Genomic DNA, 72089 nt, shown 5'->3' with positions numbered 1-72089 from the left:
GATGAGAATATAATTTTTGTATATGGATTATAGTTTCCCCCTTGGGACAAGCCTATGTCATGCAGACCTATGCACAATTATCACAATTGGTGCATCAGGGCTATCTCTCACACATATACATGTCACACCTTCAATGGTATCTGCTTCCCAATACGGCTTTCATATATATATGTTGTGGGATGGTCATGATGAGGATTTGTACATGTCACACCTTGAAAAGCTCTTTTAGTTAAACGAATAGTGGTGTTTTATATAGAGCTCCCCATTTGAACATGGGTGGATGCTCAAAACCCAAGAGAATTGATTAAAAAAAATATAAAAAATTAAACAAAAATTCGTGTAAAGGAAAATTTGACCAAAAAGGTCATGCACAGAGTTCAAAATTGACAAATAGGTTTCTCAAGGTTCAGGGGTTATAATAAGTTTTGGAAAATTTTTACGTTGGCTGTCTACCTAACACAACCCAGCTCTTTTACCGGGGCATGAGACGGTCTAAGTGAAAGTTTAAGGTTTCTCAAGGAGGGCCTTTTCCCACGGACATAGCATGGGGCCTTAGTTTTGGCTTTTTTTGGAGCTAAAACAAACAATCTGTTACTGAAAAATGTAGATCATCTTGCCACGCTCATTTTGGCATATGATTTGCAAGAAACACTGAGTATTTGATGGAGTTCTTGTTGGTTTTGAGTATCATGGTTTCGATACAAATCTTTCTTGTGTTCTTCAATTGATTACTCCAAAAATACCAGGTTTATTGCTGATATTTTGTTGGTAAATCGAAGGAGAACCCAACACTATCATTTTGCATCAATAATCGTGCGAAGAGACCTCTAATCGACCAAGTTATGATTGCAGCAAGTCACTGGAAAACCAGTTTTTTGCTACATAAAAAATTGTGCCCATCTTTGAGCTATGGATGGTCATCGATCATGACCACAATCATGACTTTTCTCATGTTAAATCAAAGATAAAGAAATCACGATCGAAATGCATCAAGTTTGAGCTTGATTTGACAATCCAATGTTGAATTGGCATCGAAAGAAGATGAAGAGATCATGCAAACTGATTTTTGCATGAACTCCAAAACTTGTGGACTTCTCTCTAAGATCTCTTTCAATCTGGTCGACGATCATCTGTGGGCCCCATACCAAAAGATCGTGCTCGTCGAGGAGTACGACATATCCAAATTTCAGCTCGATCCGATTGCGAATTGAGAGATCTAAGGATGCAAAGTTTTCCAATTTTTAAGTACTACAAGATTTTACTATTTTTTTAAACTAGTTCAAGCTGTGAAATCCTGAATAATATATAAACAATCCATTTCTAAAAAGTAGGGCTAAAAAAGTCTGTTTCACTTGAAATTCGGGAGTTTAAGGGTTTTTTGGCCTTCAAAATTCATCTCCAACATCTTGGAGGCCATTTGGGGTTTTTCTATACACCTTTGGGGGATGGTACTTATTTACCTTACTTTCCAAACGTCCTGTCATTGCGACGCCCAGCTGAAATTTTGGGGATATCCTTCGGGTACTAATAAATCGCACCCTTGTGCTATTTTTATGGGCTGAGATGATGTCATACTGATATTTTTGAAATTTGAGCTTTATGCTTTGGTGGCCGTTCAGGCCTGCTTGATGTCTGAGAGTCACGGTTCCAACCGTCTCTTCTATTACCGGGTGCCTCAAGCGTACAAACAGTTAAGAGTAGCATTGATGGTGGCCTTGATTTTTGAGGGAATAGAAAAAGACTGGAGAAGGAGAGGAGCGGGTAAGGACCTTTAGGTTTTTCATATTTTCTCTTCGGACTCTTGTGCTCCCTTGATGGGGCGTCTTGTTCTCTCTTTTTTTTTTTTTTTTACCATCATTACCGGTGAACTCAATTGGCTGAAGAGGATTCAAGTTCTGGTGAAGTAGAGAAGCAGGAGGTTTTGGTTTGCATAAGGTTGGCAACGGGTCGGACCACGGTCAGGCCGTCGCTGGCCCTATTCCCTTGAAGCCCTTGGCTGGGTTGGACAGGGTGAAATCAGAAAAAAACAAGGGAAAATATATACATAAATAAGAACCAGGCCAGACCAAACGGGGTCGCGACTATCTTGGCTTGGCCCAAGCCCAGCCCAGCCCTTGAACCACATTTCGTAGCGAGGGCCCTAATGTTTTTGGGCCGGGTCAGGCTACCTGGCCAATTGCTGCCCAATTGAGAGAATTTTTTTTTTTCGTTCAAACGACAAATTACTATTAGAGTGAAAAAGGCTCTTTTAAACGGGGGAATTTATGTCATTTTCAAATATCTTGAGGGTGAATTGTAATTTTTTCAAAAAATAATGAAAAGTCATTCCATAAAATCAAAATGGCAAATAATCCTATATGATTCTCTCTCAACCGTATATATATAGAAATTCAAATGATCGCCTTTAAATTTGATAGAGATTTTTTTTAAAAATCAAATAACAAGCCCATGTGATGATTTATTTATAGATCCATGCCAACATGGAGGAAGCCCAAATCACTGATGCGTAATGTCCGCAAGTTTCCCGAAAAACCGTCCTCATAATCTGCCCCAAAATTAATTGAAAATTTCAAATTTCATGTGTGGAATGTGGCCGCAGCGAATGATAAAGGCGCCTTCACCGGCATTTACTACGTTCAATGTATGAAAGAGGCGTTAGCATATCAACAAAAACAAAGAATTCCAAATCCAGAGAAAAGGAAGAGTCATTTCAGCGAGTCGCGTCCAAAAGAGTGAAAGCCGCACATAAAAACAAAATTTTAAAACGTCCAGGCGGCCCATGCACGTGAAGAGAGAATCCTATGCGCCTCACTACACTAGAGAGGGGACGGGATATATTTGGAGAGAGAGAGAGGATTGATTTTTAATATTTGAGTAAATAAATAAATAAAATATAAAATGAGTGATAAAAAATTACGAGAAATGTCGTTTATTGTAGACTTTTAAATTTTTTTTATAATACCCCTAGGTCTGGGGATAGTATCCCCGGACCATTTCAAGACCGATTTTAAATATCTTTCTTTTAGTTTTTTTCAATTGTCTGAGTCGTGTCTTATGTTTTAAGACTATTGGCAACTAGTATGAGATCCATGCGGTGTTACACCCCATTATAGACGGTATGAGGCTGAAGATTTTGGACCGTTTCAATCCAGTTAGTGGTCCAAGGCCCCAATCCTTGGATTGGGTTTGACCACTTTATAGGCAATCGGAGGATGGAGATTTCGGATTACCTATAATGTGGTGTAACATGACAATGTGGGTAGTTTGAGGATAAGGACCTCGAGCTGCCTGTAATGTGCTCTAACACCATAATCTAGGTAGTCTAAGGATGGGAACCTCGGATTAGTCGCAACTATCCCAATACATAATACACAGCTCAGACAATCGAAAAAAAACTATATAAAAGAAAACAATTTAAAACTTAGTTTGGGATGCCATCCTCGGATTGAGGAGCAATATGGACAATTTAAAAACTCTATAGTGAACGACCTTTCTCATAATTTTTGGCAAAAATTGACAAATTTTGTATTTTATGTATGGGATAATCTACGGGGTAAGATTTCTATGCTTCTCCTACTGCATAAACGAATGGATAGTTGAGATAGCCCTAATCACAATGTCATGTCTCTATACTATTTTATTCATTTATTTTTTTTTACAAACTATTTTGACACCAAATTTTGGGTGTCTACTCCTCTCTTACAGTCACAACTGTATAAAATATAAAAAAATATTTTTAATAAAATAAAATAATCAAAATACCCCTAAAATGTTCAAATTTAGAAGGTATTAATTCAAATTTATCGTATCGGAATGCTAAATCACTTAACATTAACTAAAAAAAAATTAAGAGATTTATCCAAAAAAAAAATGTTTAGAGCACTTTATATACGGACACAAAAGGTTAATGTTAGAGTGAGTTGTGATGTGTGGATTTATTAAGTATGATGTGTCTTTTTTTCAAAAATTTACTTTTCATGATATCTTGTTCATCAAAAAAGGGTGTTTGTGTAAATATCATTAAAAACAATATGTGCTTTTCTCATTTTCATAATGGAGTAGAGTTGAAATTCTTATTAAAAGACAATGATTCTGGATGGAGCCCACATGGACTCGAATACAATTCGAACTGGAACCAATCCATTAGATCCATATCTTAGACCTATACCATGACCTAAGTCGAGTCTACCTGTCGGGTCTTGGGTCCATGGGTCCCAATTGCCACTTGGGGTCCCAAACTTTCAACTTCTATTTTAAAACCATTGGAGAGTGAGAAAAAGGATCTAAAGAGAATGTAGGATCGGAGAAAGAAAAGTACACGTTAAGGTAAAGTGAGTGGGCAGTCGATCGTCCAATCGACCCGGCCAACCCAAACTTGCCAAAGTATCTAGAGTTTGGTGCTCAAACTCGGATCTTAAAAAAGAATTAAAAAAATTATTTGTATGATATGTTTTTATTTTGGGTTTCGTTTATAGGGTTGTAACTTTAAACAATCCAATTAAAGAGCACCTCTAAATTTTATTATAAATATAATATTGATATAAATTTTTTTATAAATATAATATTGATATAAATTTTTTTATAATAGTTTGAGAATCTATTTTTATATCTAATTATATAATTTTAAATTTCAAAAATGGTTCAAATCAAGTATATATATATATATATATATATAAATCTTGAAAATGGACCGTTCAGATAGTGTGTTGCAAGATACATTATTTCTGGATTTGAAATCTTTTTTTTCTTTTTATATTCATATATCTCGATGTCGGGATGATCAATTAGAGGGTTTTTCAGCATCTAAACAACCTTTTATGATGGACTTTTGAGGCGTATCTTTAATTCTGCATTTTAAGGTTGTAACCTTATACACACTTTTTCGTTTTATTTATTTATTTATTTTAGCATAGATTGGAAAGTATTTTGTCAATAAAGTTTAACACTTTAAGGCATGTTTAAGATCTAAACCGAAAGGAAGCAAAATCTGGTTTTGTCGCTTCAGTTAGATTCAAACTGCTTTGGGCTACTTCGGTCAGATTCGAGTCAGCAGCGGGTTGATACAGCCGAAGCAAATAAATATCTATATAAAATTATTTTTTTATATTTTTGAATTTGTGAATTTATATATATATATATATATATTATTTATAAATATCTAATTTAGTTTATTAAAATTTTAAAAACAATCTGAAGTCTTTATTCGAATCGACAAAGCACAAGTTACTTCATGTTTCTCACTAAATCGAAAAAGACTTCGAAGCGAACTTGACAACATTGGCATGTGAAAGGCGGGTTCCAATGCAAGTTGTAGTTTCTTGCAAAGTGGAAAGTGGAAGGGAAGGAAAATTCTATTACGGACTAGCTTGCATTTCTACATATGTGGTCAATGATCTATCTAAAAATAATTGAAACCAACTGTCTAAATATGTTTTTAATAAAAATAATATTTTTATTTTAAAAAATTTATTTATTTTCATATTCATAATTTTCATGTTAAATATTATATGTCCTTGAAAATTAAATCCAAAAATCCACCTCAAAAAAGTTTTTTAAGAGGTGCCTCATTTTATTGAAAGAAATTGAGCAAGCTCTAAAGAGAGAAAGAGCGGGGAAGTAAGAGAGAGAGAGAGGGAGATGGGAAAAGTAGAAACAAAAGAAAAGCAATATGCATATCTACCGGGTTCCTACTTTCGCTAATTACGGGGTGGGTGGGGACTCGGAGTGCACCAACCCACGTGAACCCCCACCCCACCCTATTCTTTCCAAAAAGCAAGAATGCCCTCCCACCGACAACCAAAAGTGAACCGGACAAATTAAATTCATAAAAAATTGAAACGACATCTACAGCACTTACGAATCATTGCTTTAGCGGGAGCATACTGTACAAACGTAGACAATCCCATAATCCCATTGATCCCAAGTTTATCGAATATCAACTGTTTAGGGGTGCGAAAGTGAAACTCACCTATGTCAAGATTTTAATATTGAAAATATTTGGGATAGATCTTATAGGACCTTCCTCCATATGTGTAGAGGATTTTAAAAATTCATTAATTGGTAGACTGATCTCTAAAAAAGTTATCACATAAGGATGAAATTTGATTTTTTATAGATACGTATCAAATTTAATAAATTTAATTTAATAACGATTTTTTGAGATCTTACGCACATAAATCAACAAATTTAATGGTGATCCTTTGATGTACTACAGGTTGAAGAAGATCCTGTAGAATCATTTCTCTTATAAAAAACTTAATAAATATGGTAGATCGCTTGGGTACATCAAAACAAAAAACGGTAGATCGCTTGGGTACATGAAAACTAAAAAAATCTAAAATAGTACAAAAAAAAAAAAAAATTACTTGTTAGAAAATGCACTATTTCAAAAATTTTAAAATTTATTTTTTCACTCTTGTCTACACATCTTGATGTCGAGATAATTGAGGATATTTAGGCATCAAAACAAACAACCCCTTACAAAGAAATTTTTGAGGTAGGCTCTAAGTTGATGGTTCAGAGCCTCAGCTCTATACAAGCTTTGCTTTTTCCATTATGTAATAACCTCTAAAGGATAATGCAACAATATTTAGATAACAATTTCAAAACAGTATAATTCACTGCAATCTTACATCTTCAACGCAGTAATCTCCTGTTTTTACAGAGACATGGATAGGGAGAGAGTATGCGGTCTCCTCCAGTCCTTTAATGGAAGCACTGAGAGGGAGAGATAAAAGTTACAGGATCTTCCTCTCTTCTTTTACCTAAGCATTGTGATTACCAGATCTGCACAACCAGAAGACAGGACATACAGAGAGAGATAGATAGAGGAAGTTGAGGGCAAGTTTCTTTCCCTTCTTAATTTGTTGCAGTAACAGTAACAGTGGTAGTAACTAGCTATCCATGGACTGTAGAAGAAGAGATTGGGGATCAGCACTTGTTGGGAGTGAAGCTCACCACTGAGTTCGCGGTGTCAAAGGCGACCCGGGTTCCCTGCTGCTGTACATTGCCGATGATCGACAGCTGCGAGTTCGTGGGGGCGAATGCGAAACAGAAGGTTCCGGTGGAGTCGACCGGGACCAGGTAATTCTTGGCCGGCAGCACCAGCGCCTGCCCTTCTGGGAAATGCAGGGACACTGTCGGCACGTCGACGCTCGCCCTCCCGGAGAGATCGTAACATGTGTCGAACAGCGACACCCCGGACGTCCTGGGCAGCGCCTGTGCGCCCTTCACAAAAGCATCACGCAGGGTTGTGTAGGCTTGGGACTGGAGCCGCGTAATGGCTGTGCCGGAATCGACGATGGTTCCACCATCTCCACCCTCATCCATCTGGAACGAGGATGGTGGGATCGACAGCACCGATCCCCCAACCCCGATCCCCGACAACCCGATGTAGTAGAATGTGTTCATCCGGCGGTTGTGCATCAGAGGTGCCGTCACCGTGCCGGCTGGATCACCGCCGAACTGGAGGGTCGACGAGGAGGATGAGTCCCGGTCGACCAGGCAGTACGAGAAGGTATGAGATCCGAGTTGGGAGGGGAAAGAGAGGGCGCCCTGGCCCAGCCCCAAGAGTCCGGCAGCAGCAACGAAGAGGCCCTCATTGTCGTGGCCGCAGCCGAGGGCGATGTTCCGGACAGGCGCCGACTGTCCGAGGGTGAGGGTCTCGGTGGCGAAGTCACCAACAGTGTAGGAACCGTCGCCGTAGGAGACCTGGTACATGCATGTCGAGTTGTTCCGGCAGGCGGAGACGTCGAGCGATCTGCACACAGACGAGTCGCAGCCAACAGCTCTGTAAGACGATGAGGAGGTGGGGTTGAAGACAGGGTCGGCCTGGTCGTAGCAGTCGGAGCACGGCTCGCACTGCACCCACGAGACGTCGCTGCCGGTGTCGAGAACCATGTACTGCTCGTGCGCCGGCTGCCCGATGCCCACGCGCGAGAAGTACTCACCGCTCCCCTGCTGCATCCCAGAGACAACCGGGCCCTCAATGCCGGATGCCGCCTCCGACGCCTCCTCGTCTTCTTCAATCAGAGGCTCCATTTCAGAGTGTTTGACGCCTTTGGCAGCAAGGGCCACCCGCGCACTGATGCCGCGCACTCGAGCAGCATCCCGCCGGAGGCGAGCAGCCGTGAGGGCGGCGTAGTCCTCGTGGCCAGAGGGTTTGACGGCTTCTCGAGGGTGGAGGCGCACTGTCAACAAGGACTTAGATGATCCTTCTTCTTCGCCTGCCGATTCAAGCTCAGCCTGTTCCTGCTGCTCAGCTGTTGATGAGAGAGAGAAGACATGGCGTGTGGCTTGAAGGGAGGCCGCGACGTTGAGGGTAGTGGTGGGGGTTGGGTGGCTCTGCAACTCCCTCCCCATAGAGAAAACAAGCAGGTGGGTTAGAGAGAGAAAGAGGGTTAGAGACAACACTGAAGCCATTGCTACTCCAGAGATAAAGCTAGAGAGAAATAGATCGAGTCTTTAGAGAGAGAAAGAGTCTCTCTCTCTAATTAGCGTGGGTTACAGAGAGAGAGAGAGAGGGGAATATGTATGGGGGTTTGGAAGGAAGGTGGGTGGGTATTTAAGGGGAATTGTGGGGCCATGCATAAATGATCACGTCATTGGCATTGGTCGAATAGAAAGAAGGTGCAATTATGAAGAGACAATGCTCTCGACCTACTGTTACTTACTCCTGCCCTTTTCTTTATTCGGCGCTGGACGATAATACCCTCTATCAGAAGCGGCTCCTCCAAGGGTAAAACGGTAACTTTTCGACCCAACATAATTTTATACGATGTTAGGACTTGACCAACGTGCTTTATGATTTGGCAAAAGAGAGATTTTTATTGGCAAAAGTTTATACAAATTTTTTTTTTTTTTTTTTTTGTGTCTAAAACGGGAAAAAGTTTTTATGTGGTCGTGACATGTACAAGTACAAAGTAAGGTGCACCTCAAAAAAAACCATGTCGAAAAGATAAGATGTTTTTAAGTTGGAAAACCTTAAAATTAATCTTTTTGATCTTGGGACGTGTGAATATAGAGAAAATAAAATTTTGAGTCATAAAAATAATGTACTTTATAACGAGTTTTTTGGACTATTTATTTTTAAAATATTCAAGTGTTTGTAGATCTGCTCAATCTGTATTGTTTTTTGAAATTTTAAATTTTATAGATAAGGTTAAACATATATTTTTAATGCATTGTAAGATTTTCGACACTGGAACTGTATCTTCAAGTAAAATTCAACGGTGCACCTTAATTGTGTAGTAGTATAAGGTGGATAACTTATACAAACATCCATTTTTATGTGTCTCGTAATATTTTTAGCATTGGACATAGATATATTTACATCGGGATCGCTTTTTATGGAATTAAATTATTAAAACTAGGAAAAGATTTTGATAGGGTTGCAACTTTATGAAAATAAGTAAAGCAGAAAACCTTCAAATCGATCATCTAAGCCTTTAGCATTATAGTTATGAAAAAACTTAGAATTTCAAGCCGTAACAATAATGTACATTGTCAAAAATTATCTAAACCATCCATTTCACTCTAAAACTAAGTGTTCACAGATCTGCAAGATCTGTACCATTTTTTAAACCTCAAATTTTATAATCGGTATTGAAAATTGATTTTAGAGCTATCATGGAGATATTCAATGCCCAAAGTTCTTGTACTTTTAGTAACATACAAGACTAGATGCATTCTAACAAATGCTCGATAGAGATTAAGGTGTTTATAAGGTAGAGGTTCTAACACAGGCTTTAATGATGGATAAGCAGTCTTAACGAGCACTGGATAAAAATATGTGAGCTTGATAAGCTCAGCCTTTGAAGATATGCCGTGGTAATTGAATATGTTCTTAGTCACCATATGCAAGACTAAGAATGTTGTAACCGATACTTGATGAAGATAATATGATAAAGCGGTCTGTAATGCATGCTAGATAACTGTCTTAACAAATGGTTGATAAGAAACGAGAATGGTTCTTGATAACACCTGCTCTGATATGCCCCATGATATGAAAATATGAAAGATATGATAATGCCCAAGATTCATTATACGAAGACCACAATGTCTTTAGAGTCTTGACTCATTAGTCTGCCTTTATATGTCTTGATTTACAATCGATAAAAGATATGATACTAATTGCTTGTCAATTATGCATGTTCAAGTCTAACTTACAGTTGATGATAGAAGATATGAAAGTTGTCTCATTGTGAGACAGATTCTAGGATACATATATTTCTAAGGCCCCGATATGCCTATCCATGTGATATGTGGAGGAACCTTATGCGGTTTGATATACATAATGTCCTAAATCCATCGTTAGTTACACATGTGCATCGTAACTTACAATCTATGATAAGAGACTATGAAAACGTTTCAATTTGAGATGGAACTATGAGATACATGTACTCCCATGGCACATGGATGCCTCTCCACTGGATATTGGAGGAGTTTTGAGTGAGAAGTAATATGATTCTATTAACCCATTAGTTAAGAAAATGTGGGGCTTAACAGACAGGGGATAAGGACACCTCACCATATGATGATATATTGAGGTAAATCCTTGAAAATATATCTTTTGGGGCCTTATATGCCAAAGTCCGATAATGATATAACCTGGGCAATATCCAAATTTGGCTTAATCTCAGTTCATATCCATCGTTAGTTAATAAATGGCTTGACTAATCATCCAAAACTTGTTATTTTTTGGAGCTGAGACTCACATAGAATCATATTTAAGGCATTATAATCATCACCCTGAAGTTTCATATCATCCGAAGGTGAATTAACTCGTCATCCATATACCCCGGTGGTTAGAGCCTTAAAAGCTTTATACTCTGTATGTTACAGTCAGGTTGACACCCGGTCACCAAAATTAGGAATTTTTTTATCGATATGAGGAATGTTTTCATGGGACTAGACCATTAGATGAGTGATTCAATGCTCTATCACTCTAAAAAGGTGCAACATTGACTGAATTGACATTAAGAAGTGGTTGCATTTGCAATCCACTGGTTGTGCAATGCAGTTTTCAACAGAAATATAATAAATTGGCCGGATCATATCTTTATCATCTGAGGTCCATTTAAGGCAAGACTTGGACATTGTGTTCGTCTTCGAGTCCTCTTTCATCTCTCCAAATTTTATGTTCAAACGATTTGTCATTAAGAAGTTGTTGCATTCTCAATCTACTGGTAATATACCAGTTTTGCTGATGCAATTTTCAGCAGAAATATAGTAATTTTAATGGACGAGATTTCTCTTATACATGATCCATTTTAAGTGAGACTTGGGTTGTTGGTTCGTCTCTAAGTCTTCTTTTATCCCTCCAAAATTTCATAATGAATGGATCTACCATCTGAAAGTGGTTGAAGAAATACAAAGACGTGTCGAGACAATGCTGCAGAAGCTTAACTGACACTCGATAAAGAATAATAGAATCCCTTATTTTTCTCACATGGTGTCCTTGCTGGATCTGGGATCTGTGAATTCGAAATTGAATATTATGAAGATAAGCATTGACTAATATTTGTTATTATCATCAGAAGATACATGTGTGTGCATTCAAACTCATTCAAATTACATGATTATCATCTTGAAGATTAGAACGTGAAGATAAGGATACAGATCAGCGAGTGGATGAAGACTGAAGATTTTGTGATTATCAATTGATGTTGATCGTTATTCCTTGACATCATTCCTTGATGCAAAGAGGTATTTGATTATTTTGGAGTAAGAGGATCGAATCAACACGAGTGTGTTAGAGAGAAAGAGATAGAGAGTGACTGAATTTACAATACGTTTAGAGGCAGTCCCACATATGACTATTTTTTGATTCACATATGAGATAGAGAGATATATTATAGTCTTACAAACCTACTTGAAGCCCGATCTCGAAGAAGAATAGGTCATACAACAGTACCCCGTCGTTTAATCTCAGGTATATGGGCCCATATGCTCATGATATTGTTTCTATTTATGTATAACTGCATATTTTCTTTTCTAGAATCGAATTTATAGGTTTCAAGGCCTGAATCAAGGGTATTCAGCTTATTTTCCTTTTCTTTAGATGTTATAAATTGTAACAGAGAATTAAATCTCTAGAACTTGTCCGTTGCCAGTATATGCTATAAAAAAAACCTGTGTTTCTATGATATAGAATGCATAAGCGAATTTGTCCCCGAGTGTGATGTCCTCTGCTCTTTGTTTAGAGTCTAATGTTTGTTTAAAATTTTTAATCAATATAAGCATCACATTTTCGGAGTGTCCATAGCCTAACGGATGGAAAAGGCCCAACGAGAAAGTGTCGACGCCATCGGCAATGGCGACACTTTCTGACAAGTTACACGATGAGACAATATGGATGTACGGAAAGGTGTCGTGTGTTAGTACGAATGAACACGTTAGGTGTCAGTACGGGATGGCTCTAACAACCTCATCAGTTGCGCCATCTTCATATTAGTCGAATGAAATGTCACATTAGTTGACATCTGTACGGAGACGCCTAATGGTAAACTGCCAACGACGTCATTGGAAATGGTGCCAATGACACTCCAAAAGGCGATGGAACCTGATTGGTCAGTTTAATGTACGGAATAATATTACGAGATAGACACATGGCAGCTTTTGTCAAGGAGAAGTTTCGAATGGCACTAACAACATTGCCGTTATCGTCGGGCCACAAAAGCGTACCCAGTCCAAGATCACATGATCCTGATCATTAAATGACGTTGATGGCAATTAATGTTAATACATCACCATTGGTGATGCAAGTGCGATGCCACATGAAGGGACCAGATTTCATCCAAAAACTATCAATAGTGAGTATGAGATAGTTCTATCTATAAATAAGGAGCTTCCCCCTCAAGCAAAAGGTCAAAAAACTTTTCACTAAGTGCTAGTAAGCTCTACTAGGCCTAATCCGAAACCTATCCAACCCCAAAACTGGATCAGAATCCCAAGTCTTGCACCTTAGGAACTCTATCCAATTCATTCCAAGCCGAAGGTGGTCTGGATAATTTGACTTACCCAATGTTCGCAAAATCGAACTGAAATGGTTAACCGGACTTAGGCCCGAAAGTGATTTAACTGGTCTAATCGGTAAGCCGGCCGATTCAGCCGCTCTAACCAGGCAAGTACCAAGCAATCAAAAAAAATGTTGAAAATAATAAAAAAGATACAAAAAAAATCTTCTAAAATATAAAAAACATATAAAGAATGTGATTAAAACAAAACACACTTAAATGAAGTCGAAAAATAATGAAAAAAATGGATTTTAACGAATCGATTTGTGCCTAGGGATATTTTTATATTTTTTTGAAAAATATGAGAAAATATAAAAGTGAGTACCAATAACCAATTTGTTTTTTAATCTGTACCATAATGTAAAGAATATTAAAATAGTATTAAAAAATCGACATGACAATCTCTTTTTTTAAAAAAAATGAAGAAAAACTTAACTTATATACAATATAGGCCATTTCTTTTTGTAAGTACATAGTAAATGGTTATTGATTAGTGAGTCTAATAGGCAACTAAATGGTAAATGGTGTAATGGTTAGTGGGTTTAATAACAATGATTTCTTTACGAGAACTTTCAAATTGTGGGCAAGTAATTTTTTTGAACCAATGTAATGAATTCCTGGGGGTAAGTAATTTTTTGATTCGAACCATCATCCTTATAAACTTTAACCATCCACACTAACCAACACATCAATCTAAAGTATTTGACAGGAATGTGACGTATTAGTTATTTAAACTTAAAAAAACTGGTTGATCACCAAAACTGCCCAAAACCAAAAAACCAGACGGTTAGCGGTTAGATCAGCCGGTTTTGCAAAAACTGGACGTACCAGACCCTCTTCCACCTACACTCATTTGTCCAATGAAACCTGAAGGACCGGGAAGAGCTGTGTGACTACTGTCTCTAAACCGGCACCGACTTCGAGCGCATGGCCTAGGGGCCTAGCTTAAGGTATCATTTTTTTTCTTTTTCTTTTGCTTCATTAATGGCCTTTATTAGGTTTCCTATTTTTCAAAAATCTTCATAAAACCCTATTATTTTCATTAAATACTGCGAAACTTCTTTCGAACTCCAAGGCTAAGGTGTGTGGGAAACTGGCTCTACCGACAGTTTGAGTGAGAAAATATATGTTGCTATACTCTCGTCTAGAACGTAATTTGATGGGAACCTTTCTATATCAACTCCTTTTCATGAGTTTACACCTTAAACCAAGGTGAGGATCACGTTCATTGCTCGTATTTTTTAATATAAACAACATGACGCCCACAATGGGGCCCATCAAGCTTCCAATACACCTTAGTCGTTGAAGTGACCAATGGGCCACCATCAACTCGGAGTTCGTCTTGGCTCGCTCCAAGCCTCTTTTCACTGCTTTTGGGGTTTAATACGAGCAAACACCACATGGAAAGGTGTTGATGCCATTTTCAGTCACGCCTGGCTACTTCAACCCCTGCTCCTGGGTTCTCTGGAAACCAAGGTCAGGACGCCATTGATAGTTGCAGTACTGCAACCAGCAATAGTGCCATTCTCCTGAGCCCCCAAAAAACCATCGTTGCCTCCCGGGGCTCCTCTCTTCCTTTTGTTTGGAGTTTGGGAGATTTTGAGACAATGGAACTGCAACACTCATTGGTGCCATTGACACTATCGCTGGTCTTTCTCTGCCCTGCTCCATTTCTTCCAGTACGTTCGAAGTGGTGGGTGTCTTGACGCCCTTCTCACTGCCACCGACGAGCTCCGCATCCACGTCAGAGTTGGGATTGTCTGTTGGGTTTCTAGTGGTCTTGATCTTGATGTCATTGCTACTTTTGTTGGCGCCATTGCCATATTCGTCAGCCTTCAGTCGTCTCGGACTACTCTATTTTTGCATCGTAGCATAGCTTTACTACTTTCCTGCATCTTCCTCTGCCCCCTTGGTTGACCTAGAACAAAGGGCTTATACCCCCCACTTTGAATTGTGCTTTGAGAAGAGCCACACTTGACTCCAGGTGCGCCCAGCCCTGCATAAGGTGTGCCTTTCACTTGAACCGAACCTTTAGTTGGTTTCTAACCAAGGATGCACCTCACTAGGCACCAACATGCATAGTATTCACTAATTGTTAGGGTTGCTCGGTACGAATAGTACCCCACATTCATTTACTTGATTTACGCACTCTTGCTTAGCTATCACACTTTCACATGTACAGTTGTGCTATCATTTTCAGAAAACATGTATCCATCCTTGAGGTTTCCGGAGCGGGCACCTAGTTCCTAAAGAAAAGACAATTGGGATTGTGGACCCTCAATGAGAGTGCACCCTTTGTGTATACGCAGCCTTTAAGAACAGCCCACACTATATTATTTCAAGCCTTAAAAAACATGAACATTGTAACAGATTATCTGGACTGTCCATTTCATTCTAAAAACAAGTATTCACAGATTTGCAAGTTCTATGCCATTTTTTGAACCTCAAATTTCATAATCGGTGTTGAAAATTGATTTTAGAGCCATAATGGAGATGTTCAATGCCCAAAGTGCTTTTCAGATGTGGATTCTAATTGACTATTTATTTTGTTTTCATGGAGTCTAAGCTTTATGGAAATTGCATCCTTAAGAAAAATAAAAGAAATTTTTTATAAGGTGCCAGCCTTAGACTAATAAATTAGGCGCATCTGAAAAATTCACTAAAAAAAGTTCTTTTGACACTGAAAACCTTCCAATAAATTATCTAAACCTTGGGATGTATGGATGTTTTTCAAATATTAGAAACAATACATTTTGTAATGTATTGTCTAGACTGTCAATTTTTTAGATTTTCAAGTGCTCCTAAATCTCTTAGTCTATACTATTTTTTAACCTTTAGATTTCATAATTAGATATGCAAATAGATTTGTAGATCGTCATAGAGATTTCTAGCACTTAAACTGCATCTTTCGGCATCATTTGGGGTACACCTTGCTATTGTTATTTAAGACACCAACCATATATAAACCTCAACTATTTAAAAATGGATTATGTTATGGTAGACATACATGTGAGCCTTTACTAAATATACTCAACATTTTTTGAAACTTAATGCACTTAACCTATAATGTAGTAACCTCTTATCTATGGGTATTTTAGATAATTATTCAATGGAAAAATAGAAATTCATGATAAAAAGAAGAGCATTTATTAATTATAGTGGAAAATTACATCATCCACATGAGTGTGACGTGGAGCATTAAATACTACTAACTTATCATAGAAATATCTATCCTACCCTCCTAATGACGAAAAATATTATTGCTCAAAAAAAATTGTACTACGAAATAAGGGTAATTAGTGTCGAAAAATGTTGATACATTTAGTAAATGGTCACATGTGTATGTACCGTAACATAACCTTTTTAAAAGTATCCAAAAACTTTAGAAATTTATGTTAATGGCCTACCGTTGAGAAAAAACAGCCTTCCCCTACCTAAGTTTGCATTTGAACAATGGCATGTAAAAGGTATTTTCCTCACAGACACACTGGCTGCGTCTGGCTAATGAGTCACAAAAATCTGAAAAGAGAAATTTGGAAAAGTTGGAAAACATGCAAAATGGTTTTTTAAAGCTTAGTAGAAGAGAAAACTATTCTAATTAACAAATGAAATGAAATAAGAGTGAAAGGATAGAAATGGGGCTACTTGGTATACCCGAAGTGGGGGCTTGGTGTTTCTCCAAAATGTGTATTACAAATTTTGTTATTACAACTACAGATAAAGGAAGATAACTAGAGAACCACACATCTGGGGAACAAAGTTATCTCTACTTCTGTATGCTAGAAAAAAAATAAATTACAATGAATTGGGTTTGTGTTGAGTAGTTTACTCCTAACCTCTATACAACTCAAACACCTTTGAACATCTATAGAGTCGAAAAAATAATAATAATAAATAAAAATAAATAAATAAATAAATAAATATATATATATATATATGGAAAAAGCTTAAGAATGCCGGTTCGCGTATGCTTTTTGTGGTGCGCCCAACGGCAGAGATAACACATTTCACATTTCGTTTTGAATGGCGATGCGTTAAAAGCCTTGCTGAAAGCCCTTTATCGCTTAAACTCTCTCCCCATTCTCGTTGAAACTCTCTTCCATACAGCCCAACTAAGCACCCATCTGAACCAGTTAATCAATTCACATAGGAGAAAGTACAGATTTCTTACAATACCTTATCGTATTACCATAAATAAACAACGAGTAAATTCAATTGATTTTTCATGAAGATGTTAAATGACAATTCAATCGATTCTTGGATTCAAGATTTAAAAATTTAACCTGCATCAGCACCATTTCTGTGGTTTATAATATTTAACCACGCTGATTAAATGGGCTAAATCAGTGTGATACCAAAATTAACAAATTTACATTCAAACGAAAAAAATACCTCTTACTAAAACATTAAAAAGCAAAAAAAGAAAAGAAAACAAAATCTCACAACCATTTCATAACAGTATGAAGCCCATTATGGCAGACACGGAGAACTACTCATAGACATAAAGTAAAGCAATAAAAATAAACAAAGAAAATTACAATTTGTTTCAATTTGTTTTCCAACTATGAGGGGAATCGTCATATCCATATAGAAAATAGAATTTCATCTAATTGAAGAGAAATTAGAATAAACTGGCTTGAGTCATCACAGAGAAGAGTTGAAAGTAAAGGGGGATTAAGAGAGAGAAGAAAGAAATTACCTTTCAGTGTCAGCTTTCAGCGAGAGTTGGCTTCCTTTTACTAACGAGAGTCGGCTTTTTTTTGTTAGAGAGGCTTTCGCCAAAATATTGCTAGAGAAAGAGAGTTCTAGCGAGAAAGCCCTTTCAGTGAGAGAGAGAGTTTCAGCGAGCTAGAGAGAGAGAGAGTTTCAACGAGGGTTTCAATTTAGGCTAGAGAGGGAGAGAGTTTCAGCAAGGGTTTTAATTTCGATTAGAGAGAGAGAGTTTCAGTGAGGTTTCAGCGAGGGTTTTAACGCATCGCCGTTCAAGGGCGCACCGCTAAGGCATACGCGTACCAGCGTTCCTAAGCTTTTTCATATATATATATATATATATATATATATATATATATAAAAGTCTTCCTAACACCTATAGGCGATAGGGGACAGTGATTTCTTCCCTCCTCTATCCACTGTTCGTCTGTTTATTTAAATGGGACGAAACGAGAGGCTGAGATTTAATAAAAAACAACTTGCGCACGAAACAAAAGATTCGAAGCCATTGAAATTTCAACCTACCCCTCTCTTCCCGCTTCCCATGGACTGTGAGCTTCCCTCTCTTTCGCTCGCCCTTCCTCTGCCCTGCGAAGCCTCTTGTCCTTTCTCTACCAAGCCCTCTATCCCCTGCGTTGCGAGCTTCCATCTCTCTCGCTCGCCGTCCGTATGCCCTACGATGCCTTTTGTCCTCTCTCTACGAAGTCCTCTATCTTGCTCGAGCTCTTGTCTCCATTGCCCTCTTCTCTCACTATGAAGCTTCTTGCTGGCAGACCCACACACGCAGTTTTTTAACAAACCAGGTGAGTTCTTCCTTGCCATCTCTCTCTCTATGCACCGTTCGTCTATTTGCTTAAATGAGATGAAACGAGAGGTTGAGATTTAATAAAAAAACAACTCGCGCGCAAAACAAAAACTTCGAAGCAACTGAAATTTCAACCTACCCCTATCTTCCTGCTTCCCCTGGACTGCAAACTTCCCTCTCTTTCGCTCGCACTCCCTCTGCCCTATGAAGCCTCTGTCCTCTCTCTACCAAGCCCTTTGTCCCCTGTACTGCGAGCTTCCATCTCTCTCGCTCGCCGTCCCTATGCCCTGCGAGACCTCTTGTCATCTCTCTACGAAGCCTTTTGTCTTGCTCGCGCTCCTGTCTCCATTGCCCTTTTCTCTCACTGTGAAGCTTTTTGTTGTCAGACCCACACACATAGTTCTTCTTTGTTGCCCAACCCACGATCTCTCAATAAACTCTAACCCCAAATCAATAATAAACTCATTTTTTCTCAAAACCAAACCAACATTTTTTATTCAAATCCCAAATCGAAATGTTCCAATAAAACCCTACTTTTTTCCTTAATAAAACACCAAAAACGGGAGAGGAAATCACAGACAGAGAAAATAGAAAAGAAAACTACATATGAGAAATGAAATTTTGGATTTGGTTTAAAAACATTAGGTGATTTCAATTTATCACAGTTTAAATCGAACCTTGAATCACGTGGAGTCCCTTGAATCAAGAAAATTCCCTTCATTTTCACCTATTCCCCTTATCTTTCCTATATCTAAATCTCATATCTTTCTCATATTTAAATCCTGCTTAAATCTCACACTAAATATAAGATAAGCTTTAAAAAAAACTAACTCACACTAAGATTTACCTTTCCTAAAAACTCACGCTACCCATTTATAAAATAATAAATTAAAAAAATAACAAAATTACAATTCTAATTTTTTTTCTAATTTTTATCTGCATCATTCTCCCCCGGTTGGGAGAAGCTCAATCTCGAGCTTGACTTAAAGTTGATCCCCTTCATCATTATGTAGGACAATCTCTTAAACTTGATCTTCTTCTGGAACTTTACCCACTTCCTTATCCAAGTTTACCTCCATCCTTTTTTTTGGAAATTCATAGACACGGTGCCCTAGCTTGTTGCATCAATAACACATGAACTTTGCTGTATCCCTTTTCTCTTCATTAAATATTGGTTGACGTGAAACTTCCTTTTGGGAGTAAAATCGCTTATCGCTGCTCCCTTAATATTTAGTTTCTACTTGTAAATCAACTTGAAAAGCTCCACTTAAAGTCCATGGTTGATGTAGAAAAACGTCATCCCTAATAGTTGGTTGAAGGTCATTTTACATATCGAACAACTTTTTGTCTTTTCAACTTTTGAAGGTTATTTCGAGCAACTAATCGATAAAACTCCCCTAGTATAATCTTCTATTTTCTTTTCTTATTTTGTCGAAGATTTTGGTGTTCTTGAAAGAAAATTTGTTCATGATCCACAAGAAAAAAAAAATTTAAATTTCTTTTTCATCTTTTTAACAATCAGTAGTTTTTCTTTTTCCACTGCAAATTCAAGATTGTTAAACTTGCTCTCACCAGGCTGCAGTATACTCGCGAAGCTTGGTAGCAACAAGTTTAACCTTACCATGAAATTCACTCCATTCAAAAAACTTCTCAACTGGACTTAACCAATCAATAAACGCTTCAATGTGGAGCTTACCATGAAATTTTAGGAGATCGATTTTGATACCGAAATCTCATGGTTACTCTATAGGATGCGAATCTTGTTTGAAATTTCTTCTTGACATTTTGGATCAGTAGCCGAGTCGGTCGAGAAGCTTGATTTGTCTCTACGGTGAGATTTGACGCCAAGTTGAGGTTGTGAGCGCCCTCTTCTTGATGAATGGTGTCCTCCAACTGTTGGAACTTCAGATCCAACCGTTGTATCCCATGATTGTTTTCACTTATTTTTTGTTAGATACCCTCCAACGTTGTATTTAAGCTCTCCTGAATTTGTTGACCCATATAATCCATGAGTTGCAATAATATATCCTCGAATGTAAGAGTAGGTTTTGATGACATCATAACTGTTGGATATCTAGATCTTACTTGCTCTGATACCAACTGATGTTGAGAGAAATAATAAACCAAAAAAATATAAATATAAAATAAAAATATTTGAGAGAATATATCATCTCTCAAGGTCTACAAGAGAATCCACCCCAAAAACAATCTTTTCACAAGATTAATTTTACTCAATTCAAATATTTTCACAATATCAACTTTACTCAATTCAGATCTTTTCATAATATCAACTTTTATCAGTTCTCATTATTTGATCTTTCACAATGAAGGGATATCTCCCTTTAAATAGACTAAAAAAAGATAAACAATAATTAAAAAAAGATATCTCTCTCTAACATGCACATTTTCCCCCACGCTCTCTATGTTTGCTCTCTTCATCTCCCTATTGTCTCTCTTCTTCTTCTTCTTTTTTTTTAGTTCATTTAAACTCTCTCTACACATCATGTGAGCTCCTTTGAATCAAGGAAATTCCCTCCATCTTTACGTACTCCCCTTATCGTTCTCATATCTTTCTCATATTTAAATCCCATTAAATCTCTCACTAAATCTAAGATGAGCTTAAAAAAACTAACTCACGCCAAGATTTACCTTTCTTACCCATTTTTAAAATGATAAATTTAAAAAAAAAAACGAAATTACAATTATGAATTTTTCCTAATTTTTATCTACATTAGAGAGAGTGGGAGGAATACAGAGAGAGAGAGAGAGAGAGCGAGAAGCGGTTTGGGGAGAGTCATGAGGGAGAGAGAGAAAAATTTGAAGTGAGCATCACGTGAGAAAGAAATGATGAGGTTTAGAAAAGGCATGTCTTTCTCAGATTTTTCTAGGCTAAAATAATAGATTTAAAGTGGGTAAAGTTGGTATAGCGGTTTAAAAGATAAAAACCTAGAATTTCTATGCCCCAAAATATATTTTGAAACCTTAAGTTTATTGAGATATGAAACTTAAACATAGGGGGTATGAAGATATTTTCTCTATATTTATTTGTTAGTCCATTAGCTGATGGAATAGTATAAGCCCAATGGTCCATATTGAATCTGGACCAATCTGATGGTTCCAAGTGTATTTTGTATTTAAATTTAAATTTTTTTTTCTAGATCCAATTATTTGAAATTTAGAGTTAACTCTTCACATCAAGATTAACTTAATAAAATTGTTAAAAAAACTTATTCGTAAAAACTAAATTGATCAAAATTCCCTTATAATTTTCAGGGGTATTTGGGTTAATTTATTTTTTGTAATATTTTTTAATGTTTTTATTAGGTTTACCTATTTTTAAGAGTAGGCGCTCAAATTTTTAAATGAATTGGATTTGTAAAAATAATAAATAATAAATAATCAAATTCAAATACGAAATGCAGTCATAAATCTAAGTCATTAGGCGTTGACTATAGCTGTCAACTAGCAAGTTGACCTCGTACTCTGCTATATATATATATATATATATATATATATATATATATATATATATATATATATATATATATATATATATATATATATATATATATATCTTGGAAAACATTTACAAATACTCACGAGCAAATTTCTAACAATGTTTTGCTCATGGCTCATCACTATCTAAAATCCATCATACAGTCATAATTATCTAAGGGGATTTAAATTTTAATAGTTTTTCTACAAATTAAATTGATATGAAATTTAGAGCATATGTACATTCTAAATTGCACTTAAATAAAATATTGAAAAACTGATTCTCAAAAAAAATAAAATGATGAAAATACCCCTGAAGTATTTATAGGGTAATTTGATCACTTTAATTTGGATTATCTTTTATATGGGAGTGTATACAATGAGACCATTTACTTTTAAAATATGGAGGTCACAATTACTTACAACCATTCGATGTGAAATCTGATAGCATGTGTGTGTCACCAAGTTTGAGGAAAAATCTTTTGAACTTTGAACTTGGTCAATAAAATAAATGTAGCCACACAATTTCACATCCAATGGTCAAGATTTATTGTGACCACTTTGTAGCAAAGGTAAATGGTTTCATTATATACTTTCTCTTTTTATATTTTATTTAGGTGCGCCTCACTAAGGCGCATATATCCACAAACTTTTAGGTCAATCTGATTTATAGTAAAAATCTTCAAATTCAAACATTATCAAACAATCGTGACTGTTTAATGGACTTTAGATGGAGGTGAACCATGAGTGAAATACTGTAAAAATTCGCTCATAATTAGATCTAGGCCATCAAGAGCAGCTTGTGCACCAAAGTTGAATATCACTATTGTAAGTCATGTGAATTAAAATGAAAGTGTAAAAAGTACATGTGAACTCATATTTATGTGCAATCAAGCAATAATGTAATTACTTTTTTATAATAATATAAAGGTGCAGTTTGTATAGAGTCGAGGCTCTAAACAATCAAATTAGAACCTACCTTCAAATAGTATCGAGAAATATGGTTTTGATACTAAAAAAAATCTTTGTGATATCCTTAAAATATATTTTTCTCTTTAATTATAAAATTTAAAGCTTAAAAAATAGTGTAGATCGAGCAAATCTATGAAAACTTGAAAATATTGAAAATTGATGGTCTAAAAATATGTTAGAAAATGCAGTATTTCCAAAACTTGAAATCCACTGTTTTCTCATGTCCATGCATCTTGATATCGAGATAATCAATTTTAGGATATTTGAGCATCAAAACAACCTCTTCTAGTGAAATTTTTGAGGTGGGCTCTAATTTGATTGTTTAGAGCCTTAGCTCTATATAAACTTTTTACATAATTAATCCCCTCCATCTCTCGCTGTCATCCATGGGGTTTGGATTTTCATAAATTATTGACAGATTAGTTTTGATAATTGTTGGCCATCTTTAATGTTGAGCAAGAGTACAAACCAAATATAAATAAAATATGTGATATAAATAAAATATGTGCCTGGTAAGGAAGAAAAGACCAATAAATTCTAGTTTTGTCAATGAAAGAATCAAGGTTCAAATCTCTAAAATTTTTGAAATGCAAGAAGTGATTTCATTTCTATAGTTTTAACACCAATTTTGAAATACATATTCTTTTTATTATAACGAACAATCATAAATAAATAAATTAAAAAAAAAAAATTGAAAACACAACCTTTTAGATCCCTTTTCTCTTTATATACATATGGATAATTTGTAATCCACATATATAAAAAGCAAAAAATGCCTTTATTCGCATTTCCAAAAGTCTGAATATTCAAAATTCACTTTTGTCGTACAAAGTTTTCTAAGAGAAAGCTATCGTAGAGAATGCTTTCTTAGAGGGAGTCTCTCACATAAATCCAATTATCGTGAGTCAGGCCGACTCACCAAAATTTGTAAGTTACCTTACGCATCAATGTCCATCGCTAAGATGGATGTAGAAAAAGGTGTCTACACTAAAAGAAAAGAAAAAAGGGTGTGGTTTCTATAAGGTTGCAACCTCAAACAATCCAATTAAGGTGCACCTATAAATTTTATCATAACATGCAATTTTGATGCAAAAATTTCTTAAGATTATTTGAAAATCTATTTTCATATCTAAGTATAAAATTTTAAATTAAAAAAATAGTTAAAATCAAGTAGATCTATAAACATATGGAAATATTGAAAATTGACCGTCTAGATAATGTGTTGCAAGATACACTATTTCAAAGACTGATAATCTTTTTTTTTTTTTTTCATATTCATATATCTCAATGTCGAGATGATCTATTAGAGGATTTCTCAACATTAAAACAACATTTTTTAAGTGCATTTGTATTTCTACATTTTAAGATTGCAACTTTATATAAACTTTTTCCAACATTTCCTTTCTAGAAGTAATGGAAATTTTTGACTAGGAAACTTTTGTATTAAGATAAAAAGTAATGAATATTACACGCTGAAGATTTTGAGATCGGCAATTCATGTCCTCCCACGAGTATTTCGGGAGTACAATTGCTGATACCGCCTGCTTTGTAATGGGTGTGAATTTTGGTAATGTTAATTGAGCTTGGGCTAAAATGGGAGCGCATTTGATCCAAAGAGGACATCATTCAGTAGAACTAACTGTGGGGAATTTATTGGGTTATTTGTTCTTGAGTTGGTTGTTGTATTCCCCTTTTTTTTTATCGAGGAAAGTAGGACCCAAACCCCGACCCTAACCTGAAATCACCAGACCGAGATTCGAACCAAAAAATATAATGTGAGACCCGGATCTGGAACAAGACATAGACCCAAACCCGAATCCAAATAGTGTTCAGATCCAAGATTTTAATGCAGACTTGGACCAAGACCGGGGATCCGAATAGTGTTCGGATTCAAGTTTTAGACACGGACCTAACCCGTTGGGTTCAATTTTTGTACCCATTCAAGATTTAGACCTAGACCTAACCCGTTGGGTCCAATTTTTGTACCCATACCCGAACCCTGATCGGGTCTACTCCTCAGGTCCTGGGTCCATTGCCACCCCTATTGAAGAGTACATCTAGAACAATCCAGTTACCAATGATAGATCATCAAAATAAAGCTACTCACCAGGAGCTCTTCCTCATAGACACCCTCTTTAGCCAATTCATGTGCTTCCTTGTTAGCTTCTCCATAAACGTGTACAAATCGAGAGTGGTTCGTTGTTGATTTTAAACATCCTCTTGAGAGATTGAAAGGTGGGTATTTATCACCATAGATTTTAGGTACTAGTTGAGTTTGTTTTTGGTGGTTCTTTTGTTTTGGATTTTCATGTAGAGTGGTTTGTTGAGGCTGATGACGAACTAAGAAGAGTTTACACAGGTAGTTATGGGTAGAAGTTCATGGAGTTGGAGCTTGCCCAGGGCTAGCAGAGAGAGTGTGGGTTTCCCCATGAATGCTTAACTGACTACTTTCTTTCAGTCATCCAAGCTCACCATCCGGAGTCATCACATTGACAAGCTTAGATTGCATAAGAGTTATATACATGTTTAATTTAGAGATGAATCATAAGCAGATTGAAACATCAGTAGAGAAAATCCTCTATTATTCAGAAACATCACACACATGCATGTATGTACATGCACAAACAGCGAGAGAGAGAGAGAGAGAGAGAGAGAGAGTTAACATCCAATGACCATGACTTCTCAGCCTAACCATAAGTGTCGAATATCCTTCCACTCCCTTCTTTCCTTTCGCTCTTTAATTTGATGTATGTCTGAAATTAAGAAAGCTAAAGGAATAAGACTCAAGATAAAAAGTATGCTGCGAGTGAGAACCAGTTTTGACATCGATTGCCAGCAAATGCGTGATGACACCTGCAAACACGGGATGCATAACACATAAACACCAGTTTTATTACTCATCACAATTGGAGCAGAAAGCTTTTATCCACAGAATAGCACATCATATACCCATACGCAGGGTGAATGCACCATATGTGGGCACTTCTCTATTGACCTCCAAAGCTTGAATCTACTACATGTACATGGGAGAATAATTCAAAGACACTCGTGAGCGATAGTACTCGCTTGTAGCTTATTATTGTCAATAATTCATGGAATGGCCATGATTGTCTAGTAGTTTTTAAATTACAGTTTCATATTTTTTTTCACAAAATGGATACCCTCAAATTTGGAGGGAGTGTACGCCTAAGTGAGGCGCAAGTGAAAATAATAATAATAATAAATGAAGTCAATTTCGATAATAAAATGACCAAATACACCAAAAAATATTACAAGGATATTTTGGTTATTTTATTTTTTATAATTATTCTTTTGATATTTTATTTTGGTGTGTGATGGTTATGTACACACCCTAAATTTCTAGTAAATCTAATTTGTAGAAAACAAATACTTTCAAATGCTGACATAATCATCGGTTATTTGATGGAATTTAGACAATGATGAGCCATGAGTGAAATACAGTCAAAATTCACTCATGGACCTTTTTAAGTGTTTTCAACGCAAATATTTATTGATGATGTAAGGCCTGTAGTTTGCAAACTAATATGAGTAGCAAGGACAGTAAGTGGTTATAGCACTTGAAAATAAAACAAAACATATCACCAAAATATGTTGGTCAAGAAAGATGTACCCAAAACATGGGTCTCAGCCACAAAAATGAAATATCATCAGAACAAAAAATCTAAAATTCAAGAAAAGTCAGTCATAGATGATGCATTAGACATGGGGAAAACCATAGTCACCAAAATCACACAACCAAGGGGACGATTCCACTCCAAAACACCGCTCTGCTCAATGGAAGGCAATCTCACTACTACACTGTTTTTTTAGAGTGGTATCCCGATCCTTCCTATTAGGGATCGAGGTCCTAAATTATAGGGGATAAGGATTCCTTAACATTGTAGTACAGTACAGCAATAAACTATAAGATAGCAGTGTGGATCCTAGTGTAGTGCAGCAGTATAGCATAGTTTAGCAGTGTGGATCCTAGTGTAGTGCAGCAGTATAGCATAGTTTAGCAGTGTGGAATAGTAGAGTATAATACATACTATAATTTGTACTATAAAAGTTGTATAAAATAAATTTAAATACAGGAACATAAAGTATGGTATAGTAGAATATAATAAAAAGCACATTATTGGAGTACAATGAAGCAGTATATTACTGTGTAGCAGTGTGGAATAGTAGTGTGTACCATACTAATATACTAGTTAGTGCTCTCATTAGGCCCCGATTTCCATCCAGATGGAGCTTGCTCTTGTACAACTTATCAATCCTAACTAAACTTGGATCAAGCTCCCTCACATATTGGGGTTAAGATCCCTAGATTTCAGGGTATATAGACCGTGACCCCTACCATAATCCTGTCATAATCCTGCAGTCCGATCCCAATTCCAGACTATTGGCATTTGTCCCGAGTCCAAATTCGACTACATGTACTTCAATCCATCAAACATCTACGTGGCAAATAGAGCAGCAATAAGAAATCATAGGAGCGCACAAACCAGAAAATTCTTGTGATCCCAAAGCTTCTAGAGGGCAATGGAATGGTCAAAACAAACCAGGTCTACTATGGGTTTGACATGGTCGAGCTTAAGGCAAGAAACATTTTTCAAAAACCCTGAACAGGGCAAAACTTCATGTTTCATTGAAATACCAATTAGAATATTAGATACCAAACCCCTTTAATACATATGTTATTTCAAAAACAATTAAAAAAAAAAGGAGAGCAGTTGAAGGCTTGTGCCTAAGAAGTCAAGTTACTCCTTGTATGAATACCTAAAAAAGGGGTCTAAAAGGAGCTAGGACAAAAGGCTTTTTTTTTTTTTTTTTGCGCTTGAAGTAAAAAAAATCAGCAAAAGACATTCAAGATCTATAAATATTTGCCCAAAAATACGTCTAATAGCACAAAAATTGAGATTTCTTATACAAGAAACTTTAGTCATAGAGGCATAAGGCTTGAGAAAAATCATAGACATAAGGATCTTCCAACTGTGGAGTCAATTCCACACAAAAATTTCATTCCTGCATTCTTGGGATCGAGATTTAAAATTACAAGAGATCCATATTCCTTAGCATGGTAGAATAGCATGGAAGTATAGTATAATATAGCAGTGGGGTACAGTGTAGTAGTGTAGTATAGTCTAACATTGTGGTATCTATCTTATGGTAGTATATAGTATATTGTAGAATGCATATTTTACACGTAGTAAAGTTAAACACAATAGCATAACAGACAAGTGGCCCTTTCCAAAAACCCTAAAATAGTGAGAAAACTCTTGTTTCCTCCATAAAACTTTTGATTAGATAGCAAACCCCTCAACACATAAAAAAAACTCAGTTCAATGGGATACAAAAGGCTCAACAAATTAGGGTTAGAAGATGTTTGAGCAAGTGACATAACAGTAAGTAGTAAGGAAGTCAGCCCTGGATTTTGCAAACAATAACTTTAGATGGTGAAGGCTTGTGCATAAGAAGATGGAGAAAGATGCATATATAGGGTTTTGTTAGGGTACTCCTACACATGGATTATTTCCTTAATATACTCAACATTTTTCAAAACTTGATACCCTTACCCCACAATATAGTATATTCTTTGTCAATGGGTATTTTAAACCATTTATCAAGGGTAAAGAAGAAATTTTTGATACAAAGAAAAGTATTTATTAACTATAGTGCAGAAGAACAACATCCACATATTGTATGACATCACCCACATAAAGTATTAATTGCTTTTAAACTACTAATAAAATGGCACTAGTTTCTTACAAAACTATCTACTCTACCCCTCTTAATAACAAAAAATACACTTGCCTGAAAAATGTTGTATTACAAAGTAAGAGTAATGAGTTTTCAATAAATGTTGAGTACAATAAGGAAATACTCCATACGTAGGAGTAAAACCCTATCTCTCTCTCTCTCTCTCTCTCTCTCTATATCTCTCTCTATATATATATATATATATATATCAAGCCAGTCTCAAGCCCGGATAAAGAAGGGTTGTGTTAGGTAGGGCAGCCGGTATACTTTGCCAACTCTTTTTATGAATCCTGAACTTATATTATACCAATGGTACGACCCTTGATAGAGCAGAATAGCAGAACATGATTCCAGTAGCCGACCGCAAATAGTTGGGATAAGGCTCAAATGTATATATATATATATATATATATATATATATATATATATATATATATATATATATATATATATATGTATAGGAAAAGGATGAGATTAGCCCACTAGCTCATATGAACATATGAGCCCAACGGCCTAGATTGAATTTGGACCGATCTGACGATCACGGATGTTTGGTAGTGCTTGAATTTTATTTTATTTTCTACAGATCCAAATCACTTGAAATTGAGAAGATTCACCTATTTTTGATAAACACACGCTTAAAATTTCAAGTGATTTGGATTTGTAGAAAAAAATTAAAATTTAAACACTACTGGACACTCATGATCGTCAGATCGGCCCAGAGACGCTGGGCTCATATGTTCATATGAGCTAGTGGGCTAATCCCATCTATGGGTTAATCCCATCTTTTCCCTATATATATATATATATATATATATATATATAGATTGCGATCCTATTAGCCCTTTAGCTAATAGCTACAATGTAAGCCAAATGACCCTGAGTGAATCTGGGCTTGATCTAATAATCACAATTGCATTTTGTATTTTAATTTTAATTTTTTTTTACAAATTCAAATCACTTAAAATTTTGAGTATTCCAGGGGTATTTTAGTCAATTTATTTTTTATGAATTATATTTTAAATATTTTTATTAGGTGCACGTTGATGAGAAAAATGGGTGCCTAAAATTTCATGTGATTTGGATGGATAGAAAAAAATATTAAAATTATATTACAAAATGAGGTCATGACTGGCAAAATGGCCCAGATTCATATATATCACAAGAGCTGATGCAATAGTATACGCCCAATGGCCCAGATAGGATCTGGGTCAATCTGACGATTACAATTATATTTCGTATTTGAATTTTACTATTTTTCTACAAATCCAAGTTACTTTAAATTTTAAGCATACACTTTTCTCATTAAGGAGAACCTAATAAAGATATTACAAAAATAATTCACAAAAAATAAATTGATCAAGATACCCCTAAAAGAATAGATACTCCAAATTTCAAGTGATTTGGATATATCGAGAAAATTAAAATTCAAAGAGGAAACATGATTGTGGCGTCCTATATGCCCAGATTCAATTTAGGCCGTTGAGCTTATACTATTGCATTAGACCTTTGGCTGACACATTCTTTTATATATACATATATATGAGCAAGGCGAAGCTAAGCAATGTATGATCACTACTTTGGTACCATGTTATAATAGATTATCTTATGAGAAAGGGTGAAAGAACGTTGGCCTACACAATAACGTTCAAGGAGTGAAACAACACAATTACCTTTCCAGTACCGGTTCATATATTTTATATGTGTAGTACTAATAAAAACCTCCTTAGTACCTTTTATGTTGTGCACTTCAATCATATAACATAAACATAGTACAACGCCTACATAAAGGACAGATATGCCCTTGTGGACTACATCTGTCTATGTTGTAGCATGATCCTTGTTCCTAACAATTCTTAGAATCTTATATAGTTCTAAATCATAATAGCATTAATAAGGGGAAGTTAATCAGTCAAAAGATATTTTAATCACTTTGAGAAAAAATTGGTGTTATTTTTTTTCTTTTATTGGAAGTTCACAAATAGACCCAAAATGCAATTGGCCCTGACCTTTTTTTGTGGCTTTGATAGACAGCTCCGAACCATCTTTCGAGAAGGTAGATTCCTATCGGCATGCTCAAGAGAATACCGTAACATATCCAGTATCACCAATTGGGTTTCTTCATCACAATTATCTGCTACGAAGAATAAATAAAACATTAACAAAATCATCACCAGCATATTACTTCGAAAATATGTTGAGGGAGGAGTTTAAAATGTAGTACCAGGGATATCAAAAATTTGTTTATCTGGTGGAATGCCTAGCAACTCTCCTAGATACATGCAAACTCGAACACGGTCATGTAATTCAAGCTCATTACCATGAGTAACAACCAACACAGGTTTGTCATCTGTACATTCTCAAGGGGTTAGTGTGGGCACTTAACCCAAAAAAAAAGAAAGAGGGGTTAGTGTGGGCATCTCGAGCAAGAGCATGCGCTACAAAATCTTCTTTTGGATCAGAGTAAAATGTTACATGATATACATATGTATAAAACAAAAATACACATAAAATGGAATTCTCATGAAGTTCTTAATGCATGGCAGTGTAATTTAGCAAAATTTCAAACAATTCTCAAGTCATTGAAGAACTGAGAATGGTCGAGGGTGGACTCCATCATTATGCAATTTCATATCAACTTAGGCAATACAAGTGTCAAAAGTCACCTGCATATGTGATGGAGCACATAACCTACATTGTGAATAAAGGTCTCTGGTAGCATTGTTCACAGATTAATTAAGTTGGAATTATGACATAGTTTGAATTGACTGCACTGTGGAAATCACTTAAGTAGGTCAAGGTAGGGAAAATATTAGATGCATATCAGCATAGGTAATTTTTTGATATTTAAATTGTTCATTGTTACTCCAAAATAATTGTGATCATTTCAGGAACATCGCCAAGAAATTTCATTTGCTTTTTTCATTTGACGGAGGCATTCTAATAGCTGGAGATCAATTTTACAGACAAAAAGAGAAGTAAAGAAACTGCTGATATGTTAAGGGAGGAACTTTGTTTCTATGTTTACAGGCCCCCTTTCTTGACTCATACATGAGAAATTGCAATCGAACGACAAATAAAACCAAGCAACAGTCAAAAATCTCAAAACATGAAAGATATGGGTATCAAAAAGCACGCAACAAGGCACAATGAATGTGCAATATTGTGAATTCAGGATTAAGAACCTGAGGATCTTTAGCTTCGGTCAGAGGATCAATCTAACAGAAGCTACCAAAAGCTTTCATGCAGATTTGTTGCATGCAACTTTCCTTCCTCCAGCAGTCTTTCCAAGAACAAAGAACCGCTCAATCTCATATGCAGTTAGTGGGATCAGCACCAAATTAGCAATACAATAATTAATGTCAATTAGCTCCAGCAGAAAAGAAACCTTGTTGTTGTTATCAATTTAAGACCTTGCTGCCCCACCAACACTTCCCTTCATGCTGCATAGTGAGACCACTTGCTTAGGTAGCAGCCAATGATGGATTCACTTATATTGATAGTCAAGGTTAGTTAGCCAAGCAAATGATAGCCTTACAAAGAATTACCCGGAGACTAACTGAAAGAAAAGAATCAACAATGGAGATGGCCAGCTATAGATCACAAAGATCACAATGAACTCTAAGAGGCGGGCAATGAAGTGCTTGAGAAGTGAATAAAATCACCCACTAGGTGCTTGAAAAGTGAAGTAAACCACCCACCATTGTTTAACAACTCAACCTGGAATGAGTGGAAAAAATGGCTATGTAAAATTCAAGGGAGTAAAATAAAAAAAATTATCTTTTCTTTTATTAATGAATATGAATTCCACTTACAAGTGCCAAAATACATTCCAACAAAACCCTAAATATAACCTAAGATCTTTGTTTTTACTGCCAAATAGAATAGACACAATCCACGAATGGAAAACAAGCTTCCACTATCAAATTTAGTACAAATAATGTTCCTGAAAATTCAAATAAACAAAGCAAAGAAGACTGAAAAGTAAAAACAAGCAGCCGGGAAGACTTACTAGAATTTGCATAGGGTTGCCCCCTTAAGACTTAGTATAGCCCACACCTAATTTTTTGACTGATGGCACACTCTGATCCTATTGGCCTTGCTGAATTTTATAAGCTAAGAAGCTTCCTTAGATACCTCACAAACTAGGGTTTCTTGGACCCTTTTATGAACCTTTGGGAGCATGCCACTGCGTGGCACCTCCCCTTGACCTAATCCAGGGCAGCATGCCCCCTATTTCTCACTCTTATAGGGTGGGGTGTGCCACCCCTAGAACCTTATGGGGGATGGCATGCCACCTAGAGAGCGAAGGGAGAACAAGAGAGAGGAAAGAAATAGTTGGGTATGGAGGAGGGAGAAAAAGAAAAAAAGAGACTAGAAAATAATCTGTAGAGAATGAGGGGGTCCCCTGTTGGGTGTGTGTAGCCATTAAAGGCCTTACGACTGCTTGTACATGAACTTAGTGATATTATGTGTTTTTTAGAGTAAGATCTACCTGCAAAACTTCAATTGGAAATCTTAGGGGAATCGAAAGAGGGAGCACGCCCCATTTATGGTAGCCTTGATCTCTCTGCCATCTTGTTGTGATATGCTAAAGGATTTAGGGTGTAGAAAGCAGGTGCTACCTCTCTGAACTAGGTTATCTAAGGGGTTCTACCTAAGTTTGAAATTTGTGATTGAAAGGAGTTCTTGTTCCACTAGAGAGTTTAGCCTAAAACTTGTTTTCCCAAGATTGAGATTGAAGGTTGACCATTGATCCCACATCATCGGAAGGTGGTGACTAGGTGTGGGGTATAAGAAACCTAGTTGAGGCAATCTCCGACACTTTCTTTTGTTTCTTGCATATGTACTTATTGTGTCTTTTATTATTCTCATGCATAGCTTGTGTCTTTCTTTTGGTTATTAAAAGAAAGGTTTTATGTGACATCAAGTTTTGAGATCCTAGATTTATTTCTTTTATTTTATTTGAAGTTGATTTTTTGTAAAAGGACTACTTGTGAGTGATCTAAGCCGTGAAGAAAAGAAAAAGAAGAAGAAAAAAAAATATATACTCCGGCTAGATAACACAAGTCCTTCTTTCATCGGTATCAGAGCAAGGTCAATTTGATGCCCTATTTCATTTAGTTTCACTATTTTGCTGAGTTGAAAATAAGATACAAGAAAGCCAATGACCTTTGTGGTCAAGTGATACACTGCTGGAAGAATTATTGGAATATTAAAAATACCGAAAAGGCACTCTGCAGAATAGGTATTCTGTGCTATTTTGGAACAGTGATATGATGAAGATAATGAGGTATTTTTCTACTGCATACTCCAAAGATATTATGTGTTTTAAGAGTAGGATCTATCTGCAAAATTTCAGCAGGAGATCCTAGGGGAATTGAGAGTTATGGACTCAACAATGAAGGGCGTCAGTTCTGACCCTGCAAAATCCAAGAACTGTCCACTGAGTTCCGTGAATTTTCCGCCAATCATTTGATTTTACTTTTAGCTGAAATTTAACTGTAACTCATCAAATTGAGTCTACTTTCAATAAAAAATAATTTCATGAAGAAAACCCTTGCGGTTTGAAAGATATTGTCATTTTATTGAAGCGTGCGCAAGTGTTGTTTTCTGCAACGAAAATTGTTTCAATGACTTAGAAGTCATGATTTTATTTCTCTTAACATAATGTTTTATACCGACACTTTGTTTTTAGACTACCATTCTAAATCTAGTTTCTAATAAATTTATTTGAGAGAAAGATATCCATGGGAAGTAAGGAATAAAAATTTTGTATTGAAGAGAGGTCATCCTGAAATTTCTACAGTTTGGTGTGTTTTCATTGAGATGTGAATAGCTATATCTATGAAGCCTACTTAACAGAGTGAGATGAGGCCTGTAGAAATATATTTGTTGCAATTTTGTGTCTACTTTCAAACAAAAAAGGTTTAAAAAGGAAAGTTTACTATATAGTGTTCATCCTGGAATTCTGCAGTATGATTTATTTTATGATGTGAATGTCACTTATTTATTTCTCTGAAGAAAAGTATTATTTGGGATTCACACCATGATTTTTTGCTTTGGTTTTGAGTCTAGTTTTCAGCAGAAAATATTTCAAGAAGAAATCCTTTGTGAATTGAAAGAAACAAATATTTTATTGAGAGGTGCGTAATCTGATTTTCTACTGAGAAAATTATATTGTAACATGAACGTCACTAAATCGCAGACCCACTGAATGGTGTGATTTAGGGATGGAATTGAGAACTATTTTATATTTTTGAGTCTATTTCAATACTCAAAAGGATTCAGAAAAGATGTGGCATGTTAAGGCACATCTTCGGATTCCTCATAATGGAGACATTTTCTCGTTTAAAAGTTTTATAGTGTGTAATGAGTATGATTTATAATAGTAAAACTTTAGAGAGAGGTAATACAAAGTTGGCGAGCTATGATTCTCTATGTGAAGAGTGTTCGATGTGGGAAGAGTAGAAAGAAGAAGAATCACAACACCTATAAAAGCATCTTGGTTTCTTTGAAATGAAAAAATATATAGAGAGACTTGGTGGCAGCATAGAAACTCTAAAGATCAGTGGGAGAATCGAATTTGTGATATTTGGACGGGATGAAGAAGAGCATTTCTTCACAGTGTGAGAAAGGAAGCGTTCAAGTACCGAAGAGATTGACACTTTGTGACATGTGAAACCAATGACCAATAAATTCTCCATCAGTTGCGTGCTCTTCCAAGATCACAAAAGCTTGTCAACACGTAAAAGCAAAGAATCAAGAAAGCCCGGGTACCACACTACATGGTTTTGAGGTATGAAATCTATCTCACATTACATGATAAGGTCATATAAGGAAAGAGGATTCAGTAACTTTTTATTTTATATTTCATATATTTCTCTAGTTTTATTTGGCTATCTGTTTTATGAATATGTATGGAGTGTATGGACATTAGGTGATAGGTGCTAACAAATTTGACAGAGCTAGTTTATGAATACTCTGTGTTTTTGTGCCTCATTGTGCTTGAGTATGAACTACTTAAGGCAGTGATACACATGGAGATGTGGTTTGATCAAGGACTATGATCTTAAATATGAAACACGAGAGATGGATTTGGTTCATTCAAATATGTAAGCATAAAGAGAGTGTTATGATGGAACTCGATCTTATTAACCATCCTCCCAATAATGTCCAGTAATATGATGTATAGTATGTGATGATGATCTCTTGATAAAGTCTCCACATTTGCCAAAACGATGTATTTTGTCAGATTTTGATAATCATTCTTTAGTCATGTTTTATTTTTGGATAAAATTTATAAAATGATCTTTATGATTTGTTTTTGTGGCCATGAACATGACTTGGTAGGTAATTAAAGGTGAATGCGGTAAAATGATTTATGAAGACTGAGCATGTATTAATTGGATCATTTGAGAAAAACCTAAGTCTATGAATATGACTTTGAGAAAACCCCATAGTCTTGCTTGGTCGACTAAGTCTTTATGAAAAATCATTCTAAATCGCCATACTATTATCTAACTATTGCTTGTGAATGTATATATACCAAGCCAATAGCTTTTTTATTAAAGAGAAAAACATTAAGTCTTGAAGGTATTTATAAACTTCAGAGGAAACTGTCATTTATTCATGCACTGGTTTTTAAATACCCATATGCCTTGACCCCTGTTTTTTAATTATTTAGAATCTTTGATTACCTAAGACCTTGAACCATAGAGAATGTTGTAAGAAGACCATCTTGCTAGGCTTCCTTGACACATGTTGTGTTGATTAGATAACTTGGTTTACATGGATTTACTACCAAGAAGACTAGTGTGGTTGAACCTTTGTGGTTCAAGAAGGTTTTACATATTGTGAAACCAACGGGTATTGAATTACTTATTGCAATAGACTTGCTATACTACCTCATGATATAGGCATAAGAATGCTGATAATATATATGTTATATGTGCAATAATTGAGTGGGAGCTGCTACAGTCCCACGATTCTTTTTTTAGCTGCTTGGATATTCAGATATATTGGTACTCTATCATGAAAGATCAAGACAAACTAAATATTCTAATAGGAGCACCTGCTAGTGTTTGACAGGCCAGCTGGAACATCATACTATAATGTTGTTTACCCATGGAACCCGGATGTGTGGTGCTGATTGTATAGCTACATAAAGGAACAACTTGATTGAAGAACTCCTTTGAGCTCATGAAGATACGACCCCATGTGATGAGGGTACGTGATGATCTTCCGCAACAACAGGACCATGATTCGCGATGCGATATGAAAGATGGACTATGACCACGTTCGAGATGAGATCCGAGCAGCAAAGAGAAAGAGGCGCTGCCTTCATGAATCCTTTTGTGAAAGGATTGATGACGAAAGCCATGATTAATGTATTGAGAGAGAATAAGTGAAAAATGCTTGAGAGAGATTGTAATTAAGAGAGATCAAGATTAGCTATATACCTACAGAGGTATTGATAGCGGACCGTTTTGCAAAGGGGGTTGCACCTAATGTTTTTGTGAAACATGGAGAGATGGGGATGAGAGAAAGTGAGGAAGGGAGAATGTAAGGCCCTCAAAGGCCGAGTGTGTGTGGCCATTAAAGGCCTTATGAGTGCTTGTACATAAACTTATTGATATAATGGAACATGAACTCAATGGGAGTGTGGTCATGTGTGGACCATACTAAGCAAATGATGTTTGCTGATACCGGACTGAGCTTTACAAGCTAGGCCAGTCTGGTTGGGATAAACCCATGTTACATGGGCATAGAGAATATAAACTGATAAGAGTTATAACAGGTCATCCTTTGATGAGGTCGGAGTATGCCCGCAAGAGTGAGCCGAGGGATTATGTGACCCTTATGTGTGATGGAGGCCTTTAGAGAATGGGTCAAAGCCTCATTTGCGTACCATCACACGGCATGCACAATGATAGCCGTTTTTGGAAAAGCGAACCACCTTTCAGGGTGAAGATTGTGCATGTGTGAGAGATAACCCCTATGCACCATAGATCAATAGATTGCATCAGGTCTAGGTGACCTTGGTTTCGTCTCTAGAGGAGAACTTGAAATATAGACTGAGACTACGACCCCATGCCCATTGGCTAGACTTTAGTGACCCACTAATGAGCTCCTATATTGACTATGGGTCATGGGCAACACTGAGTCGGTTGAGAAAACAAGTGTGGACCGTGATCCACAGTAGAAGGTAGAGTGTCCCCCGTGTATATTTAATTATTCTTAGACCATATGGATCATTTTCCCATCAAAGTATTTAATTATGATTGTTTGATGTAATATGATTTTTTAGAATTGTTATTTGAATTTTTCTAAATCTCTGGATATTTTATTTATCAAATTTGGATCTGTAAAAATAGAGATATTTATTTTACATTGATTTAATTATTCAAATATGATTTTATGCATTTCTTAAAATCATAATATTATTTTTAATATTTTTTATATTGCATGGGAGGCCCAATTATGTATATGGGCCAACCATGGCAATTTGGTGGGGCCCATGAAGTGCCACCTAGGGTGGCACGCCCCACCTTTCTGAAGGAAGGTTTGAAATTGAATAAGGAAAGTATGAGAAGGCTTGTGCATGAAAATAAGAAAGCACAATATTATTTTAGATATTTTCTTATTTAAATTAATTGATGGGAAAATGATTTAGGAAATGGGGGATAATGGATCTCGCACCTTCTATATGATCTTGATGGCCTATCTATGGAATGGAGGGCTCATATCTCTCACCCCACAAGTCACTCAAGATCAATGGTGCATATTCAATCTCACAAGAAGAGGCAACCCATGGAAAACCCTAAAACCCCTTAAAGCACTATAAAAAAGGGATGGACCGTACCCAATATCTTTTTTTGATAAAATGGACCCTACCCAATATTCTCTATATCATATCTTTTACACCTAAAATCTCCCTCTTCTCTCTCCCATATACAATAGAGGGGCATGTCCCCAGTAGAGGAATTCTCTCTTTCTTGTGCAAAAATAGCAGCACGCCCCACTTGGAAGAAATTCTTTCTCTCTCATAGAAACTCTCTCCCTCTCCTATGATAATAAAGGGGGCACGCCCCACTTATGGTAGCCGTGATCTCTCTCCCATCTTGTTATGATATAGCTAAAGGATTTAGCGTGTAGAACGAAGATGTTACCTCTCTCAACTAGGTTATCAAGGGGTTCAACCTAAGTTTGAGATTTGTGATTGAAAGGAGTTCTTGTTCTATTGGAGGGTTTGGCCTAAAACTTGTTTTCCCAAGATTGAGATTGAAGGTTAACAATTGATCCCACACCATCAAAAGGTGGTGACTCGGTGTGGGGTGTAAGAAGCCCGGTTGAGATAATCTCCGGCACTTTCTTTTGTTTCTTGCATATTTACTTCTTGTGTCTTTTCTTATTCCCAAACACGGTTTGTGTCTTTCTTTTGGTTATTGAAAGAAAGGTTTTACGTAGCATCAAGTTTTGAGATCCTAGATTTATATCTTTTATTTTATTTGAAGTTTATTTATTGTAAAAGGACTACTTACGTGTAATCTATGCCATGAAGAATAGAAAAAGAAGAAAAAAAAAGAATATATACTCCGGCTAGATCACACGTGTCCTTCTTTCATCCCCTCCTTTATTATAGGCCTTAAGGGCCCTAAGCATATCCAATAATGTTCATCATGATCAATAGGAACTTAGGAAATCTGTGAAGTGAGAGAGGATTAAATCTGATTCATCTATCCCAAGAATCAACCATTACAATTTAGGGAGGAATCTAGGAACCCTACCTCCTGAATCTTTAACCTATATCCATTTCTAGTCAAACTAGGATAAGATTAACATTAAAATAATCGTCTAGAACTTATTTTATCTCTAACAAAATTGTAGGAAATCAAAAATGAAAGATTTGGTTAAAGATACGAACAATATTTTCAAATAACCAACTCCCACAAAACAACGACACAATATCCTTGCAAAAGACTTTCTAACCAAAAATGTTTTCAAAATAAAATAAGAAACAAAAGAAGAGAAAAGGTAGGCATGCCACCTCACATGAGGTGAGGGCCCCACGGCCCACCCATGTGGGTGTTGGCACACGTGAAGGTTGGATCCATGGACCCCCCACATGTACCACTCCACCACCTCCACACTTCCATAATTTCACAAACACCCTTTCAAGGGTTTTTATTGCTGAATTTAGTTTTAAAAAAATCTGAAAATATATCTAAATTTCACGAAAATATTTACTACACAGAAAAAACAAATTATTTTGAAGTGGACTGGTGCCAAAAAATAAGATCTGTGACTATCAAGGCACTCCAACTGATGCAGTAACTGTGATCCTCAAGTATCTTCTCAAACGGGCCCAACAAGACCCATGACCCACAGTCTCATGCAGGAGCTCATAATTGGCTCATCAAAGCTAGCTAATAAATAGTGGAACTAAGGTTATGGAATGTGGATTACAGGTTCCCCCCCCTTAAGAACAAGTCACACTCATAAATCATTATAGTTCAAGGGGACTCTCACTATGAGCATGCACACGTATCGCTTTTAGGATTCCTCCCTGTTAATGCAGATGTCATGTGTATATGTCGTGCAGAAGTTTGTTGAGGATTTAGCCCTCTCACTCATAGGTCTATAACAAAACACAAGACATCACAAAATTCTCCTGGCCTACAAACCATCCCTAGGCAGCTCTCTGACCTGAACAATGACTGATCCTCTGAAAACCCTCTTTGGTAGTGTCATATGCTCAAGGATAAGGATTTTGGATATGACCTAGGCCAAAGAACACTTAACCCTAGGTCAGGCAACTAATGCACACACTTCCACTAAAGTATATAATCCACTATAATTTTTATTTACATGCTCTCACGACCTTTAAAGCCACAAATGCTCAACATCTCCCACTTGGACTTTAAAGGCCATACAATTACTTCCTCTCAGTCTCTCTCAAACCCATCCCATGTACATGCTTAGCAAATACAATTGGCACCAATCCTTTTGTCAAAAGATATGTTAACATAACCTCTGTTGGGAGTTATGCAACCTTGATCTCTCCTGCTCGGATCTTGATGCAAATGTGGTAATAGTCTGCCTTAATGTACCTTAATTTCTTGTGAAATCATGACTCTTTGACCACACAAATCACTGCCTAGTTGTCACAGAAGATTCTCACATCTGTACTTCATTGGATCAAATCTAGGTTGATTCAGGAACTTCAACCAGACTGCTTCTTTTGCTGCGAGACAACAAGCCACATACTCTGACTCCATAGTCAAGAGTGCAACGTCTTATTTCCTAGAGCATCAAGAAACAACTACACTAGAAAGTGTGAAGATATACCCTGATGTGGACATTTTCTCATATGGATCACCTGAATATCCCTGTATCTGTTGGTCCGAGCTTCCGCCATAAGTGAGCACGTGATTAACGGTTCCTTTTAAATATTGCAAAACACTTTTAATCGCCTTCTAATGCTCCATGTCCAGATTACTCAACCTGCTAATCATACTCATAGCGAATAGTCTGGTGTCGTCCCTAACATGGCATAAATCAATGACCCAACTATACTTCTGTATGGAATTCTTTTGCATGGCATCTTTTTCTTTTGTATTTGTGGGACACATTGCTAGGCTTAACTTCGTCTTCTTATCAAAGAGGGTTAGTATGGGCCAAAAATTTTCTATTTTGAATCTTTCCAGTGTTTTCTTGCAATATGTCTCGTGGGATAACAAGAGGATTTTCTCTCTTCTATTTCTGGTGATCTTAATACCTAAAACATATGAAGTCTCTCCAAGATCTTTTATGTCAAAGTGTTGCAAGAAGAAATATTTGGTTTATTACATACGAGTCATTAAACTACTGGCAATTAACATGCCATTCACTAAATCACTCCCATTGACCTTGACACAAATACAATATTCCTCTTGATTAGGCACAAAACCAGCTTTTGACAAGGTCTCTTAAAATTTAGGGAAAATTACAAAACCCCCCAAAGGAGACTTTCTAGACAACCTATCTCCAACCAATTTTTTTTAGAACTTTTACCCCAAATTGAACGTTCCTAGCAAATACCCCCCAAACCAAAAAAGTCATATTTTTTTGACAAAAATGCCCATAGTGCTAGACCGCTCCCATTTTGCGCCAACGGCAGGCCCAAAGTGCCAGACCGCCCCTATTTTGTGTTAGACTGCATGCTTTCTAAAAGCCCAAAGTGGCGAATTGCCCCCATTTTGTGTCGAACCGTATGCCCTATTTGAGTTCAATTTCTTCTTAAAGATCCACGTGTAGCCCATGGGTTTTTATCAGTAGGTGCATTCGCTAAATCCCAAACCCAGTTATGTTTGATAGAGTTAAGTTTATCAAGCATGGCTTCTTCCCATTATGCCTTTCTTTTTAGAAGGAACAAGGTTCATGTCAGGATTCTTCTTCAGGTCTCTCATAATATTCACCTAGGAAGGTGAAGAATTCAAGTCTTCTCATACTTCGGCTACTTCTCCTAGGACAAGGTGGTTCGAGATCCTAGGGCTAACTCGCGTCACTCACTATCTTATAAAAATCAGCTTGTTTATAAGTGGCATGTCCCTTAAGGAACTTGGTCTCAAGGAAATGGACGTCCCTACTTTCTAGGAAAGCCCCTGTGTCAGGGTTGTAAAACCGGTATCCGTTATCATGTGGTGGGTATCATATAAAGATGTAAACAATCTTGGAATCAAACAATCTTGGTGGGTATTCATCTTCTACCAAGTCGCGATTGTTTTTTCTTTACGAACCCGACTTGCAGTAACTGTGGCCACAAGATTAGCGCATGGCCCTTCAATTGAGTAGGCCACGAATTTGACAATCTTTTCTTCTAATAATTCTTTCCATCTAAAAGCATTTAAGAACTAGTGAGTCAATCCAAGAAATCAACATATTGCAATTTATCTAAAAAGTCAAGAACACCTGATCATTCAAGAGCTCGAACCAACCGAACTTCTAACAGACTTTTCTCTCCCCCAGTTATAGAACATGTTGAATTCCTCATCCTTAGATCAATCATTGCCATGAATGACGGAATTCCCTCATCCTGAATGGGCATGGTGCTCCACATATTGGGCCAATTTGTCCAATCTCCTCATCAAATTTTCATAATCTTTAGGCGTCGGTACATCTCCATCACATTGGGCACGATCACCACGTCTTCCTCTAACTTGGGCACAACTGTTGTGGATCCTCAAGAGCCTTAAGAGAGACCATAGTTACCGGGAGCTGGAGCGGGAACTGCTCCGGGGTCGGGAACGAAAGCATCGGATCGATGGCTGCCCAAAGCTCCGGCTCTTGGGGAGCGAGTTCCAATGACGGTAAAAACAACGGAACGAGATCCCATATGAAGGCAAAGCGTGTTCCCAATACAACGGGATCTAGATCCTTATTTAATGGGAACGCGGTCCATATACAATGGGATCGTGTTCCCATATGGAATAGGACTCCACTCCCATCCGGAATAGGAACGAGATCCCATTTGATGTTGGATCATGTTCCTATTTTGAAAGGATCGAAGTCCATTCAAGGACAGATCACGTTCCCTGCATGATTGGTCCACACTCCCATCACAGAACTCCACTTGTATCAAGAACCCAACCCCATTACACATGGATTTATGTTCCCACTAAGCACTGTAGTCCTTTCCCACATAAACGAGATCTCATTCTGGTTTATTCTAGAACCCATTGGTCACTGCTGGATAAGGATGGAGTTCAGTGTACACAAGGATCGTGCTCCCAAATTTCAAGGCTCGAGGACCTTATTTATTTGAGAACGGGATCTACAATCTTCAAGAACGTGCACCATGGCATGTGGGGGTCCGGATCCTTTCTTCTTCGGAGCGAGTACCCTCTAAAATGGGAGCAAGATCCCGAAATAAAAAAATCGTGTTTCGAGCGAGATCCCGGTTATGGAACGTCGGAGTTGGATTTCAGAGCCAAAGAACCACCCTGTCGGGACGCTCCCGGTAACTATGGGAGAGACTACCTACTCTAATACCAGATGATGCAAATTCATACCAAAACGAATTCAAGAAAATTACTTAAAAAAAGGACAAATTGATTAAAAATAGAAAAGAAGCTAACAATGCTAGCTTCAAAGGAACGATGTTTAAAAAATAAATAATAATTCAACTCTCAACCAAAACCCTAATTTTAAACCCTACTTATACATTTTATATGACCTTTAATCCAAGGAAAATTGTTTCATGCGAGCTGGACCGCATTACTACATATGCGGTCCAAAAATTGTACACCATCCATCTTAAAGGTGGATGCAAATAGGTCTTCCATCTAAAAACAACGGAAACTAATGGTCCAAATGTTTTCTTACCAAAACTATTATTTTTAGTTTTTAAAATGTACTTATTTTTTCATATTCATGATCTCTATGTTAAAGATTACATGTCCTTAAAACTAAATCCAAAAATTCCTCTCAAAAATAGATTTATTAAATAGGCCCGCATTTCTACATATGCGGGCTTGGCTGCATAGAAATTGGGTCCTTAATCCAAAGTCTAATGTAATTAGCACTCCTATAAATTAGATTCCAAATTGACACTTTTTCCTTGATGAAATAAATTATGACAAACTCACTCAAAAAATACCTCAACTTTACATAGGTATAATTATTCGCTGGATGTTGAAATCGCTATTACGAACCCATTTCAAAAACGACAGTGTAAGCTTTCTATGAGATGAAAACCCACTATGGCGATTTTATTGAAAATCGCACTAAAAAATGCTTCTAAAGTCATGGACATTGGACTTGAAATTTACTGTACAAACTCGGCCAGCATGACATACCAAGCAAGGGTTTACGCATTTTCTTAGCTAGATAAATTTATTCTTAACACCAATAACACATAATTAAATATCCCAAAACTCTTGTAATAGAGAAAAGGCTTTTCATCTGTAAACTAACCAGAAACCTAGAGATACAATTACATTTACAAGTAAATCTAAAAGAGACAATTTTTTAGGATTTTTCCATCCTTGACAGTCATGCTTATGACTTAATTACCTTACATTTCTTAGTGCATCCACAACCCAAGTTTTTCATTCCTGAATATATTTTTTTTTGAGAATAGGTTAACTTGTATTAATGGGGAAATCTTACAAGGTTATAATGAATCGAAGTCACCCACGCACGGGGACTCGGTCAAAAAAAATTTGTTTGTCGTGTACAAAAAAGGGCTTATAGATCGCCCTATGACATTGATTTACATTGAGCTTTCAAAAAAATACAACTGAAAAAAAGACTATGAACAAGAAGGTTTAAGATGTGTCACTGGTCTTGCGCAAAAAAGGAGGTGGATCCAGCTTGAATTTCTTAACTTTGACTTCTAGCTCCCTCTTTCGCCAAGCGATCTGCGAAGTAATTGGACATCCTCCAGATATGATTCCAGGAGACGGCCATAGCCCTGCAAGTTTGGTGAATTTCATCAAAAATTGGAGTTAGATGCCAAGGAGGAGAGCTTGTTCGACTTGCCCAGGAAATGACATTTTGTGAGTCACCTTCCACTATGAGGTGTGAGTCCCAGGATAGATTGTAGTTTTTCAAGGAAGATAAGAGGGCCACGGCTTCTGCTTGATGGGAGCCCTTAAGGCCAAGGTACTTTGAAAGCGTAAGGAGAATATTGCCTTCATGGTCTCGAAAGACCCCCCCCCCCCCCTACCCCAACTGGGCCCAGATTACCTAGGGAGCACCCATCAAAATTTAAGTTGATTATGCCCTCTGGCGGAGGTTGCCAGTTATTTGGCCTTGTGACCTTTTGCGTTTGATGGAGGAGGAGGTTGTGCCATTGGGTAAGGAAGAAACTCCCTGGAATACCCGAAAAGACCTTGTGATTAGAGGCCCAAAAGGTGACCAAAGACATTGCCTTCTGAAAGAGAGCTGGAGTTTGGAGTTTAGAGCCTAAAAAGATTCTAGAATTTCTTTCCAGTCAAACTGTCCAGATGGTTGCAGCTACAGTTGCCTTCCACAGGATTCTTCCGGCCTTAGGCCAGGCCAAGAATCAAGATCATAAGAAATCAAAGCCTTGACCGAAGGGGGAGTGACCCACTTAATGCCGAACAGTTGCAGTATTTGACCCCGGAGGTCGTAGGAGAAATCACAAACGATAAAAAGATGGAGATTTGATTCCTCCTCACATTCACAAATGGCATAGCTATTAGGGATGGGGATCCCTCTCTTCTGTAGGTGATCCACTGTGAGGGCTTTGTGGAAGAAGGCTGACCAATTAAAGGTCTGGACTTTAGGTGGAGCAATGGTGGCCCAGACTCTCGACTGTACCAAGTTATTAGATCCCGAGAGGGTTGGTGGCTGGGTTAAGCTTTTATAGAAAGAGGCAACCAAGAAGTTCCTTGATGAGGCTAGGGTCCAAACAATATCATCGTTTCCTTGAGGTAGGATAACGACAAGAGTGTAGCATTGATGAGAGAACCTGGATGTGGCTGGTTTCCTCTTTTGTTAGATTCCTTCAAATAGAGGGGATCCAAACTCTACGCCATCCATTCGACATCATCTCCTCGGCTATTGAAGATTCTTTGTTTCGTGCTAAAGAGTAGAGTGTAGGGAACTCCTCACGCAGGGGGGAAGGTCCTAACCACAAGTCTGACCAGAACTTTACTCTTATTCCCTCTCTTGGGTGGAATCTTACAAACCTTTTGAAAACAGTGAAGATTGTTGAGAAAGATTTCCAGGCTCATGAAGCGTTATGCCGCTGAATCCTCTCTAGCATCCACGCACCCTCAGGGATATGATATTTATGCCTAAGAACCCGTGCCCAAAGAGCATTTGGCTGAGTGGGAAGGTGCCACCACCATTTCCCGAGGAGAGCCAGGTTGTGTTTTCGAAGGACTCTGATACCTAGGCCACCTTGGTTCTTGGGTCGGCAAACTTTGTCCCAAGCTACTAAATGAAGCTTCTTTTCTGCCTGCCCCAACCATAAGAAGTTTCTCATGAGTTGGTTAAGGCGATTAGCCACCTGAGCAGGCATATGGAAGAGGGACATGAGGTAGATTGGGGAGTTAACTATAGTAGCTTTTATCATAGTCGTTCTACCTGCCATTGAAAGGAATCTGCCCTTCCATCCAGCCAGGTGCTTATCTATCTTGTCTAGGACATGGGACCATTGTCTCTTTTTTGGTTTCCCTAGTCTTAGAGGTAGACCAAGGTAGTTGATAGGGAGTTTGTCGACAGAACACCTCCAACTTGGCACAAGAGCTCCGACTTTTGCGGTTGTCATTGCCACACCCAGCATTTTGGATTTTTGCAAATTAACTTTGATGCACATTGCTGTCTGGAAACAGTTTGAGGGTACTGACTTCGCTAAGAGAGGCTTTCATAAACACCACGATGTCATCCGCGTATTGCAGATGAGACACTGTTGGGCCAAGTTTGTTGGTTTTGAAGCCAAAGAGGAGTCCAGCCTGGTAAATTCTGGAGATAGAGCGGCTGAAAACTTCTGCCGCAATTGCAAACAGGAAGGGGGAAAGTGGGTCTCCTTGACGGAGACCTCTCAAGGAGGGGAAAAATCCTTTTGGTGATCCATTGATGAGAATAGAGAAGTATGGATCGGACTAGCAACCTCTCATCCACATTCTCCATCTTTCCCCATTCTTGTCATGGACTCGTCCAGTATTGACCAGGCCACATGGTCATAAGCTTTTTCACAATCGATCTTGAAGATAAGGCCTGGTTGTCTAGACAGGTGTCTCGAGTGAATACAGTCGTGGGCTACTAGAGCCCCAACAAGGATCTGTCTACCTGTTATGAAAGCAGATTGAGAGGCTGATAGGGCGGAAATCTTTAATCTCCTCGGCTCCTTCTACTTTAGGAATCAGTGCTAAGACTGTGGCATTTAAGGCTTTGTGGAGGGTTCCCCTTTGAAAGAATTCCTCAAAGAAGGGGAGGACATCAGGACTGAAGGTTTCCCAGAAAGCCTTAAAAGGAGCAATCGGAAAACCGTCAGGTCCTGGGGCCTTGTCTTTGGCTAGAGCATTGATGGCTTGTAAGATTTCTTCCTCTGACCAAACAATTTGGTCTTCAGAGAGAGTTAAGAAGTTCAAGGAGGACATTCTCGGCCTTGGGCCTGAGGGAGCGGAGTAAAGAGTCTGAAAGAACTCTACGATAGCATGCTCCAAGTTGGGTAAGGTAGGTGTTGTTAACTTTGATCATCGAGATAGTATTGTCTCTTCTGCGACAATTAGCTATCCAATGAAAAAAGGTTGTGTTATGGTCCCCCGCTTTCAACCAGGAAACTCTTGATCTCTGGAACCAGTAATCTCTTCTTTCTTGAGAGTAGAAAGGTATTCCAATTTGGACTTGGATCTAAGTTCTTGCTCTGAAGCATCCAGAGATCTCGTTTCCTCGAGAATATCCAAATTCTTGATGGTTTCTAACAGTGAGGACTTGATAAGGGAGAAGTTTTCGGAGATGGAGCTTCTCCATGTTTTCAGGGCTGATTTTAGGAGTTGAAGTCTGGTCTGCATGATATATCCTGCTCTACCCTTGACCTGAGAAGCATAGGAACTCCACCAGGTTTGGACAAGAGTGTGAAGGGACTCTTCTTGAAGCCAATGAAGTTCAAATCTGAAAGGTCTGGGACCCTTAGAAATAGCATTTGTATCGAGCAGAATGGGACAGTGGTCTGACATAGGTTTGGGAAGAGCCAACTATAAGGATCTAGGAAATTTCTCCTCCCAACCTACGGAAATAAGGAATCTGTCTAATTTGGACATGGTGGGGGAATTGGAGTGGTTAGACCAGGTATACTGACAACCTTGAAGGGGAATATCTATCAATTCGTTACGGCTGATAAAATCAGAGACGTCCATCTCCTGAGTGATCGAAGTTGAGGAGTTCCTCTCATGGGACCATCAGACTACATTGAAGTCACCTCCCACACACCAAATGGGGTGTGGAAGCAGTGTTTTAAAATGCGGGATGCGGCCCTGATGCGGTGGGGGGCCGATGCGACGATGCGGCCCTGATGCGGTGGGGGGCCGATGCGACGATGAGGCCCGGATGCGGGTGCATCGCGATGGTGCGGTCAATAAATGTAAAAAAATTCTAAAAAATCTAAAAAAATAAGTTAATGCATAGAAAAAAATATGAAGGTGATATATGTGATAGTAGGTATTTTAGTTTAATGATTAACTTCAAAACTATTAGCTGTCGAAGATTCTGTATCCAGTTATCCACTATTCCCTGATAGAAACTAGAAGCTTGAAACCAGCTTCATAAAACATTCAACAATCAACAACCATCATCACAAATTTGCACCATAAGCACAAACATCAACAACCATTAGTACAACCATAAGCACAAAATAATGATATTACAAAATACAAATCAAAGGTCAAGCTCAAGAAGAGTTAATAGTTAATAAATAATAACTTAATACAATCATCCATTTTGAGAGTCAATTTTGAAATTTGAACGTCATTTTTTCAAATATCAATCAGACAAGTCATCTTGAAAGTCGTCATGCGCATCATCAATATCATCCTCGACGGCCTCCGTGTATTCTTCTTCATCAGTCTCCTCTGAGTCGGCTTCCTCCTCGACCTTTGAAGCTAATGTGCGAGTGCGACTAGACCCAGCAGCTCGTCTACTGCTTTGTGCTCTAGTGTTAGGTCGATATTCTTCATTAACCCCTGTTGCTAGCTCGACATCAAGCCATGTAAGATCCTCACCTTCAAACACACGCTCTTATCTTGGATCCACAGTCCACTCACTTATGGAATCACCATCAGCTTCATATAATTGAATAGGGTTGAGCTTCGTGCGATTTTCATACCTCTCCCTAGGCCGCTCGTTATACCGCAAATAAACCAAATCATTCAACTTTTTCTGCTCCAACCTATTTCTTTTTTTTGTATGGAGCTGTGGTAGAAATTTGAAATCAGATAAATTAGATTTTAGATTAGAAAATTGAAATTCAAGAAATAAGGAGTAAAAGACTTACATGCTCAAATGCACTCCAATTGCGCTCACAACCAGATGAGCTACATGTGAGATTCAACACTCGAATAGCGAGATGTTGTAGATTTAGTGTCTCGCTTCCATATAATGCCCCACCATGCAGCTGTATAATATTTTATAATTTAGAATATAGTTAAAAATTAAGGGTATAAAATAAACAATGGAACTATACATAAAGTAAGAGACAAGTACGATTATTTTTGGGCTTTTAGCCTTTACCTGGATTTGCAGTGTCCCTATTTCGAGTGGAAATATCTCTCTCAAAGTTTTCCAAGGCTAACTTGAACTTAATCAATTCATGGCTCTGGATCTCATCCTGGATATCTTTGTCTGGCACCAACCTCTCCAGCACATCTAAGAACCCACCATTTATTACACGATCTGACTCAATGGATGGGTGCTTGTAGTGAAGAGATGGGTTTAGAAAATAACCGTCTGAATGGAGGTCCCTATGAAGCTGGGTATCCCATCTCCTATCAATAATTTCAAGTATAGCCTTGCGCATATTTTCATCATCCTTTAAAACATCTTTTATTTCAATTCTTGCCCTAATCATTGCCTCATGTATGTAGCCCATGGCGGGCTTCGCATCACCATCAACTAGTCGAAGCACTCTCACTAAAGGGCGAGCCACCTCCAATGCAATGATTATTTGACTCCAAAAAGATGTATTTAGAATAATTTTTTCAGCCTTTCTCCCATCCTTATGCTTTGACCATTTGCTTTGACTCCATTGCTCTGAAGCAAACATGGTCCTCAAGGCACTTTTTTGCTTGGCTAGGCTTTGAAGAGTGAGAAATGACGTGGCAAATCTAGTGATACACAGTCTTACTAATTCTCTCTTCCTTGTAAAAGACCTCATCATGCTTAGGACTATGGTGTGATTGTAAATAAATCCAACAGCAAACATAGCTCTTGAAATCATCCCACTAAATAAAGATGTTGTACCCATTTCCTTGAGCATAAGATTAACACAGTGAGCTGCACAAGTTGTCCAAAACATATGCTTCCTTTTCAAAGTCCAGAAATGCCCAGCTGCAGCATAGTTGGCACCATTGTCAATGATAATTTGTACCACATTTTGCTCCCTAACAAAATCGACAATCTCATCCATCAAGCCGGATAAGTATATACCATCATGTGACTTTTCTGATGCATCAATAGACTTAACAAAAAAAGCACCTATTGGGCAGTTAACCAAAAAATTAATGAATGCCCTTGATTTCCCATCGGACCAACCATCACACATAACAGTGACCCCATATTTCTCCCACCCTTCTCTCTGAGAAATCAAAATTTTATTCACACCAAATACAACATCCTTCAACAAGGGCTCCCTAACCTCATGTAGTGAAGGAGGAATAAGTCCTGGGCCATATTGCCCAATTACCTGGACCATACATGCAAAACTATCCAGAGTTATAGTATTAAAAGGAATGCCGGCCATGTAAATCCACTTTGCAATCCACTTACATATCGACTTTCTTTGTTCTTTCTTATATTTATTGTCAATTGTGATTTGTTTTGTTTTTTTCTTTCTCTCCTGAACCCCAATTTCGGAGCTAGAGGTGAAAAAAGAATCCATTGGCCCCTTAGAGAGAGGTGTTCTTCTCTCAGCACTACCACCAATATTTATAACCCTCTCTCTTGAGGTTGGAGTATGAGTACCCCTTTGCCTCATAGCAACTTCAGACATATCATCATCATCATCACCATCATCAAATAATTGCATATCATCAAGTAATTCCTTTCTTTTTTTTTCTTTTTATCTCTTTATCTTTTTTCAATCTATTCAAATATTCTCTAATCTCCTTTTTTATATTATCTGTAGCTTGTGGGCATGCTCTTACATTCCAAGAAATTCCAACTAAATGCTCTTTTTGTCGAAAAATACCACCCATAGAAGTATTTCCACAGAGCAAGTATATCACACAATTTCTATCTTTCGGATTTTTTAGTTTAGCATATTTCCAAGCCGGATCGTTGTTACTAGAAGATTGGGAAGAAGACATTGCCCCAAAACTAAGTATAACAATATTATTGTACAAGAAGGAATAAAAACTTACCGACTCTGCAAAGTAGTGCTCGATTTCTTCACAGCCACTGAAATCCCCAATTTCTTAAATTCACCTTAACATCCCCAAATCAACAATCAAAGGCATCAAATGAACATCCAAGTATCAAACAACCACCAAATCAAAGATTGGATGAAAAAACAATTTTTGCCAAAAAAAATTTTCCTTCGATTTGATTTAAAAACAGCCACAAAAGTGGCTGGAAATCTTCGTTTAGGGGGTATAGTAACCCCCCAAACAGTTTCCCTAGACTTTGGAACTACAAAAAGACTATTTTGCCCTCCTCGAGGGGCAAAATGGAAATTTTTTTTCACGGAAACAGATGCGGCACGATGCGGTCTGATGCAGTGCGATGCGGGATGGGGCCACAAAGCGGCCGCATCTGTCAAAAGCGCATATGCGCCAGTACACGATGTGGATGCGAGCGCATCCCGCATGATGCGGCAGCATATGCGGCGATGCAGCCGCATTTTAAAACACTGTGTGGAAGGGATACTATTTGGTCAAGTTCTGCCCAAACCTGTTCCTGAGGGTATGTAAATTTGGCCCATATACAGCTGAGAACTTCCATGGGGTTCTGTCTAATATGTTAGAGAGGAGAAGGGTGACAAAAAACTCTCCCAAAAAGTGGGAGTTTAGAGTAAGATCAGAGGGGTCCCAGACCACCCAAATACCTCCTGAGGCCCCATTCGCTGGTAACGAGACCCACTGGCAAGGTCTTCTGCCCCATACCCGGCGGATGAGTTGGAGATTTGGGTCTGGTAACTTGGTTTCAAGAAAAGCAAGGATGGTGGGAGTAAGCTTGGAGGTGAAGGCTTTGACTGCGTCCTTCTTAGAGGTCAATCCTAACCCTCTCACATTCTAGATGAGTAATTTCATTTTTTAGAGACAGATAAGGAACAGGAGGCTAATCTGAGGGACCTCCTCAGGCGGTCAACAGTGGAAGAAGAGGGAGGGCAGTCTAAATGCTTTCCAGCAAAAGGTAAGGAGGAAAAAAGGTTACAAAGTTCTCTTTGACCTCTGAATCTCACCTGCATCCTGCTCTGAGCGTCTGCTGTGATGAATCTATGAGCAGGTCCTTCAGGCCCGTCGTATTCAAACCCCATGAGGTTGTACATCATTCTCATCCGTAGTTCTTCTCTATTCCTCCCGTTACTGTCTCCCTCAATGGCTTCACCAACGACCTGAGCACAGGAGACGGGAGCTGTCGAGTACACAGGAGGCTCAGTAGAAGTCTCGAGTGCTGCAGGAGAACCAGGTGCCAAAGTGTTCTTGAGAGCAGTAGGGTTTTCGGGGCGATCCAAGGGGGCCTTCGGGTGCCTCTGAGTTAGTAGCTGCCAAAGAGGAGACCAGTAGGGGTTATGGGGTGGTTTGTGAGGTGGTATCTGTGTCAGCCAAGGATAGAGAGAGGTTGAAGGGGTAAGGTCACGTGCTAGAGATGGGAGGGTTGAAGAAACATGGTCAACGGCCAAAGAAGACTGGAAGATAGGGTGAGAAGGAGGCAGGAAGGGAGAAGCAGGGGAAGGGGGGTAGGCTGAAGAGGGAAGCGGCTGAGTAGGTGAGAAGGTAGAGGGGTTTAAAGCAGAGGGAAGGAGGACCAGGGAGGGATCTGGGTAGTTGAGAAGAGGGACGTAAGCAAGGAAGAGGTGCGACTGAATTGATGAGTAGGTGGAGTATAGAAAGGGGGAGGAGGAGGGCCCGACCACTTGTAAGGTTTGAACTTGGCAGATATGTACAAGATGTGGAACAAAAGTGAGGTGGGGAGCCAGCAAGTCTGTGGATGAGGGGTCCGGGGGAGAGGGTCTAACGTATGGGCGGTGACAAAACCCAATGGAACCAAATCTCTGTTCATCTTCAGGTTTGGGCGGATCTTCAGGCGTGGGTAAAGCAAATCTTCAAGGTTGAGAGGGGCCAGTGAGGGAGAAACAGGGGAAGAGGAACAATGGCCTCAGAGGGGACGACAGGAAGGCTAGGGGGATGATCCGCCAGTGGCTTGAGGGTTGGTGTTGTCTGAACACCATGAGAAGGCCGATGGCGAGAGGGAGAAGAGGAAGGAGAAGGGGCAGGGAATCAGAGGGGATCTGAGATGGGGATGCGTCGTCAGAGACGATAGGTGGGGGAAGGTGGCTAGCTAGAGCCAACTTAGACGCGTGGCATTGAGGCTGCGACGGAGGCAACGGGGAGGGTGACGAGGGTGCCTCAAAAGGGGACAAGTGGACAGGGGAGGGCGGCTTTGGCAGAAGCTCAAAAGGTGAGGACTTTTCAGCCGCAGTCTGACACGGGTTAGGTGGTTGGAGAGTACGCATAGCAGAGGGAAATGATGGGTGATGGGTAGGGCAAGAGGTGGTGGGGGGTCGAGGGGAAGGTGAGGGGTGAAAGGAGGGCGGGTCGGGTTGAGGAACTGGGCCAAGCGAGAGATGAGACGGATTGCGTTGAGAAATTGGGCCAGAAGAAGTTGGGAAAGATGGGCCGGGTTGATCAACAAGGCCAGGAGTGAGAGGGGGGGGGGGGGGGGGGGTGTTGAGTCCTCCTTAACTTCTTTCTTTTCCAGGTCGGTTGATCAAGGTAGGAGGGGTGGAGTCCTCCCTGACTTCTTTTCCGAGTCGATGGGTTAGGGTGGGGGTGGCCTCGGCATGTGAAACTAACGAAACATCTTTAACGCTAAACGGGTCGATGGGCACCTGTATCGAGAGAGGCTCATGCTGAGGCAGCCTCTGCTTGGACGTGTGTGGACGCCAGCTTAGCTGCTGAGTCTGTTGACCCAGCACTCGGCCGGGTAGGGGGGTCGCCAAGGGGCCTCAAACAGTGCCGCTTTTTCCTAGTCACCACTGTCCAGGATTGAGCAGTGGTTTCTGGGTACTGACCAGGGACGTCCTGTTGAAGGAAATTGGGGGAGGGGGGCGAAGCTAGAGACCAGGAAGTAGAGATTGGATAGTAGAGTTTATCTACTTCTAACCAACTTTAGATGGAATCCTAGAAGGGTCGAGGACTTCCAGAAGAAGTCGGATAGAGCCCAAAGGAAGGGACTCTAGGGCAATACAATGAATAGAAATCATTGATCCGTAGGCTTCTGCCACTCTCCGAAAGGTTTCGGGTGACCACACATGAAGTGGGATGTGGCTTAGGGTAAGCCAAATACATTGTTTCTTGAAGGAGCCTACTTTAGGAGACCATGCCCAAAGTGAGCAAGAGGCTCCTTTGAAAGATGGGCTTACGGATTCCTTTAGGACCATGTATGCTTGAGAAGCTGAGGGAAAAGAGAAGAGAAAGTCTCCATTCGAAAGACGTCTGCAAGTTACGTTCAGCTCCTTTCTATAGGCTTCTGGCCCAACTTTCTATCCCTCTTTGATCATCCCATCTACGTCTGAAACTTCCTACTAAGGAAGCTTGGAGTTTTGAGCGGTGAATCGCGGTCTCCTCACGAGGACAGAAGATACTGAACGGTAGGTAGGGAGATGAGACCGAGGGATACGAGGAACTGATGGAAGGCACTGAGGTTGAAGGGATAGCGGTGAAGGTTGGGGGAGCGGATGTAGGGGCTTTGAAAGAAGCAGCAACCTGTGTGAAAGAGGCTTTATGGTTGCGGTCCGAATGCGAAAGAGGCTTAGAGTGGAGATGAAGGAGATGGGTCTTGGGATACAAGTCGTAGATCTTGTTCCAGGAGAAAGGGGGGGGGACGGTGGCGACCTGCCATTTTTAACAATTCTTGTTGCTTTGACCTTCAGTTTGGTGGACCTGGAGTTTAACCTATCAGATTGAGGAGAATTGTTCGTTTTAGTTGAAACTAGGATCATCATCATCATCATCATTCACCATCATCTGAGCCTTATCCCAACTATTTGGGTCGGCTATTCTTTTTGCACCATTTTAAAACTAGAGTACTGTGTTTTTATTCTTTTTGCACCAATCGCCATAGGTTCTTCTCCACTTCCTACTGGATGAAAGACTGATCCTTCTTGGACATATATTGAAGATGTTGTATTCTCGTAGATGGACACAAAACAAAATATTTGTGTTTACATCACAGAAAAGTGTGGGAAAATGTGGATGTCATAAAAGAAACATGCACAGACACACATAAAGGCGTCGTCTCTTTAATTGTTTATCCTCATGTGCCGCCTACTTTTCAATCGACCCATTTCTTTTGCTTAGTATTTATATGTTTATCACATCATAATTTCCTATTTAGTTCCACTGGCTGACTCAACAAGTTAAATGAAAAAAGGTCACCAGTCAGCTCGATTGATTGATTCAATGGCCCACAATGTCATGAGTCGGTGACGTATACCTGCATCACAAGTAAATTACTTCGACAAGGTTTTCTTTTTCAAATACAATGTTACATGAACTGGACCCTCATGCAAACAATTCTTGTTATGCTGGGCTATAGGGATAACTTATAACTTCCAAGATATAAAGTCATCAATCTGTATTCTTCATGTGAAATAAGACTCAACATGGGGTATTGCAGATGGAGCAGGACACATACGCCAGCGATTTCTTCACTTTGACCCAGGTGCTCTGTAATTTTCACACTCAACTATGAAAATAGCTTTTTATCTTTCAGTAATGCAAACCCCGGTTCAACACATATTGCTATAATCCTACCTCACAAAACAAAGCATAAACTTTCTGAAGTTTTAAATCTGCTCCACACTTCAACACATATTGCGATAATCCTACCTCACAAAACAAAGCATAAATTTTCTGAAGTTTACAAGTCTGCTCCATACAAGTTATTAATAGAGAAGTTGACCAGGAAAGGATAATAATTAAAAAAAAATTCTCAAGGTTCTATTATTTTGATTTTTATACTCTTCTGTGGAAACATGTGAGGCAAGCTAATGACTTCAACCTGAAACCATAAGTTGACAAATAGCCCCACAACAGGGACATGATGCTGAATCCTTGTGCAGTCAGATACTTCCACGTAAAAAGAGAGCATACAAATTACTGAAAATTTGAAAGCTCGCACCTTTAAATGCCAAGAATGGAGAGTTGAAGGCCTGGGAGAGATTGTTAGAACAGCACATGCCAAAGGACCCTCCGCTCCCCATAGATTTCAATACCAAAAGCGCATCAACTACAAATATCACAAAATTGACCATCCTCTTCTCATTGCGTGAGTGGCATTTGTATTGGGCCTCTTGGCCTTCAGGTTTTTTTCTGAATCCCCAATTTGGTAGCTCATCTAATTTTCTGATGGGAAAAGATCATGTAACTACGTCACCACAAATTCATTTATTCTCTTATTCAAAGAAGATGGCCTTAATGGTCCTAAATCTTACCTTACACCCAGTTCACCATGTTGAATTCCCTCTGTCATCCATCGCTGAAGACAAGTGCAGTCTTCTGATGAAAGACCTGATAAACCTTGGCTGTCATACACACAAAAGGAAGAATTGGGTACCATGTATTCCCGGAAATACTTAGTCCCTTGGCCACAAGATCCATCTGGAAAATTATGAAACCATCGATCTCGATCACATAGGGAAGCTGATTATACCAACAAAACTAATTGAATGACATATGCATGTCGAAATATTAAATTTCAAGCATGTCAAACTGTAATATTCAAAACAAACGAAACTGCAGGATGATTGGCGACAATTTATTATCCCCACAGCAAAATCTATCATTGATTCATAAAAACAACAAAAACAGATATTGAGAGAATACAGAAAAATGAAAGACTGCAATTGGCATATCAAGAAGAAATTAAAGAACTTACAGAAGACTTGAGCTCTGTGTGATGTGACTCTGTCATCTTCAAACAAATTTAATATATTGTTGACAAGAGTACTTTTACCTGATCCCTTATTACCAATCAACAGAAGTGTAGTCACCTCAGGAATCTCATAATCATATTTGCTCATACCATGAGATTCTATAAGCCAATCTCCAGGCTTGTACCTACACAAATAGAAGCCAAGCTTCTTTCCAAATTCAACATCTTCAAAGAGTTGATAAGAAATCCAGAATAGAAGAGAAAAAGAAAGAAATGTAGAACCAGAACAATAAACTCGCTGTGCCCGTAACAGAGCTCAGTAACTCACTCTGTAAGAAGTGGGAAAACCCAAACTAGCAGAGACGGTAAAAAGCCAAAAACAGAAGAAATAGGACCTTTGGAATACCCAACTTAAGATTAATTTCTCCTTCAAGCTCAAAGGGTGGTATTTCATGTACTGCAACTAGCATACCTTCTTCTTCATGATTCGTTGTCAAAATTTGTAGCACTTTTGGGTTGTCAAAATCTTTTACACTAAGATTTACCGCTTCATATTCTTCCTCCTTCTCTTGTTATCTACTAAGCCAATCTTATAACACTTTGTTGCATTATTTTGTAAAGGCCTTCTACTAGGTCTTGTTTGGCTCTCTCAATTACATGATCCACACACTCCATAACTGGATCAGTAGTTGTTTGTGAAAACATCATATTTTATAGATCACAAAGTTCTAATACCACTTGATCTAGATAGAAAAATAAGAAATCAAAAAAATAAAAATAAAATTAAAGGTTTGAAACTAGATATCCTCTCTTAACGTCTACAAGGGAGTCCACGCCAAAGATCTCTTCACAAGATCCAAAAACTTCTTTCTGAAATTAACCTCCTCTACAAAAAAGGGATGGTCTTCCCTTTTAAACACAATGAAAAGAAAGAATAAAAATGAAATTTTTTAAAAAACAAAACATACACACAAAAACTCTCTCCCCTCCCCCCCCCCCCCCCCAATTTTCTCTCTCTCTATCTTCCTCTCTTGATCTCACATAAATCTCTCCCTTATCTCATGTTTAAAACCAAGTCTAACACATCAACCCAACCATCCTAATCCCAATCATTCATCTTAAAAAAATAAAAATAAACTTTCAATCAACCCAACTCACTACAACTACCAAACAGAAAACCCTATAAGAATACTAGAAACCCAGAATAACCAAAACCTAAATCTTAATCTTCTAAAAAAAGTAAAATAAAAATAAAAATTCAGTTTGCATCAGTACCAAACTTTAAGGATTGCGATATATTATGATTAATATGATATCTATAGAGATTAGAATTTGGTTTGAAAGCAGGTATATATCTGTCAGATTGGAAAGTGGCTATCAATTGGGTTGATTGTTGCACAAATTACCTAAATGTGGATAAGTTTAGGAGTTTCAATTCAATCAGAATCTTATCTAATAGGTGGGATGCATGTAAATAGGTGGCAAAGTGTGGCAATCTAACATAAATCTGACTGCAGCAATAATTGAGACCAGTATCACATAGGAAGCATAGAGAGAATCTCATCAGAAGCAAGAGAGAATCCCATCAGAAGCAAGTAATTGGAGTATCTTACTCATAATAAGTAAAAACGAAGAGGGAAAAGACCAAAAGAAAACAGGAAAAGAAAATTATACAGAAGCGGGAACCGGAAATACAAATCTTTTGTTGCTGAAATGGAGCTCAGTACCAAAAACCAAACAAAGAGAACTCTTGCCAAATGAAAAGTTACCTCAAAATCTTCTCCTTCTCTGTTTCGAGCGAAGCAACTCTGTGTTGTAATTGTTGGTATTTCAGCATGAGTTTTTGGTACAAACTATCTCTCCTTCTCACAACTATCTCTGAATCGAAATTGAAAGATGTCTCCAGAAAACGCATATCTTTGCAAGAACCTCCATTCTCAGAAGAACTTAAAGATCGAGGAGTCCTGAAAAAGATCAATGGAACAAGTGTTTGAATTGGGGGAATAACCCAATGCTAATAAAAATACCTGAGCTACCCATGAAGGGTTCTGTTCCTAACTGAAACAATTACATGGAAGAGAGATCAAAAAAATGAAGAGAGAGAGAACAATTACATAGAAGAGAGATAAAAAATGGAAGAGAGAGAGTACTCAGAAGAAATGGGGTGCAGGACTTGAACTTCTATACCACCCCCCATGGCCTCCAGGCGTCTCAGTGATGTCTCGCTACCATTAATTTCCTTCTTCATGCTCGGTGGCCATCTTTGTAAGCAACACAATATATAATGAAAGTCAACTTCGCAAATATGAAACACCTGTAACTTTCAAAAACTCATCTAAACCATTTTTCTTCATTTTGAGGTTTTTTTTTCTTACAAAAATAACCATCTCGCTACTCATTTTACTTCATACCTCATTTTACTTCATGCGGCATACTCTTATTTTATCGGATACTCTAACTACTTGTAATATTTAATCGTACGTACCCCTTTTTTTTCTCAACTTTTTCCCTCTATCTCTCTCTCTCAGCCCCCAACAAACCATTTCTATCCCTTTCGACTCTCATTCCCTCTTTAATCCCTAACGACCCCTAAACTTTCTCTTTCTCTCCACGTCATTTTTCTTTCATTCTTTCTCTATTACCCGTAAAACCCATCTCTCTCCCAAGTCTCATCTCTCATTGGTCAAAAAAGAAGCCATTGTCTAATTACTGTAAAAAGAATATTGTGAAGAAAATATTATCTATTACGAATACTTAAAATACCGTAATATTACTTCACGTTATTACGATATTTTAATTACCGTAATACTACTTCAAGTTATTACAATATTTTAATTATCATAAAAATTAATATGAATTACATAAAACGACTATCGTAAAAATCATTTTCATCAAAAAAAAAAAAAAAATGGACGAGATTTTTGAAAGTTAAACATTTTTTTTTGCAATTAAATTAAAATTTAAATATATTTATCAATATTAACCCAAAAATCATTCTTGATAGCCAATACACTCCGTCCAGTTAAGCTTTAGAAGTATCATTATTTGCCATTTCTCCTAATGCAAGTTTGTTAAATAACACAAGGATATACCCCGTCCACGTCCAAATAAGCATTAGAAGTATCATTATTTGCCATTTCTTCTAGTTTTAAATAACACAAGCAAGTGACAAATGGGAACACTCTTGTATGGATTTAAAGAAATGGGAACTCTTGTTTGGATTTTGAATTGAATAGTAAGATAGAATATGCTTCACAAGTATTATTAGTGCCCACCTTCAAATGGTGTCGAGGTTTCAATACTGGAAATCTTTGATTAGCCTTAAAATGTATTTTTATTTTTAATTATAAAGTTTAAAGCATAAAAATTAGTGTAGATAGAGTAGATGTATGAAAAGTTGAGTAACTGAAAAATTGACCGTCCAAAAATGCATTACAAGCACTATTTCTAAACTTGAAATCCATTTTTTTCTCAAGTCTATACATCTTGATGTTGAGATGATCAATTTGATGATTTTTGGACAACAAAATAACCTTTTCTAGTGAAATTTTTGGGGTAGGCTCTAATTTGATTGTTTAGAGCCCAGGCTCTATATAAATTTTATAATAGATTAATTTAAATTATATAGGAGAAAATATTTTTAAAAACTTTGAATAAAGATGGCTTGTTTCTTTAAAATTATAGAATGACATTATTAGAAGAGTATTGAAGAGAGGAAAAACTTGATAAGGAGCATCTCAAAAATCCTCTAAAAAATAGTATTTTGAAATTGGAAAACCTTTCAATTAATCATCTCGACCTCGACATCTAGAGATTATAAAAAAAAAATTTCAAGTCCTAAAAACTGTGAATCTTGTAATTAGTTTTCTAGACATTATATTTTCAAGATTTTCAAGTGTTTAAAGCTCTACTTCATCTGTACTATTTTTGGGATTTTAAAATTTATAATTAGGGTTGAATATAGATTTTCAAGTCCTCGTAAGATTTCTATCACTAGAACTAACTATATCTTTTGATAAAATTTAGAAGTGTGCCTTACTTATATAGTATAAGGTCAACACCTTTTACAAACCTCACCCTTCAAAAAATATTAAAAAGCTAGGGCCTAGTCTATTTTATGCAATATTACAATATTGAAATTCATATGTGATTATATTATCATTATTATATCACTAAAATTATAACGCCGACCTTATATTGTTGAAGTACTGTGCACATAAAAAATCCACCTAGAAAGATTGTTTTGGCAATAAAAAACCCTCTAATTGATCATCTCAATCATAGGGATATGGAAAAGACAATGATTTCAAGTCCTAAAATTGGTTCATCTTATAACACATTATATGGATCATTTATTGTTTAAAATTTGAAGTATTTATATATCTGCTTAATTTGCACGATTTGGAGCTTTAAATTTCATAGTAGGAGTGAAAATAAGTCTTTAGGCTATTACAAGGGTCTTACATCTTTTTGCAAGTTTTGGAGGTGCATTTTACCTTGATTGTTTAAAGTTGACATCTTATTTAAACCGCACCACCCAAATATTAATAAGAATATAAATATGTTACAGATAATATCTAAAAAGTTAATTGATATGCAAATGTGTATGCACATGCATGTATATGTCTCATTATATAATTAAAATATATTTATAATATTTATTAAAGAGAATAAAAATAGAAGATAGAAGAATTTCTCAAAAATCATTTTAATTACTAATTCATGTTAATGGAAGAAATATGAAACTTAACAATCTCATGAATTCGCTTAAAAGAGGTTATCATTTCATTGTTATGAAATTTATGATACAAAGTGAAATATTTATATGTTCATATCAACCTTTCAAAACAACTTAATACATTCAGAGCATCAAACCTTTGGCACAAATTAACCGACTAGGAAAATACTGACTGACTGACTAGTTGACTCCAACTCTGAACAATAACATTACAAGAGAGAGAGAAAATGGGGCTAGAGAGTCTAAAGAAAGAGAGAAAAAGAAGACTCAATAGGCTTTATATAATTGGAAATTGCCAGTAATTAATCTAAAAAATATCTACAAAATTGAAACTTTTAACTGTAAAACAAAAACACTATTAAAACAAAAGAAAAAATTATTTCCCTTATAGATGGACAGATGTTTATCTATAATTTTCATAAAGAGATTGCGAAAAAATGCGAAAATTTTATTATTTGCATATAGGTTCTTTACAAGTATGTACAATACCCTTAACAAAACAGGGGTTGAATGCTTCAGTATTAACTTGTGTACATGACCATAAATATTTGAATTTTTAAGATTCATTTCTAGTCTACATAAGGAGCCAGTATATGTTAACTGTTATCCCAATTTCATGACAACCCTCATTTATTAAACGGTTTGAAATTAACCTTAGAAACCCAGAGCCTTAATCAAACAGAAGGATCCAAAAATTTAGCAAGAACCTATAGCATATATTATAGAGTATTAAATATCTATATCCTAGAAATAAACAAATAGATATTAAAGAATTTGCAACTTTATTTGAGTCAAAAATTATAATAAAACTATAATATCGAAGTAAATAATATAGAAAGAAGTTAGGCTACCAGATAATTGGAAATTGATAGCAGCTACTATGTATGGTAGAGAAAAACAATTATAAAAATCTTAAATAGAATCAACTAAAGAAATATTAAAGAAGAGATGTTAAAAGATTTCGACACCTGAATTGCATATTTTGGCAATATTTGGTGGTGTGCCTTACTTTAATTGTGTAAAGCTGACACCTTATATAAACTACACCCATTTATTATTAATAAAAATATAGATATTTTATAAATAATATTTAGGAATTTAATTGATATGTGTCTGTGCACAAATTTATATATGTTATTTTGTATAATTGAAATATATTAATAATATTTTTTAATTATGTTGTACTTTATTTTCTCCAAGATCTTGTCATTTGATAACATATACAATTTTACTAGTCATATTTTTTTGTCTCATCTTCTAGGAAAAGAAAACTTTGCTATATGAAACAATTTTATTTTAATATTATTTATGAATATTAATTTTGTAATATTATAGTATTCTAGAAATACTACAGCAAGATATTATAAGAAATTATAATACTCATATTTAATATTTATAATTGTGATTGTTATTTTTTGTTGTTGTTGTTTGCAAAATATATTGAAATGGAGATCATCTGAATATTTTCTAAATATTTTTGATGAAATATTATCCTCGTCATTAATATTAATATTATTATACTTTAACATAGTATTATATAATAATATCTCTACAATAATGACAGATGGTTTTAATATATTATTACAATATCATATTATTATCTTAATATATTAATATCACATTATATCAATATTAAAATATTATTCACATTTTAATATTGTATTATTATATTATTATCTAATTATTATGATAAGGGTGAGGTTTGCCCACCTTATACTGTATAACTTAGGATGCACCTCTGAATGATGTTGAAAGTACGTAGTTTTGGTATCCGAAACTTTATGAAGGCTAAAAAAATTATATTTAACACAAAGCCAATTTGACCATTTTAGAGAAGCAAGATAAAAAATTTACAGCAATGCAGTTTGACCTTTTTTTTTTTTAGAGATTGAAATTTACAGCAAGGGATCACGCCAATTTGCTGTTGTGAGTTGTTGGCCCATCCGTCCCCGTTGTGAGTTGCTACCCAAGATCTCGCCCATCCATATTGTCAAATTGTGAACATTTGATCTGACCCGTACTATCGAGTCCTGTTTTGACATTTCGCTTAATAGTCATCGTTGTTTTCTGTCGAGTCGTATTTTGACTCTTCATTTTTGCTTCGCAGTCGGAAGGTTTCCGAGTCACTTTGCAAACGCAACTTAACCCTTTACTACTGGGCTCCCCTCATTCATTTGATGAAGACCCAACAAATCTCGAAGGCTGAAAAGTTACAACCTTGTTCTCACTAGGGCCCAACGCTGCATCGGCGGCATGGGCAATTATGGGATCCTTGCTATTATTATTGCCATTGACAATGCTCCCGAAAGAAGAGGCGGCGAGCTTCGCCTGCTCCTGATATTGAAAGAGCAACCGCAGGGAACCAGAGGTCGGCTTTCTCTCTCATACGAGGATCTAATTGTACTTCTAAAATCGACCGATCTGGCCCATTTGAAAAACTGCATTGGGTTGTTTTTGCCTCTGGATCTTGATCAGGATCTAGATCCATCTGAAATCTCACCCAACCACTCTAATATGATGTTATTATTGACCCTTTGAAACTCAACCTAAAAACACATCTTTGAAAATTCGTCCAAAAACAAAAAAAATCATTTGTTCTGCCCTTCTGTATGATTGAGTTTATTGTTCTATTACTCAATCATGTCTGTTTTGGTCTGTGAGTTGCTGAATTTGTTTCGGATTTCATATCGAGTTTTGTTGGTTCTTCCAAGGGTTAGCTGAATTTATTGTTTTTTTTTTTTAATCTCTAGAGAAGATATGAAGTTTTTCTCTGTTGCTCAAGCCTGCTCTATTCGAGCCTTCTACTTCTGAGGCTTATTGATCTGTCGTTGCTTGAGCCCGCCCTATTCTGTTATTAATATGCAGCAGACAATGCAACTACTTGTTTTCGCAACTTAGCATTCAAACTCCAATGGCTCTCTCTCATAGCATCTTGCGTTTAAGAGGGAGTGTGAAAGGAAACTATATGTTGTCTATCAGGTTAATATGGAATGTGCATATTATAATCAGTATATATGATAATGGTAAGTACAATATTATGTTTTTTATGGTAAGTTTGGGTATGATATAAGTGTTTGTAATTTATTTCTATTATTGTCATCTGTATTTATCTATTTAAGATAAGCTTGTGCATGCATATTGATCAATGAGAATAGGGAGTCTCTGCAGATAAACTTGAAGCTTCTTCACAAATATGACTATATTATTATTATTAATTAAATTTGTTATTGTTGAAATAATAATTATTTAATATTTACTTAAATGAATATTTATTTATAAATGATAGTTTTGTGAGTTGAATATATTTTTAAGGGTGGCAATGGACTCGGTATCCAATGGGTATACCCGACACGGATCCCGGTATTTGGACCTGCGGGTCGGGTCTAGGTCCAAAACCTGGACCTGAACACATCCAGGTCCGATTGAACCCGACCCGTACCCACCTGCACCCGTAAACTGTTGGAGATGAAATACTTCAAGCTTTATTTGTTTTGGTGTATTAAGGATCATATATAATAAGAACTCGTAGTCATCTTTAGCTATTAAACAACAAATCAGATGGCTTGAAATCTAATAGGAGGTGATTGTGACCTTGTCGCCAATAATATGGGTATATGATACAAAAAAAAAGGCAAAAAAAAGAAAAAAGAAGCTGATAGTGATGGTAGCAATGGACCCAACCAGACTTGAGACCCGATGGATACAGGTATGGGTCCAACTTTTGGACCCAACGGGTCGAGTTCAGATCCAAAACCTGGCCCCAAATACATTCGAGTCTGGATCCGGGTCCATCCGGACCTGACCCATACTCGACCCATTGCCACCCCTATGTATTTTATTTGTCATATGTTACTGATAATTCAATATTTTCATTTAAGGATTATATGTTTAATAAAAATGACCTAATATACATTAAAATACGTTTATTTTTACTTTCATATATTTGAATAATATGTATTCAACACATGATATACTTATTTTCTAAAATATGTATCCCATCCTAGAATATGTCTCTACCCAAAAATAGAACTTGTTTTTGAAAAATAGAAGGATACCGTACATGTCCTAAATTTCTCTATTTGAAGGTCACATGCCCTACATTCTCTCTAAAAACAGGATCCTCCATTATTCTTGTGACATTTGTCCACCGCTTTGCTGTGGCTTGATAATGTGGGTGTGTGTATGTGTGTGTATATATGTGTGTGTGTATGGGCAGTGATTTTATGCAACGATTGTATAATAATATGATGCAAAAAACTATATTAAGACCATTTGTTTGATCCAAAATTTTAAAGAAAAACTTTCTACATTCTCCCTACAACATAGAAGTTCTATCCTCCCCCTTATCCAACCCTCCATTTTTTAATGGAGGGCCAAGATTGCCCCAATCACAATGTCACGTCTCTACACTGTTTTATTTATTTATTTTTTTATAAACTATTTTGACACCAAATTTTGGACGTCCATTCCTCTATTAAACTCGCACGAACGAAAAAATATAAAAACAATATTTTCAATAAAATAAAATGACCAAAATACCCCTAAAATTTTCAAGGGGTATTTTAGTCATTATTTTTTATCGAAAAATTATTGTGAATATTTTTATAGGTGCGCCCTAATGAGAAGATGGTAAGTACCAAATTTCATATTCAAAAAAATTGTATTAAAAAAATTAAAAATAAAATACTTTGAGACGTCGGATCTAAGATCAAACGGTGAGTGGCTCTCTTGATAAAAAAATGGACGGCTGGATGGTAGGGGGAGGATAGAACTTCTATGTTGTAGGGGGAACATAAAAAGCTTTCTCAAATTTAAAATATATACTCTTTTCTTTCTAATGATCAATCACCAAAAAAAATGAAAAAAAATGAAAATGCAACCTAGAAAGTATTTTTTTAACCCAATTAACGTATGTCGCCCATTTTGATGAGATGCTTAGATCTAGACCTTAGAATGATTTTTTTTTTTTCAAATTTTTTAGATAATTCTATTATCATTAGATTAACAATGTTAAAAAAAAAAAAAAAAAGATTTTGAATTCATAAAGGCCTAGATCTTGAAATTCATCAAATGGACGGTCTTGATTTATTGTCGAGGGGACTCATTTTGACCATATATAGGATGCTAATTATTATTATTATTATTATTATTATTATTATTATTATTATTATTATTATTATTATTATTTTAAATTGATTATTGAGATGAAAAGAGTGTGTGTGCAAAATTTTGGGTCATACAAATACCAAAATCATGGTTTTCTAGAAGTGTGGTTGCATTATACTATGATATAAGGTTACATGAAATCATTGTGTGTGTGCGTTTGTGTGTATATATATATATATATATATATATATATATATATATATATATATATATATATATATATATATATGGAAAATGCTCTCGTGAGCCAGCTTGAGCATAGGAATAGGTGCGCCGAAAGGCTCGGATGATTTTGTTTAGTGTGAATGGTTGGATGTTGCCCCTTTCAAAATAGTAGGATGTTCGTCGTAGCTGACAACCTCAAGTCTACTCGCATAGCCTCTCTCTCATCTCGCACAACTAGCACGCAGTCTCTCTCTCATCTCGCACACCCAGCATGCAATCTCTCTCTCTCATCTCGCCATCTCTGCTTGCAGAGGTCTCTCTCATCTCGCACACCCAGCACGCAATTTCTCTCTCTCATCTCCCCCTCCCTGCAGTTGGGTTTTTTCCTGAGCACCCTCACAACGAAGGTAATGGTAATTTGCAGTTTTACTATGCGTTTTTATTAGGGCTTTACATATATTCGAATGGAATCCATGCATTTTAGGGTGTTTTACTTGATTATGGGGCTTTTTGTTCATTATGAAAGTATCTTTTCAAACAAACCTGCAATTTGGGTTGTTAATGGAAATTTGGATTTTTTTTTTATTTTGTAATACTCGAATGCCATCCATTAGTGTTGCTCTGTTAGCTGATTTACGATTTCCTTTTATGTTGATTCTTGGGCTAGTTGTTAATGGAAATTTGGATTTTTTTTTTTATTTTGAAATACTCAAATGCCATCCATTAGGGTTGCTCTGTTAACTGATTTATGGTTTCCTTTTATGTTGATTCTTGGGCTGGTTGTTAATGGAAATTTGGATTTTTTTTTTTTTTTTTTGTAGTGTTGCTCTGTTAACTGATTTACGATTTCTTTTGGTGTTGATTCTTGGGCTTTTTGTTTATTAGTTTTGTTTCCTTTCAATAATCAAGCAATTTTTGTTTGTTAATGGTTCGAACGTGGTTTCTTCTTGCTGTTGGAATTGATGTTGCTCTATTTAGAACTGATTTGGATTTTTTTTGTAATACTCGAATGCCTTCTATTGAGTGATTCACGGTTTCCTTTTATGTTGATTCTTGGGCTTTTTGTTCATTAGAAAAGAAACCTGTTATTTTTCAATCATCAAGCATTTTGGTTTGTTAATGATAAAAACATGGTTTTTTCTTACTGTAAGAATTGATGTTGCTCAGTTAAGTACTAATTTGGAGTTCTTTTTTTTTTTCAATACTCGAATGGCATCCATTGAAGTTGCTCTATTAAGTAGTAATACGAAGTTTTTTTTTAAATACTGGAATGGCATCCATTGATGTTGCTCTGTTAAGTAGTAATACAATGGTAATGGTGATTTACGGTTTCATTTTGTGCTGATTTTAGGGCTTTTTGTTCATTAGAAAAGAAACCAGTTATTTTTCTCATTGTTAATGGTGATTTACGGTTTCTTTTTGTGTTGATTTTAGGGCTTTTTGTTCATTAGGTTTGTTTCCTTTAAATCAAACAGGGTTTGTTTTAGTTGAGATTTGAAGGCAAATGATACTGAATGAAGAATTAGGGCTTTTTATTTCTTGTTTTTAATTTTTTTTTAGTGTTCAAGGAATAAGGCTCGATATCTAACTAAACTTAACGACCAAAAGAAAAGTTATGCAAATTGTCAAATCATCTATTAAAAAATATGTGAAGTGTTGAAGTCATTAATTGACAAAGAAATTGTGTTTTGTGTAGGGTAATTTTAGTACCTGAGATGGACCTCACCGTTTTAGTAAGTGTCGCATCTCCCTCATGGTCAGAGGATGACAATATGGGCGACACTGTAGAGCCATGGAGTAAGATCCCTTGCTTGCAACCCCATCCCCCAATATGCCCACAAATCCCAAAACGGAGAACATGTGTTGTCGTCCATAGGGTCACAAATAGAAAAACCCCACGTAGGAATGAAATTCAATGCTAAAAATGAGACATATTTGTTTTACAAGGCTTATGCATTGCTGAAAGGGTTTGGTGTCAGAAAGGGAAAGACTCATAACAATAACGATGGAAACAGGATTGATAGGGAATATATATGTTCTAAGGAAGGATTCCGTGTGGTGAAACAAGTGTTAGGTAGAAAAATAATCCCTGAGACAAGGTGTGGATGTACAGCGAAGATGTGTGTAAGCATAAATGTCAATAATGAGTGGGTTGTCACAAGATTTGTTGATGATCACAATCACAGCCTTGTAACTCCAAGGAAAACTCGACTCATGCGATTGCACCGAACATTATCAGATGCGACAAAGACAATGATAAACACCATGAGCTCTGCTTTGGTAAAATCTAGGAATATCTATGATATCTTTTTAGAGCAGGTTGGAGGGCTTGATAATCTCCCTTGCTCACAAAAAGACATCAAAAACCAATTAGGAAACAAGATAAGAAAATTCAAAGGGGAAGATGACAATCGTGCAATGGAATGGTTAATCGATATGAAGAGATCGGATCCATCTTTTTTCTATAAAGTGAAATTAGATGAAGAAGATCACATTATCAGTCTACTATGGGTAGATGCCTTGTCAAGGGTGTTCTACCATCACTTCTCGGATGTGGTCACTTTTGATACTACAGATAAAACAGATTCTTTTGGCATACCCTTTGCTCCCATACTTGGAGTGAATCACCACCTTAGCACAACATTTTTTAGGTTTGCCTTATATTTGATGACAAGGTGGAGTCTTTTGTATGGGTATTTGAAAATTGGCTAAAGGCAATAGGTGGACATCAACCCAGAGTAATTATCACCAATCAGGATCCTGCAATGACCGTGCAGTGAGACAAGTTCTGAACAATAGCAGACATCATTATTGTAAGTGGCACATACTCTCAAAGAAACATTCAGAAACTGTATAATGAGCGAAACTAAGGAAGAATTTGAGTCAGAATGGAAATCCCTTATTGAGAAATATCATCTGCAAGAGAATGGATGGCTCAATAGATTCTACAAATGTCGAAAGCAATGGATCAATGCATACATGGCAGATGCATTCACAACAGGTATATCATCGACTCAAAGAAGCGAAGAAATGAATAAGCATTTTAAAAAGTAAGTGATTTCCAATACAACCTTGCGCACATTGTTGGAAACTATTATAAAAGTGAATGATAAAAAACTTCTTAAGATGAGAGACAATGACTTACAGAACATGACATCTACACCTATTCTGAGGACCATGTGTGACATCGAGGCTTACGCTTCGAAGTTATATACACACAAACTTATGAAGTTGTTTGGAGAAGAAGTTGTAGAAGGCATCAACTATACGAGTGAAATTATTGAAAAGAATGGCACAGTTGCTATCTTCATGGTATCAAAACATGAAAGTGGAACAAGGGCCTGCAATGTAGAGTTCAATAGTCATGACCAAACTTTTGTTTGTACCTGCCACATGTATGAGAGGCTTGGCATTATTTGTAGGCATGGGATTAGGGTCTTGACGGTGAATAATATTTTTTAAATCCCTTCGTATTACATAATGAAGAGGTGGACGAAAAATGTGATGAAAGGTGTTGTACTTGATGGCAATGGGAAATAAATTCAAGGAACTTATGATCTACCCCGTTCAATTCGTTTTAATGAGGTTTGTCAAGTCACTAGAGAACTAGCACAGCATGCTTCAGAAAGTGTAGAACTCCATGCATTTATAATGTCTGAATTATCAAGTATGGGGATGCGGTATTACCAGATGGTGCTTTTAAGACCCCTTGCAGCAGTCACAATGAGAATGTGATTGCCGGCAGTAGCAACCATGAGGTTGAGGGACATGCATGCTATAACATCCTTGAGCCCCCCCCCAGGCACAAACAACGTGGAGACCTACCAATGATAGATATGTACCTCGGGCTGAGATAGATGCAGCAAAAACGAAAGCGAAAGATAAAGAGGTCACCTGAAAGTGTGCAGTATGCAAAGGGAGTGGACATGACAAAAGGAATTGTCCATCTCTCAGACATTCAAAGTCGGAATGAGCTATTGCTCCATCTCTCGTACTCTTTGTGATTTTAATATGAATTCCTTAAATATAAATATTTAAAATGCGCTTTTTTCGTTTAGGTTAAATGTAAATATAAGATGCACAGATGGGTCATGTGAGAATGTGGTCCATGATGAGTAATGGTAAGAATTTATATTGCTTTGCATTGTAATCAGTAAACAATTATTCTTTGCATTGATCTAGCATTGTAATAAATTTTATTGCATATAAATTTTTATGCTTATGTGGTTGTATCCATGTTAATGACAATATAGAACATAATGAGTAATAATAAGAATATAAAATTTACAATAGCTTATGTTGTTAAAATTTACCATAGCTTATGTTGTTAATGCAGTATTGGAGTTGTGGATGCAACGTCTGTTGTTCTTTTGTATCAAAAGTTGGCAGGTAAATAATATTTGTTGTCGTGTATTGATCTAGTGGGTGGATTTTA

General features: G+C 37.1%; 3 protein-coding genes and 3 long non-coding RNA genes across 28 annotated transcripts in view; 1 reads left to right on the top strand and 5 right to left on the bottom strand.

Annotated features, from left to right (window-relative positions):
- Nucleotides 1–6588: 6588 nt before the first annotated feature.
- On the bottom strand, nt 6589–8534 carry LOC18433622 (Eukaryotic aspartyl protease family protein). The gene has a single exon (XM_006843705.4). The coding sequence runs from the start codon at nt 8419–8421 to the stop codon at nt 6931–6933; it is 1491 nt and encodes a 496-aa protein (XP_006843768.1). The 5' UTR covers nt 8422–8534; the 3' UTR covers nt 6589–6930.
- A 5684-nt stretch (nt 8535–14218) lies between these two features.
- Nucleotides 14219–18055, bottom strand: LOC110007207 (uncharacterized). Of its 2 annotated transcripts, none has more exons than XR_002280875.2 (2): nt 17716–18055; nt 14219–15262 (listed from the first exon to the last, which is right to left on the bottom strand). It is a non-coding gene; the product is annotated as an uncharacterized LOC110007207 (long non-coding RNA). The 2 variants fall into 2 exon arrangements; XR_016045226.1 differs by having other exon boundaries at nt 14219–15078; nt 17716–18039.
- A 7391-nt stretch (nt 18056–25446) lies between these two features.
- LOC18433624 (P-loop containing nucleoside triphosphate hydrolases superfamily protein) lies at nt 25447–60148 on the bottom strand. Of its 21 annotated transcripts, none has more exons than XM_088852764.1 (9): nt 59997–60148; nt 59700–59846; nt 59355–59549; nt 57589–57770; nt 57146–57353; nt 56833–57056; nt 30983–31108; nt 30768–30895; nt 25447–25851 (listed from the first exon to the last, which is right to left on the bottom strand). In XM_088852764.1, the coding sequence occupies exons 1-9, from the start codon at nt 59999–60001 to the stop codon at nt 25681–25683; spliced, it is 1386 nt and encodes a 461-aa protein (XP_088708890.1). In that variant the 5' UTR covers nt 60002–60148; the 3' UTR covers nt 25447–25680. The 21 variants fall into 21 exon arrangements, with proteins under 21 accessions (XP_088708890.1, XP_088708901.1, XP_088708891.1 ...); XM_088852775.1 differs by having other exon boundaries at nt 25447–25751; XM_088852765.1 differs by having other exon boundaries at nt 30768–30892.
- Nucleotides 31260–32478, bottom strand: LOC148779410 (uncharacterized). Its single transcript, XR_016045225.1, has 2 exons — nt 32307–32478; nt 31260–32201 (listed from the first exon to the last, which is right to left on the bottom strand). It is a non-coding gene; the product is annotated as an uncharacterized LOC148779410 (long non-coding RNA).
- LOC148779409 (uncharacterized) lies at nt 49083–51543 on the bottom strand. The gene is made up of 3 exons (XM_088852762.1): nt 50002–51543; nt 49766–49885; nt 49083–49683 (listed from the first exon to the last, which is right to left on the bottom strand). The coding sequence occupies exons 1-2, from the start codon at nt 51512–51514 to the stop codon at nt 49806–49808; spliced, it is 1593 nt and encodes a 530-aa protein (XP_088708888.1). The 5' UTR covers nt 51515–51543; the 3' UTR covers nt 49083–49683; nt 49766–49805.
- Nucleotides 60149–64197: 4049 nt separating the features above from the next.
- The window catches only part of LOC148779408 (uncharacterized), an 8405-nt gene continuing 513 nt past the window's right edge, over nt 64198–72089 (top strand). Inside the window, exons 1-4 of one of the 2 annotated variants that reach the window (XR_016045223.1) lie at nt 64198–64277; nt 64431–64691; nt 67966–68061; nt 71991–72043. This is a non-coding gene — a long non-coding RNA (uncharacterized LOC148779408). The remainder of the gene's footprint in view (nt 64278–64430; nt 64692–67965; nt 68062–71990; nt 72044–72089) is intronic. The other variant, XR_016045224.1, reaches the window with a different exon arrangement.

Source organism: Amborella trichopoda, chromosome 12, assembly GCF_054954075.1.
Source record: "Amborella trichopoda isolate Santa Cruz 75 chromosome 12, AtrichopodaSantaCruz75HAP2 v2.0, whole genome shotgun sequence".
Lineage (NCBI taxonomy): Eukaryota > Viridiplantae > Streptophyta > Magnoliopsida > Amborellales > Amborellaceae > Amborella > Amborella trichopoda.
The sequence above is the reverse complement of the archived record's forward strand: the minus strand, read 5'-3'. Positions and strand labels throughout refer to the sequence as shown.

Bases quoted from the DNA above. Each gene is read 5' to 3' on its own strand.
- LOC18433622 (XM_006843705.4), bottom strand. From the start codon at position 8,421: ATGGCTTCAGTGTTGTCTCTAACCCTCTTTCTCTCTCTAACCCACCTG.
- LOC148779409 (XM_088852762.1), bottom strand. From the start codon at position 51,514: ATGCAATTATTTGATGATGGTGATGATGATGATGATATGTCTGAAGTT. The intron at 49,886-50,001 runs GTAAAGGCTAAA...AATATTATACAG, and splicing joins TAGGGACACTGCAAATCCAG to CTGCATGGTGGGGCATTATA.
- LOC18433624 (XM_088852764.1), bottom strand. The intron at 30,896-30,982 runs GTACTACATTTT...TATTCTTCGTAG, and splicing joins ACAAATTTTTGATATCCCTG to CAGATAATTGTGATGAAGAA. The intron at 25,852-30,767 runs GTCAGGGCCAAT...CCGTGTTTGCAG, and splicing joins TATCAAAGCCACAAAAAAAG to GTGTCATCACGCATTTGCTG.